At 36.1% G+C, this 72089-nt stretch overlaps 3 protein-coding genes, 1 long non-coding RNA gene and 1 pseudogene across 7 annotated transcripts in view; 4 read left to right on the forward strand and 1 right to left on the reverse strand.

Moving 5' to 3' along the window:
- The first annotated feature begins 17728 nt into the window (after positions 1-17728).
- On the forward strand, positions 17729-19639 carry LOC142633401 (acid phosphatase 1-like). The gene is made up of 3 exons (XM_075807635.1): positions 17729-18092; positions 18332-18541; positions 19284-19639. The coding sequence occupies exons 1-3, from the start codon at positions 17734-17736 to the stop codon at positions 19456-19458; spliced, it is 744 nt and encodes a 247-aa protein (XP_075663750.1). The 5' UTR covers positions 17729-17733; the 3' UTR covers positions 19459-19639.
- A 16205-nt stretch (positions 19640-35844) lies between these two features.
- Positions 35845-39103, forward strand: LOC142636958 (pentatricopeptide repeat-containing protein At1g51965, mitochondrial-like). The gene is made up of 2 exons (XM_075811246.1): positions 35845-36228; positions 37134-39103. The coding sequence occupies exons 1-2, from the start codon at positions 35953-35955 to the stop codon at positions 38337-38339; spliced, it is 1482 nt and encodes a 493-aa protein (XP_075667361.1). The 5' UTR covers positions 35845-35952; the 3' UTR covers positions 38340-39103.
- Positions 39104-47299: 8196 nt separating this feature from the next.
- LOC142636959 (acid phosphatase 1-like) lies at positions 47300-50095 on the forward strand. Its single transcript, XM_075811248.1, has 3 exons — positions 47300-47717; positions 47981-48190; positions 49594-50095. The coding sequence occupies exons 1-3, from the start codon at positions 47368-47370 to the stop codon at positions 49775-49777; spliced, it is 744 nt and encodes a 247-aa protein (XP_075667363.1). The 5' UTR covers positions 47300-47367; the 3' UTR covers positions 49778-50095.
- Positions 50096-63256: 13161 nt separating this feature from the next.
- LOC142634325 (uncharacterized) overlaps positions 63257-72089 on the reverse strand; it is an 11076-nt gene continuing 2243 nt past the window's right edge. The window contains exons 4-10 of one of the 4 annotated variants that reach the window (XR_012844116.1): positions 71467-71673; positions 70980-71098; positions 70775-70833; positions 70358-70411; positions 67813-67982; positions 64928-65334; positions 63257-63387 (exon numbers count right to left, since the gene is read on the reverse strand). This is a non-coding gene — a long non-coding RNA (uncharacterized LOC142634325). Of the gene's footprint in view, positions 63388-64927; positions 65344-67812; positions 68015-70357; positions 70412-70774; positions 70834-70979; positions 71099-71466; positions 71674-72089 lie in introns of all 4 variants that reach the window. The other 3 variants (XR_012844115.1, XR_012844117.1, XR_012844118.1) reach the window with 3 other exon arrangements.
- LOC142634324 (acid phosphatase 1-like) overlaps positions 64992-72089 on the forward strand; it is a 10533-nt pseudogene continuing 3435 nt past the window's right edge.

Below are 72089 nucleotides of genomic sequence, written 5' to 3' on the forward strand. Positions count from 1 at the left end.
ACCGAATCCGGAAAAGCAAGGGGACAAATCACTGTAGCATGAATAGTGAAAGTTTTACTGTTCACCGACACAATCATCCGGAGTTCCTATTGCTTTCGGTGGAAACAGCTTTCACCTCAGTAAAAGCAATTTACTCTCCGTAATTTCAGCAATCTTCAGCCAGCATCCAAGGCTCCCTCCAGCCTATATAAGGAAGCCAAGACTTCAGTCCTCAGCAGGTCCAATTGTATCAGCAACAATTGATTAGCAACCTCAAAGGTCCAATTTTGTGAGAAAACAAGGTCCAGCCTTGAGAGCACCAGCAACTCCAAAATTCCCTCCTCTTCCAGCCAAGAGTTTAATTTTCAGTTGTAATCCAGTGACTCAGTCAAAATACCTCAGTCGGTATTAGTCATTGTAATCAAATAGCCTCAGACGGCTTTCATTTGTATTTTATCTTCCGCACACTGGCCTCAATCGGCTTTAGCCTGTAACTTACCCCCTTTTGGTATCAAGCCCAGCATCTTGATTCAACCAAAACAATTGATCATCCTTTTGACTCCAATCAATTGTCATCATGCATTCATCATGAAAATATTTGTATCTCTGCATCCATCAGTTTTAAAAGAAAAAGGGTTTTTAATAATTATTTGAAAATCTCAAATAACCCAAACCTTTCTTCGCAGGATAAAGAGAAAGCAATATTTAATACCACTAGTAAGTGGAAGATGACTTCTTCAGCAGAGAAGAAGGGCAAGGGGAAAGTACCCGCAAGGGACTATCCTCAAGACAAAAGACTACCAGCGGGACAGTCTTTTGTAAAGCATGAAGGCGCATCCTTTACCAGCCATAGAGGAGCAACATCCCTTCAGGAATTTGTCCGTCCAACGGTGATATATTCCAGTGGTAATATGGCTATTGTTTTACAGGAAGTCTTATCCAGGAAATACCATTTCAAAAATGGAGCCTATGCAAATTTGCCAGGGTATCTATATGATAAGGATTTTTGCACAGCTCAATCCTCATGGCCCTTAGAGATGCTCGTCACATCAGATTCGATGACAGCCTCCTAGGAACCATAGAAACCAGTCTTAGTAACGGACCCATCCATTTTAACTGTTTCCCAGATTTTAGCCACGGCCAGCAAATAAACAAAGTAGTCCTCTTCGTTTGGTAATGTAGAGTGGTGCGGCCAGCACAAGTAAGTGGTGCTAGCTGGGCGACTGACCAATCAGTATTGGTCGGCAAGGACACCAACACTAGACAAAGACGGTTAAAGGCTAAAATGGTAAAAGCCAGCCGCGACAAACATTATAAAAGGGACCCTTGTTGTGCACAGGGGGAGATAGTAATCTCCAGGGAGAGAATCACAATAACTAAGCAAAACATCGAGAGATAAAACGAAGGGAAAAGAAAGAAAGAATTAGAGAGAACAGAATGGCAGACATGCACCGGATAGGTTGATTCCCTCTCTCCTTCTCAAATCCATGCTGGCTGCTAAAGGCAAGGGATTTCTCTGGTCACAAGTTATCTAGGCCCGTTCCTTTAAAACAGTTAATTTCTTCCCGGAAAGATTATTCGCACTGAGAAAATGGCATACTTCTCGACTTAGACCCTATAACATAACTTGACACGGCAAACTGATATTTCTCTTTGATTCAATCAGCTTATTACTACCTCTCTCGTATTTATTTTGTTGCTATTTTATAAAACATGCATTCCTTGTAATGACCCATTATTTACTTTTGTTTGAATAGTAAACGAATCTCCTGTATTATCTTTATCTACCTGTCGTAATTACCATAGTAGCTCTGCCTGCCGTGGGCATGTGTTCAAAATATTGATAAATGGGGCATAGTTTGTGCATAAGTCGGATCAAGGTGGGTTGCAATTGGACCGGTCCCAACTTCCTGATCTAGAACACTTTGAGCCTAGCACGGCAGGAGGCAGTCTAGCCCAATATCACAAAAAATGCCCATCACATTTAAATTGGTGACTCTACTAGGGAGTTGGGAAATAGACAAGGACAAATATCCTCGCAAACAAATGCCACTGAAATCCTGGACAACGCGAAACATGAGCGCCGTGCCTTCTCAGGTAGAGTTGGCCAACAACGCCTCATCAGCATTAGCCTAACTAGGCGGAAGGCACTAACGGAATAAGGGCTAGACCCCAACCGCAGATGAGGAATCCCACTGACAATGCCAATGCTTTTGTTGAAGTACTGCAAGCACTGCAACATTCATAACATTAGATGATCGAGGAAATCCGTCAGTTGAAGACAGATAAGACAAAAGAAAAAGGGAGCCAGCATGTCCCAGAGCATGTGACAGACAGAGAGGAGAAACCAGTTGAGGGTGCTCCGTAGAATGCAGGACAACGTTACATTACCATGGCTGAGGTAGTTGGTCTCCTAGAGCAAGAGAGGGCCAGAGCGCCAAAGAAGAGATTTTATGCATGAAGGTCTCCTTATCCATTAAGAGTGCTTAGCAAGCCATACCCTGAGAGGTATGAACTACGAGCTTTTGCATAGTATGATGACAGGAAGGGAAGTGCTGTTGAGCACGTGAGCAAGTTTATTGGTATTCTTGGCCTTTATGCAACAAACGAGGACTTATGTCTTTGGGAATTTTCTAAATCAGTATGTGACCGTGCCTATACTTGGTACACCGGTCTAAAACCAGGATCAACCCCAACCTGGGCTGACATGGTGAATGTATTTTGTACTAAGTATTTCCACGGAGAAGAAATGGTGATGCTTGCAACTTTGCAAGCTACCAAGCAAAGAAATGGTGAAGATTTAATGGAGTATATGAAGAGGTTCAGAGACATAGCACTTGACCGCTATGACCATTGTGAGGAAAAGACATTGGTAGAAATGTGTATGACGAACATGATCAGGGAGTACAGAGCTGTCTTGGAAAACTTGAAAATTTCCCAGTTTGCGCAGTTGTTACAAAAGGCCAAAAATACTGCTCAATCAGTAAGGCCAAGTTTTGACAAAAGAAATGCCCCGTAGGCCATGGTGGTGTCCACTGGTGAGAGAAAAAGGAAAGCTGATTGGAGGGAGTACAATACCCCTCCACCAATACCATGCACCCTTAAGGAGCTAAATGTGCTCCCTGGATAGGTGGATAGTAGACAGAGTCTTTAAGCCTAATAAAGTCTCTAGAGAGCCCACAGAAGAGGAGTGAAGGGACCCACACATCTGCCGTTTGCATAACTACGTGCAACATCGTACCGTAGAATGTTGGGCGCTTCGCAGACTGGTACACTGCAGGATCAAAGAAAGGACTCTAGAGCTATCTCAGCATGATGTTCAAAGAAATCCACTCCCAAACCACAAAGGGAAGGGTGTAGCAGTGGTAGTAATTTGTGTAGATCCAGAGGAGGACGAGGAGGAGAATCTAGCCTTGCTTGCCACAGCAATCACCACCATACAAAAGAGCTCCAAATTCAAAAATCTGTTTAACCAACTAGGGCTCATAACAAAAGAGTGAAGGATAGCCACGGAGGCCCTGGTAAGCATTGCCTCCAGGGCAGGAGTAGAATGTTTATCGGCAGAAGTCACAGACGATAGAGCACTTTTACAAGAATCGAGTGAAATTACTTTCAGTAATAAGGATATGGAGGTGGAGTGCCTCGACCACAAGAGGCCCCTTTACTTAGCCACATCCATAAATCAAATCTCCATCAAGAGAGCCTTGGTGGATACAGGTGCTTCGGTAAACCTCATTCCATTAAGCACTCTACAAGCGGCGGGAATTTCAAAAAGAAAGATCTAGGGGTGCCCAATGGAAGTAACTAGGTTTGGAGGAAGTGGCGAGTACACCACAGGCCACATTCAACTATGGTTAAAGGTGGGCCCTATAGCCTCTTTAGCTCGGTTCCACGTGGTGAAGGCAGAGGTCTTATACCATGTGCTTTTAGGAAGGTTATGGTTGCATAAACACCGACTAGTCCCGTCCAACTACCACCAATGCGTGAAAGGAAGGTTGAATGGCAGGATGATATGTATAGCAACAAACTCGTCATCGTTTGAGCAGGCAGCAGCCCATCTAGTAGAAACCATATTCTATGACCAATGGGCACCATTTGGGGAAAGCTTAGTGTCAAAACCACGAGGCACCTTTGTCTCTAGATGGGAGGACATTCGGAGTGACCCAGAGCCTGATCTGAGAGAGTTAGTATCTCAGAGGAAGAAGAGAAAAAAGCACTTGCTGCAGAACCAAATGACACACCACAATGGGTCAGGGTTTGAGGCCCTGATGGCAGGATTGTATATAAACTATGAAGGTGTGCGGGGGCCATGAATGAAATGCAAGAGGGCCCCAAACAAGAGTGGCAGCATAAGAGCCTGGTGTGTTGCATAGCTCAAGAAGGCTCAGAGGAAGGAAGTGATGAAGAGAAAGATGAGGAAGTTGTGGCAAAGAAGGACGCAAAGCCTATGGCAGAATGACTAAAGAGAGAGTATTTGCGGAAGGACAACTTATCTTAAAGGTAGCAGACTACGTCAGGTGAGGCATGGCAGGACCATCTAAGTTTACACAAAAATGGGAGGGACCCTTTGTGGTAAGAGAGGCGCATTCCACTGGCTATTACCGTTTGACCTAGATGGATGGCAAAGACCTGATGTATCCCATCAATGGGAAGTGGCTGAAGTGTTATTACGTGTAGAAAAAAGAAAAGAGGAGGAAGAATGAGAGGTTATGAAATTATCTCTTTTTGTTTAATGAGTTTTATGTTTCCTTTTGTTTTTTCTTTTCAAGTGGCTATATCACAAAGCCAAAAAAAAAATTGTAACATTCTTCCATGAAGTATGTAATGAAAAGTTACGAAGTATTATAAAAAACATTCTATGTCATAGCAGTAGCAAGAGCAATAACGGAGTGTAGCATTTTATAGTTACAAACCCAAACTGTGGCAAACCTGCCAAATGAGTGTTAAAAAAAGGGAACCACATCATCATCAATGAAGTCCAGAGATAAGGGTCTGGTCTCCAAAATGGCTGGATCCACCAATGCTGGAAAGGAGGCGCTCACGACGACCCTCCAAGTCTGCCACCTCCATCTTCAGAGCCTTAAGGCATGTATCAATAACATCAACAACAGGCTGAACCTTTTCATGAAGAAGGCTCGAGCGATCTCACGAAGGTGATCCAGGATGAAATCCATAGCAAATCCCACACTAACGAGCTCTTGAACTGCAACCCTCCACTGCAAAATCCTCCCAGTAGAAACAGTAATGACAAAATTATACTCAATGTCATTCATCACGTGTCCCAGCAGCTTCAAAAAGTGTTCCCTAGTAGAACGGCCAAATCCAAATCCCTGCATAAAGTCACCATGGCTGCTGTAAATCTCTATCAAATGAAAAGCACAATCCTCAAGCACCCTAAAACCATGAAAGTAAATGTAGGGAGACCTAGAACCCCAGAAGTCTGCAGGATCGAGGTCATTGACCTCATGCTTGTCAAAACGGGTAAAGAAAGCCGTGACCTCACTCGCTGGATTCGGAACTACGGCGGAATTGCTACCCACCTCGAACAAAGAAGGAACGGTGGGAAGCGAACCTGGTAGGAGATGTGAAGGGTGGGATAAGAAATCATGAAACAACCAAACTATGAGAGACCACATCCTCGGCCTGTTTTATAAAGTGTTGGGCTAAACCCACGTGAATGGGTGGAGTCATGTTATTGCCTCTCAAAAAAGAGGTTCGACTAATTATATTTTCCCCTTTAGATTAAGGGTTTTACAATGGAGTCGCCACTTATTTAATTATTGTGATAAATAAGAAAACTAAAATTGAACAATTCCTCATTTTATTAATTTTCAATTGAATTTACATTGATCATAAAAAAATTACATGGCTTTGGTCCTAGATACAATCTAAGATAAAGTACATAACTTTGTTTCCTAGTTACAATCCAAAAATTGAAAATTACAAGGATAAACATTGGTCTATCAACCCTTGATCTAAATTCGGAGGTTATATTACAAGGTGGGAAGGTGTTAGACACCCACCTTGCTCAGTGAAACCGGTCTTCTAGACTATGGTGGCCAACATTCATATCACATCATCCAATATGTTATCAATCAATTTGCATGTTGAATTTAATTTGTGTGAATGTGATAAACCCTAATTCAATTTATTACGCAATGCATTTGGATTTGAAAAATAAATTCTAGTGAATGTGTGTGGATGGTGATATCCTAAATTCAAGAATTTGAAAGAATTATTAAACAAACATGTTTTTCATATTTTTGATGTGGATTTAAGATTAAAACTAGTGTTATGCATGAACATATGATGAACAAAAAAAAACATGTGAAGAACATATAAGAACAATTAAGAACATTCAAACATATTCAAGGGAATTTAAATGATTACTATCATGCTTTAATCTTAAACTCTCATCATGGCAACACAAAAAACAATTAAGGAAAGAGATTATACCTTCATGCAAGATCCATATGGTGGATGAGGAGACTCTTGAGGGAGGTCCTAAGGGTGGAGAAAAAGAAGAGTTAAGAGAGGAAAAGTGAGTCTCACTCAATACCTTGAGTTTCAAGTAGACCAAGATATGACAAGAATACTCAACTTCCTAAAACTCAAGAGAGGAGAAGAGAGGGGGGTTTTTGTGTGTTGAAATGAAAGAGAGGGGGGGTTTATATAGTAGTGGTGGAGGAAATATGAATGGAAGACCATTAATAAGGGTTGACAAAGAATCATGAACCTAGATCTCATTTTAACCTTGGGGAAAATCTAGAGCATTGAATGTAGAGATTGGTGGGAGTGAGGAGCAAGCCTAAATTCGGTTTTCTTGTAGCTGTTGTAACAGCTTGTAGAGCCAACTTCGAAAAATCATATCTGACTCAATTCTGATCGGAATTATCTCATTCTTGTGCTCAAATTGAAGCCCCGGATGTCTAGTTTCTGAGAAAATTAACTTTATTCACAGATTCAAAATATTGTGAGAGATACTAATGAAATGGTGAGCAGAGGTCATTTGTTAAAAAATAGTTTCAGCACAATTAACATTAATAGGTCCCAAATTAGCTCCCAATTAACATTAAATGGCTCCAATCACTCTCATTTCAGACTTAATTGATTCCAAATTTACTCTAATTAAAAGATAATTGCACAAATTACTCATTGAATAATTAATGTTTAATTATCTAGTTAATTAGGTGTATGTAACCTTACCATAAAATGTAGCCCTAACCAATCAAATTATGACACATCATCAATCTCAAATTGATTATAATTATAACCAATTGGAATCAATTGTTCATAATCACTTATAATTGGACTCAATTTGTGATAGTGCATTTCGGCCATTAAAACTTGATTTAATGATAACTTTCAATCTGATGGTCCGATTAGGGCTTATGACCAGTCGATTTGATCGTTACAAAATTAAGATCATTTTAGTGAAATGAGATTAAGAATCTAATGATCAGAATAAAGATGCATATTTCCAAGGAAAAATTACTCTTTTACCCTCCAAGTGAGGTTAAATGCGGGTTGAAAAATAAGGTGTCAATACAAATTGAAATTCATGGTGAAAGGATGAGGAAGAGAAGAGAAGAAAGAGAACTCACCAGGGCTTGTGAGAATGGGGGTTGTGGGAATGACAGAAATAGGGGCCGTGGGAAATAGGTGTAGAAGGTATGACAAAAATAGGTGTGGCAGGAGAAGTAGCTGCAGGCATATCTTTGTCTGTTGCAACTCCTGGCTCCTCAAGGGTCTCTATAATCAGAAGAATGGAAATGCCAAAATAAAGGGGGAACCGCTGTAGATATAGACGCATAAAAAGGAGATAACAAAAAAAAGGGCGGTGGGAGCTTAGTAAGATAAGGAGATATGTACCCATGAATTCGGCCTCATGCTCGGCACTATCCTCCTCTTCTTCAAATTTAGAAATCCTCTTCTTCTTGGTAGGTTCATCATCAGGGTCCTCAAGAACATCCTCAGATCCCTCAGAAGATAAGTCCAGATCAGGCCCACATGTGGCAGAGCTAGGAATGGAAGAGGAAGTAACCACCAAGGAAGAACCATCCTTTGTGGCCTGAGACAGAGCCATGAAGGGATCACTGGTAGACATAACACGAGGTGTGACAGGAGAGACAGTTTCGGTCTGGGCAGCAACAGAAGGAACGACCTCTTCTTAGGGAGTAAGTGTTTCGGCAAGAGTGAGAGCAGTCTCACTAACCCCCTTGATAGGAACTCCCTATACGACAGTAGGAGCGACAGGGAATACCACATCAGCTTTATCAAAGAAAATCTCCATAGGCATGCCCATGGAAGTAGTAATCTCCTCGACTATGGGGTGACACACAAAGATAGGCTCGGGCTCGGCCTGGGAAATAAGGAGGAAGGTTAATAAAGAAGAGAGAGAGAGAGAAGAAAGAAGGAAAAGAGACATACTTCGAACTTGGGCTCATCAAGTGGGATGGGATGAGTGGCAAGCAAATCCTCATTGTACTTAGACTGCAAAAGAGAGAGGTAGAAAAAAGGGAATGAGCCAATAGGTATATGGAGTTAGTTGCAAGAAATGCCTTATGCAAAAAATAATGAAGGAAAAGAAAGGCTAGAGATGACATACTCTCCGCTTAGTAGTGGTGGGTACGAGAGGAGGGGAAGTCTTCCTTTTACTGCCTCAGGTCCTGCTAGAAGGAGGAGCATTAATAGATGACCGCGGAACAGTAGGCCTAGACTTGCCTGCGGTAGGGTGCCTGCTGGAATGGGTACAAATAGAGGGAGGAGTAGTGCTTTCTAAAACTATGTTACCCATGGGAGGAAGGTCACTTTCAAAAGGTACAATGTCCAAACAGGTTTTAGAGGAATCATCACCTTTCTTCTTCTTCGCAAACTTAGTCTTGACAAAACTTTTCTTTGCGGGCACGAGAACATTGGTCACCTTCACCCTCTTCTCCTAGCCCGCGAGATAATCACCAGCATGCCAAAACCACCCTGTCTCCTCCTCAACCCACTCAAATATGGCAGATCGACTCTGCTTCCTGGTATACGCCAACACAGATTTAGAAGGTAGAAGCAATCAAGGGTTGGTAGAGACAACTGCGCCAAGCCCATCAGGAGGAATGAGAGAAAATCCATGACTGCCTAACAACTTTTTCTCGAATGAAGTCATCTCTGCCTGCCAATACCCATGCATAGCAGTGGGACAAACACCCTCCTTTTGTGAACCTGGGATAGTAATTGCAGTAAAGCACTGGCTCCAAAACTCAAAGCCTGTGTTCCGCAGGAATGGCCGGACAGAAGTAGAAGACTCCATGAGAAAATAAATGTCCTCAGGAATGTCCTGATCCAGCCCAAATTGCCTTCTCACTTTGTTAGTGGGGTAATGCACAAATCTAACGCCCTCGTCAGCCAGGTAAGGCAACCACCTGGCATTGGTGGCTGCCAAGTAAGTGATACCCCTCTCTTCAAAGCTAGTCAATGGGGTAGTGGTACCAGTAACATCAACAAATGTACCCATCATAGAATCCGCACATGTGTAACCCGTGCCTAAGTTCCTATATGCTCTCCACGAAAACCTAACCTCCTTATCAAAAAGCTCAACAGCAGGATGGCCAATCAGCTTCAAACCGACCCAACGAAAAGCCAACGGAAAATCAGAGTCAAACCTGCCACAGAAATCAGTGATGACCTTTGGGCACGAACGGTACTTCTCCTTAGAAAAACGGACGGGCCTACACTTCGTCAAATTCCTGGCACAACGCTTATACAACAAGTGCTGTAGGATGGAACTATGAACAGAAGTAGTGACTATATGGCAAGAACCTGCTTGACTCTCATTACTCTGCAGAATATCTAACTGGACATACAAATGTCCTAAGAATATAGGTGCTAGCAGAAAACTCACCCCAGCAGAAATCTTAATAGCTAATCGATAATACAGAGGCTTCAAAACATAGTGGGGATGAGAGCCAAAGACAAACTTACAAAACCAGAACGTAATGAAGGCCGCATGACTAGCAGCGGCGGAGAGCTTGGACGGGGAACCAATCCAAAATGACAACTTTGCATTGCCACTCATTCTTTTCTTCAACTCAGCCTCCACGAACTCTTCCTCTAGAGAAAGCTTTAAAGTGGCAAGATCGACATCACCAAGGATGGGCAAAAGTAATTGGTTCACTACATCTTCCAAAGTCACGGTGATGTCACCGCAGGAGAGAAAGGAAGTGTGAGTAGCGGTGCACCACCGACAAACTAAATGGTAAAGGTTGAACAAATCTCTGAAGTTAGATAAACGGTGAGATAAAACAATAGCCTTTAATACACCAACTCGCTATAGCAACCCCATGAAGCCCGTATCGGACAACTCCCTATCCACCCACTCCTTCCAACCCAAAGTGGCGCGGGACCCAAATTCGAAGTGAATGGGCACGGGGAGTGAAGTTCCTTGGCGGATGGCAAGATTGGAAATTGAAAAAGCTAACAGAGCCCAAGAAACGTCTGTATTACAACGACAAAGGGCAAGCCACACACGGCTTGGCGAGGATGGCATATAATCACCAGAAACTTTGAGGAAATGGCTATGGACATTGTACCAGGGATCTATAAGAGGGGCGCATTCAATATTGGGATTGTGCTATTCTTCTTCACCTGCTTCACGCGCAGTAGGATCATCGACAACCTCTTTCCCCTTATAGCGGGAAGAAGTTTTGCTTTTCGTCGGTGTCATGGAGTATTGGTTGATCAGAGCAAATGGTTCGTAATATTTAGGAAGAAAGACACAGAGAAGAAAGGGGAAAGGAAAGAGTGTTTGTGTCCGAGGTGTGAAGGGACTTTATCTTAAATACCAACACCATTGAGAGTGGTACGAAAAGATGCGATGGGTCAATCATCAAATAAGGGAAGGAGTTGATGAAGTGGAGGTTGTGTTTCAGAATTACTGCTAAACTAAGAAATTTGAAGAGACAATACTGTTCACGGCAGGAAAAAGAAAAAAAAATGTATATATATGTAAATACAAGTTGGGGTCCACTATTCGAAAAAGCCTGCGAAGGAAAAGAAGAAGAAGAAAAAAAGGAGGGTTAGGAAAGTCTTTATTCACATATGAACCATAGGAGCATTTCATATGCTTAGGGGGCTAAATGTAGATGCTCATTTTTTTGGGAAGCCCAGCAGGAAGAAGCCCAACAACGTGGGCAGAAGAGAGTTAGAAATTGCATAGAAAAGCCATTAAGCCCAAGCGGCATGAATAATGGATCATAGGTCCATAAGGCAAATAGATGGATCTTGAGAAAGCAAACGGGCCTAAAAAGGCTCGGAAAGAGAGAAGTAGCAAACCCATGGGCAGTATGTGATGTAGAAAAGTGAGAATGAGCCACAACAACTACAGCGGGCCTGAAGTAATGTAAGTAAAGAAAGTAAGGGGCAATGGAGAGTCCATAAGCCCCAAAGATGAATGATTGAATAATTGGGTTAGGGAAGCCCAAGGAGTTAGTAAAAGCCTATGGGAAAAGTAGAAAGGGTCAAGGATGCCTAAAGAAAGTAAATAGACCAAGGATGCCCTAAGAAGGTAAATGGGACATGGGAGCCTGCAAGTAATGTAGTAAAAGGTCCAATGAGCTTATTGGGTCATCAAAAAAAGAAATAAGCAGCAAGCTCAAAGAGGCCTAGAAGTTCTAGATCAAATAATATTACGGCAGGAATAACAGAATGATGCGGTAGGAAGTAATAGCAAGATCGTAGGAATAAAGCAAGAAGAATGGTCTGAAGGAGGGAAAGCCCATAATCAAGCAAAGCCTAGCCCCTAAGGGAGCAAGTCATAAATAATGAGAAATCAGGAAAAAGCTCACGCCATAAGAAGTTAAGGACGAACGATAAAAAGGGTAGATAGACCTCCAGACCACGATAAACGCATGAGCAGTAGGTAGATTTTGGATGAGCATGGAAGTGAAGCACGCGCAAGGCCCAGACAACACCAGCCTGTACCCAGCCAATACAGGAAATGGTGGGTCATGGGTCAGACGTAAGAGGGCATGGTCTGGCGGTGGGGAGAGGGGAAAACCTATTTTGTGGTTCTTACTCAGGTCCTCTTAGGGGAATTGTCCAGCTGGGATGACATATCACCCAAAAGAAGCAAAGATAAGCTGGAACCACTAGGTGCATGCCATGAGGGATGGAGAGAGAGAGAGAGAGAGCACCCATGCTGTGGCAGGAAAGAATGCCACGGCAAGCAATCAAACAAACAAAATAGTCCTCTTCGTCTAGTAATGTGGAGTGGAGTGGCGCGGCTAGCACAAGTAAGTGGTGTTGGCTAGGCGACTGACCAATCAGTAATGGTCGACAAGGAAACTCACACCAAACAAAGACGGTTAAAGGCTAAAATGGTAAAAGCTAGCCGTGACAGACATTATAAAAGGGACTCTTGTCGTGCATAGGGGGGGGGATAGTAATTTCCAGGGAGAGAATCACAATAACTAAGCAAAACACCGTAGGTTGATTCCCTCTCTCCCTCTCAAACCCATGTTTTCTGCTAAAGGCAAGGGATTTCTCTGGTCACAAGTCATCTAGGCCCGTTCCCTTAAAGCAGTTAATTTCTTCATGGAGAGATTATTTGCATTGAGGAAATGGTTTCCTTCTCGACCTATACCCCGTAACATAACTTGACATGACAAACTGATATTTCTCTTTGATTCAATCAGCTTATTACTCCCTCTCCTGTATTTATTTTGTTGCTATTTCATAAAACAAGCATTCCTTGTAATGACCCATTATTTACTTTTGTATAAATAGTAAACGAATCTCTTGTATTATCTTTATCTGTCTACCGTAATTATCATAGCAACTTTGCCTGCCATGGGCATGTGTTCAAAATCTTGATAAATGGGGCATAGTTTGTGCACAAGCCAAACTAAGGTGGGTTGCAATTGGACCGGTTCCAACTCCTTAATCTAGAATACTTTGGGCCTAGCATGGCAGGAGGCCGTCTAGCCCAATATCACAAAAAAGGGCCACCACAAAGAGAAAAAATTAAAAGAATCAAGAAAATATGATATTTTAATGAAATATAGTGTAAAATAGATAATTTAATGTATGCTGTTTTGAAAAGTGAGTATGTAAAATATAGAAAGTGAGTTCTTATATCAAAATAGATAAATTTATACAGTAGTTGATGAAAATGCTCTTATTGGTTTTAACCTAAATTCACTACTAAAATTATTTGTTTGCCCACTATGAAAAAAGATGAAATTTATTGTATTGTAAGGAGGAGGCGATTGTAGTTCTGAAGGTCCTATTATATGCTTGGAGTTTTGAAATTCAAATGGTTGCCATCATTTAATGTTTTTAATGGAGACATTCGGAATTCAATTCTCCCTGCCTTTAATCATTGATGTATAATATATATATATATATATATATATATATATATATATATATATATATATATATATATAATATGAATGGCCATCAAAGATTGAGTTTGGGCCTAGACTATGATTGGATTTTATGTCTCTAATCATCTAGGAAATTTAAAGATACTGATTATGTTTAATTTTCCAATAATTCGGTTTTATAAATTTAAGGTGGAAGGAGGACAAAAAAAATGTTGAAATTACTATTAATTTTACTAAAAAAAGAAGTAATGAATTAATGTGATAATGAAAATGTAATTCATGCTACATAAACATAATAAATATATTTTTGATTTTTTTTTTGTGTGTAAAATTTTAACATATTATCTTGTAAGATTTATACAATCTTATATAATATATAAAAGCAGATGAGAAAAAGTTCGATCAAAAACTTTAATTAGATTTTAATTGCATCACAATATTATGTTAAGTGTTAGTTTAAAGAGAGGTGTTACGTTCACAACATTTTCATAACAAACCACAGGTAATAAATTGTTATTGGTTTTAATTAAACTTATTACTGAAATTACTTCTTTGCCCTCAATAACAATTCTTTTTGACCTGCCATTTATGATTTGTTATGAAAGTATTTTGAAAATGAATTAATGCCAAGTATTTTTAGATTTTAAATAAACTCAAACTTCATGTCAGATATCATTCAAATTATACTCCAATTATATGTCAATTATTTTTACATGCAAATTCATATATTTGAATTTGTAAAATATAAAAGACTAGATTCGAATTTCTTATACATTTAAATTCAAATTCAAAAGCTTGTTCCTTTCCTCATATTCTTCCTTGTGACCATCTGAGCCACTCTTGGACAATGGGAGCAATGACCCCCCACCCCTCCCCAATTTTTTTTTTAAATTATTAGTGTGTGTGTATATATATATATATATATATATATGACCCCCCCCCCCCCCCCAATTTTTTTTTTTAATTATTAGTGTGTGTGTGTGTCTATATTTATATATATATAAAGAGAGAGAGAGAGAGAGAGAGAGAGAGAGAGAGAGAGAGAGAGAGAGAGAGAGAGAGCCTACCATTCTGCCATTTATGATTTGTTGTGAAAGTATTTTGAAAATGTTGTGAACATATCATTTTTCCATTTTAAATGTCCTATCATTTATGCCAAGTATTTTTAGATTTTAAATATACTCTCATGTCAAATATCATTCCAATTATAATCCAATTATTTGCCAATTATATTTACATGCAAATTCATATATTTGAATTTCTAAAATATAAAAGACTAAATTCGAATTTCTTATACATTTAAATTCAAATTCAAAAGCTTGTTCCTTTCCTCATATTCTTCCTTGTGACCATCGGAGCCACTCTTGGACAATGCAAGCAATGACCCCCCCCCCCCTAATTTTTTTTTAATTATTAGTGTGTGTGTGTGTGTGTGTGTGTGTGTGTGTATTGTAAAGATGCAGTTTGGTGCCTAAGCCCAAAAGGAAAAAGATCTAGGTCCAAAGAGCCCAGTACAATGAATTTGTAGAGAGTGAGTTAGAAAACTAGGCTTTAATGAGTTAGATAGTAATTACAGTGAGCTCTGATGACAAGCAAACAAGAATAAACTGGTTTTGCCCAAAGAAAACCTTCCTCGGAACAATCCGAGTAAACTAGTTCTTGTATATATATATATTGAAATTGGTTACAAGTTCAGTTCTTGTTGCTACAGTGTTTTTTCCTTCAAATCCTTGATCCTCCTACCGTGGGGCTATTTTCCATATTATATACCCCTCTCTTCTTCGTCTCCACCGTCCACATGTAGGTCAAGTTGTTAGCTTTGGTTATTGTCCCATCAGCACATTCCTAAAATCTTTGGGAGTAGCTATAAGGCAGCTTACCACTGTTCATGTATCACCTTTACATTAATGCGGCCAGAGGGTTAGCTACAAAACATTCAATGCGGTGGTAGCAACTTTCACTTAGATATTTCTTTGCTTCCCTTTGTCTTCTGTTTCCCTGATATTTATCCTTATCAGTAGAACCTTTTGAAGTGTCGCCTTTAAGGACGAACCAATCCTTCTGACCTCTGCTTTGCTTAGCCAAGGAGATATTTCTCCTCGGACTACATTCCCAATCCTTCGCAGTCATAGTTTGCTTGTGGCGCTCTGTTTTTTACATCCTCCCTATCGTCTAGTTGTTCTCGGACCACTAATCGTCCTCGGATAAGGCCCATGGCCCAATACGTACTCTTGGGTCTTTTATCCCTATATATATATATATATATATATATATATATATATATATAGAGAGAGAGAGAGAGAGAGAGAGAGAGAGAGAGAGGTATTAATTTTATAAATTTTGTTCTATAAAATTATATTTTCTCCCTTAAAAATATCTTTATTCCTTTTAAGAGTAATGCTGTAGCCACAAACATTACTGGCTCGCATCTAGGTCTACTACTTATATAAATTTTTTTATGTAAAAATAAATATTAACCACATCAACAATTTATAAAAACGTTTGTTGTTCTAGTATATTCCTCTTTTCAAGGGCTATAAAAAAATTATATATCTAAATTCTAAAACAAAATATACAAGATCATAAAACTTAGCCCATAAACAAAAATTACCAATAGCAAAAATATGAAAAAAAAAAAAATGAAGCCCAATAAACTAATTTTATGCAAAACAAACAACCCCACCTTTAAAAAAAAAAAACTAAATGACACTTAGCAGCAGAGCAGGAAGTCGAAGCAATTGTAGGCAACCAATAGCAAAACCGCCCCTCTAATTCCAAGTCTTGTCCCAGCTTGTGACGTATGAGTGTTTTACTCGCGGGTACCCACATTCACACTAGTCACACTATGGCTTTTATTGTTGTGCTGTGATGTGACCCAGGGATTTTTTTTTCCCCTGAATAATACAATTTTTTGTAAGAAGAAGAACTACAAAAGAATTGATGAATAAATTGAATCCCACGTGCAATTAGATTAGAGGCAAAATATATACCAAAGCTAGTTTTATTTATGTCCGCTCGAGTACAAACATGATGCTTCACTTTGTTTTTTTTCCCACTACTTAAAAGATCTAAAACGATGGAGGAAAAGAACCCATGCCAGAAAAGATGGAGGAAAAGAACCCATGCTGTATTAGATACATGTCAACATGTGCTGTATTTCATTCACATTTTTTAACTAGACTTGGTAAGTAAAAGCAACCTTCCCACATGGGTAGGGAAAAAGGTAAATCATAATAATTGAAATGAGTGATATTATTATAAACATTAATTACGTATTTTACCATTACTTATATTGCATAAATTAATGTGTCAATTTTTAAACACAAAACAAAAAAAAGAAAGTTAAATTAAGAAATATATTATCTTGTTGATTTGGCAATTGGCACCAATCACATTAATCATTTTTTTAAAGGTTTATTTGTTGATAATTAGATAGTTTACCATGAGTTAGGGATGATTTGAATATTAGATGTTTCCGTTTGAAACATCAAGACGTGCCAATCAATTTAGTTACGAGAATTTTGATAATCACATTAATTGCTATGTCATTTTATAATTTGTGGTTAAAGAAAAAGTAATGCTAGGGAGATAGCATTTCTTACAATGAATTGGAATCATTTAGAGTTTTTATTTTAAGTACTAACTATCACATAGTTTTTTAAAACTTATTCATTAATTTGGAAATGAATAGATTGAATTTTGTCAATGCATCATTAGTTTGAATAGATATCAAAATCATGACAATCAATGTTGTCTAAATGTTGGTGGAGGTAAAATCTAATTCACCAATTCCAAAACGGGAATGGATAAAATTTTAGAAACTCTATGATGAAGTTATCCTAAAAATTCTAGAGAATCTTGATCATTTTCCAACATTTTTTTACATTAATTGTTGTAATTAAGGCAACATCACTTTCATTAGTTGAATTCACCATTAATACTACTTTTATTATGCATTAATCACAATAGACCATTTTATAATTTTCAAAAGTTCTATAAAAAAAATATTATGTTCTTAGATTTATTGAAGGGGAAAATGTTCAAATTGCTAACAATTTTACTATAAAACAGTTTACAAATTGACTTGATAATAAACAAAATTAGTTTTGCATTTTAAAATTGACTGTGAACACTACTAACACATCATTTTATAAAGTTAATAGAGTTGGGTTACCAAGTGTCTCACTGTATTGGTTAAGGTTGCATAGTTTACCATGGATTTCTATTTGAAATGATCTTTTTTGGACTAGTGGTGTTTCAGTAAATTACATCCCTAAGTGGTTCCTTTGCAAAGTTAGAACCTATATATAGAGGTACCATGCAATGCAGTGTATATCAACTTCCACAAAGTACTCTCTAGCTCTTTCCCTTACATATAACCATGAAGGTTTTATTGTTGTTCTTCTTCCTTGCCACCATTATAGCAACATGCCAAGGAGCCTCCCACCCAGTCGTCGGCCACCACAAACCCGGCTTTAACTGCCTCAGTTGGCGTCTAACCGTTGAAACTAACAACATCCGTGACTGGGCCGTGGTTCCACAAGCTTGCGTAAGCTACGTTGGACACTACATGCTCGGCTACCAATATCGTGAGGATGCTCAAGCTGTGGCTGATGCTGCTTACAACTATGCAAAGAGCACCCCACTCATCAAGGAATTCAGAAATACTTGGATCTTTGACCTTGGTGATACTGTATTGTCTAGCTTGCCTTATTATGCTCAACCTGACATTGCTTTTGGGTAAGTAATTAAATTTTTGTAACAAATATATACCCTGAGATAATCTAAAGAGTACTAATGCATGGTAACAATCACTGTGAAATTTAATGCTCATTATATATGTACTACTTGAGTTTGATTCATGTTTAATATATAGCAAAATTGTATTAAATATCTGCTTACTAATTGTGTTTGTTTCCACGTTTATAATAACATTGTTGTAACTATTTGCATTCACCACTGTTTTCAATATTTATTTCAGGAACGAAATATGACTCGACAAAATTAGCTATATGGGAAATGAAAGGCATAGCACCAGCAGTGCCTGGGATTCTTGACCTATACAAAAAATTGCAAAGTATTGGATATAAGATTGTCATTATTTCAGGAAGGTTTGAGAGCTTGAGAGCAGTAATAATAAAGAACTTGAACAATCTAGGTTTCCCTAATTGGGAGAAGCTCATACTAAAGTAAGTTTGAAGCATTTTAGATATATAAGAAACTGCACTATACGGTTCCTAAATGCGCTCACAATACCTTAAGTCTTACACCAATGTCTTATAGTATATATTATGCAGTTTTTTTTTTTTTTTTGGTAGAAAATTATGAAGTATTTATTGCTTTAGTTTTTGAGACACTTTGGAATGAATACAAATCTCATGTCTTATACTAAACTAAGTATTATTACACTCTTGCAATGTCAGTTTGTCAAACATCTTCCCCCACTTTTAAATTCTCTTTATAGTACTATAAAGAAGATCAAGAAATATGTTGAACTTAAGTTCTTGACAAAATGTCATTTTGATTATAATTAAATGTATGAAAATATGTGGGCTTCTTTTTATCTATAGACGTAATCATTGTAGCATTTTAATTATTCGTTAGATTTAGTGGGCTATAGCTGCTCCAGTCCTACCACAACATCAATGTACAAGAAACCGATGTTTCACTAGTAGTTTATATATGCTTCCTTTGTGGGAGTCAAACCAAGGCCTAGCGTCCACAAAACTACTTGAGAATTGAGAGTAAGCCTATGACCAAATGAACCACTGCCACCCTTGGTGGTTGTATCTCTATCCTTTTGAAACTCTCTTTCTTCTTGTATCTGTTTCTTGATAGTTGGTAAAGGATCTTGTAAGCATATGAAAAAAGAAAAAGAAAAAGAACTATCTTTACAGTTTTTGGCCACTAACAATTATTTTTGGTTGACAGGCAAACCTCTGATGAGGGTACCACATCGCTAGTTTTCAAAGAAAAGAAAAGAAACGAGCTTATAGCTCAGGGTTACAGAATCATTGGGAACGTGGGAGATCAATGGAGTGATCTATTGGGAGAACATGCTGGCTATCGGACATTTAAGGTGCCTAATCCAATGTACTATGATTAGTTGAACAATTCAACTTTTGAAGGTCTGAGAGCTGATGGGATATGATTGAAAATAATGTGGTAGAGAAGCTTCAGCGTTGTGTACTACCCACCTGTGTCCTACCAAGTTCGGTTTTATGAGTTGTGTTGTGTTATTGTGAGTCAGTTTTTTTTTTCTTCTGTTTTCTGTGTCCATATTGAGTCTGAAATAAATTGTTTATGGTTAAGAGTTTATGCTGTGAGGAGTTAGTCCGAAGTCCTCTAACTCCCAAGTAATATGTAGTTTTAATTTTATATTTAATAATTGAAATTATCTACCGGTCGTTGTGTATCCTTATTTTATTTTAAATTAAGTTTATTTTTTTTGCTCGTTTTATCCCAATAAGAAACGACATAAATTTTTATAATTTTTTTCTAAAATTATTGAGAAAAATATATTACTTAAAAGTAAGGTTGATCATAGGTTTATGTCCAATATTTGCATTGGACAAAGATTACCTCCATACCAGTTGAAGGAATTTATTTCAAATCTCATTCAATCCACTGTGACAATTTATAAAATTATTTATATGTATTATTAAGATAAATCACATAACTCATTAAAACATCCATGTGACTAAAAGTACAGGTATATCATCTTTTAATTCATTAAAACATTTATAAATGTTTTCTCCTAAATATACCTTATTAAATCATAGTATTATCTAGCATCGGTAGAGAACCTAATGAAACTGAACTAGAGAAACTATTATCTTTAGCCCAAATGGTGCTTTGATATTATAATCAATTTGCTTTGCGGCTGACATAAAAAGAGTTTAAAAGTTTTGAGTGTTAGGATGTCAAGAACTTTATAACTCAATAGTATTACTTGGTTTTATTTGTAAGAAGAATGGAAATTTGAATTTTATTTTCATTTAATTTAACATTGAAATTATTGATAAATAAATAAATAATCATCGTAAGAAAGAATATCTTTCTCAATCTCATCAAAGGAGGTGACTCAAAATCAAACACCTAAGCCAATGGATTATTCATAGAAGAGTCAGGTATTTGAACATATAAAACGTTAACCAAGTTTATAAATCAAATCCATCTTCTTCTTTTTTTTAATGTTTAAATACCAATTGAATTATAAACTATAAAATAAGTCTTAATTTTCTGTCGGCAAATATGTAACAACTAACAAATATGTATATGGACAAACAAAATGACAAATTGTTCTATCCAGAAATTGGGACGATGACATCTCGTTTGCCACATATTCGTCGCATCTTATGTATATTCGTCTCCTATCATTATCAACAGGGAAAAAACAAAAACTCTCAGTAACTTTTTTGTTGCGCTCTTAAAAGTGAAAAGCTTTATGTTGGTATTTTTAATATATATATTTATATTCAGACAGTTATGATGCCTCAGTCTCAGAAATCTAAACAATATATACATCTTAGCCTAAGGAGAGAGAGAGAGAGAGAGAGAGAGAGAGAGAGAGAGAGAGGTGTAAGAAGATTATGAGAACTTGTTAAAAAAATATAACGCTAAAGAAGTATAAAAAATTACTTGAAAGCATGGAATAGAACAAAGAACTATAGATACAACAAGTTGACTAATGTTATTAGATTGAACAAACTTTTTACATAAGTCATAAGAAAAGGATTTTTGAAAGAGGCTAAGTTCTGCCTTCACAATGATACAAAATGGCTATTTATAGGCCACAGAACTCAAAACAAACTCAAATACAATTTACAATCAGCTTTGCATGAGATGGTAGGGGTCTGACTTTTGATTGATAGGTGTTGAAGGAAGTAGGGGCCTGAGCTTCTTCAAAGCTGCTGCTAGGGGTCAGCATCTCTTCCTTGGAACCATTCTTCATCTTCGTCGACGTCAACATCTCAGTTATGGTTATCATAATAGGGGTTATTGTAGCCAAGTAAATGATTAATCATTTCTCTTAAGAGGTCACCTTCATATGACCACTGTTGTCTGTAAGCTTCTGGAGTGCTTGGTCCTGTTTCAGAAAAGGCTTCCAAATTAAGAGATTTTGTCCTACTAAGAGCATTTTGACAACATGCCCATGTGTAAATGGAGGGAGTCATCAGGGTTAGTGAGATATGAATTTCTGGTGGGTGAAAGATTCCTACTTCTTGGATGGTCATCATCATGGGATTCTTCTTCTCTGCATTTAGTACAATCATAAATATCCCACCATATGTGACTAGATGGTGATTTGCCCTCATAGCAGGGTTTTCCATCTTCATGAAATGCTTTAATCTTAAGGCCATCTTCACAAACACATGACACGGGTTGAAGCATAGCAATTTGAGTTGGAAAAAACTGTCACATCTTTCTTTTTTGTTGGGGCCACCAAAAATATTGTCATCTTTCTTTTCTGTTGGGGCCACCAAAAATATTGTCTATATATATATATATATATATAAAAGTTAGGTTTAAGTTACAACTATTGTAATTCTAAATAATTTTATACTACTTAAGAACTTGTTATAGAATTCATATTTTGAAAATCCCACTATTGAATTATATGTTCTATATGTTATTAATATTTAAGTCAATTGAATGTTATTTACCATTCGATTTATAAACTCATCTTTTATGTATTATTTTAAACTACAAAAACTTAAATTTAAACTATTAATTTATTTATAACTCTATAGGGACTTTTTTGTTGTGCTCTTAAAAGTTAAAAGCTTTAAATGGTACACACACACACACACACACACACACACACACACTACAAGAAAAGAGACTACTAGTGAGGGTAAAATGCCCTCGCAAAATGGCAAATATCGTCACAAAAGGTTATTAGTAAGGGTATACGACCCTTGAACGCCGTTGTATTTGCTCTTGTTGCTAAAATGAAGTTTGCGACCAAACCTTTGCTAATAAATAATTTACGAGGGCAATCATGGTAGTTACTGAAAAAATTCACCATCACAAATATATTACCAAACAATGAGAAAAGTCAACGACTTATTTTTAGCGAGGGGAAGCAGTCATCGTTAACAACTATTTGTGAGAACCTTTATACCCTTGCAATTAATTATTTACACATTTCAAATTGGCGACATATTTTTTTAGAGACAAATAATGGCATTGCTATAATTTATTTGTGAGGGCATTTATGCCCTCACAATTAGTTAGGAGCAAAAGTGACAACATTAAGCTATCACTTAAAATGTTTTTGCAAGGGTTAAGTGGCATCGCTATTCTATAGATTGCGAGGGATGTTGTCGTCGCTATGAAGTTATTTATGGCCAAATTTTTATGTCATTCGTGATGATATTTTATATAAGTTTTGCAATGTTTTATTATTTATTTGTTTTTAATTTATTTTATATCATTTTTGTTTAATTATCTTGTTACAATAGTACAATAATTATTAAATATTGATCCATCAAAAGATAAAATCCCATATATGTTCATAATTTAAATTATAGAATATGCAAAATAGTAAAGAAATCCTAAAATTACAAAATCATGTATCATTTATTTAAAAAGAATTAAGAAATTTATTTATTGACTGTGTTAGTTAAAGGTTATTAGCTTACAAATTGATTTTGTCAAATTTTAAACACAAAACAGAAAGTACTTTAGAAATTTATTTTTTATTTTTATATTATTGATATGATACCTATTAAATGTATTATCACGTCTATTTATAAAATTAGTGGAAATTTTTAATATTTTTTTGTTAGTGAAATTGATATAACATCCATATTTTTCTACGTTCGCGACGAAACTAAAAAGAACAAATAATAGGCTGGTCTTTCATGTTCTTTTTTTTTTGGATAAAAAAGTAGAGTTACGACCTAATAATAGGAAGAAGCTAAAAGGTAAGTAGTTGAGAGAGAGAGAGAGAGAGAGAGAGAGAGAGAGAGAGAGAGAGAGAGAGGCATAAGCAGGGCCATTGGACCCCTCCACAGGTCCAAGTAAAGGAAAAAAAAAGTATAAAAGTTACTGAAAATAATAGTATCAAAGTGTGAAGTTGTCAAGATTTGACCACTTTTCTTCGTTCAAAATCGTGGACATGTTCTGAAAAAAAAAAAAAAAAAATGTGGCATGCCCAAGTTTCAAGAGGGCACTTGCAGGAGGCGAAATTTAATTAAGTCAATTACAATATATCATGTTAAAATTTAGTGACATTCCAAATTAAATCAAATGATATCATGAGTTATTTAAATTGCTATCATATTGGTAAATTAAAATTTTCCACATGTCATTTGGGCCTATGTCTCCTAATTAAATTGAAATAATATAATAGTTTATAATTATCTCTATTAAAATAAATAAATAAAACAAAAATAATTATCTACAAGTAACAAGTCCTAGTGGGACCTTTTGACTTTAGGACAATTAGAATCAACTATGAGATCTGATAGGGTACTGATTTTGCCTATCTCCAAGTCGTCCATAAAGGTCGTCCGTAACCCGGCTGGAATTGTAAACACCCTCTGGAACCTACCTGCAACTACCTCGTCCAAGCAAGAAGAGCTCTGGACGAGATAAGCACCACCAGAGAATAGGCGCTCGTCCAGAGCACGGACAACCTTGTCTTGAAGGAGTTTGTCTGTCAGACGAGACAGCCCCTGCACAAGTGCCAAAGTATACTCAACTAAGGAATTCTAGGATGAGAGTATCATACTTAGGAAAATCTTCGAATATAATGTGATAATTTCTTATCCCACGCATAACTGTCAGGTATCCGTTGTGAAATAGAAGCAATAACTCCTAAACGGTTATGGGAGTTACATTTGACCCTTGCGCCTCCTTGAATCCAAGGGAGGTTCCAATTTCGATAACCGTCTATGAAGACACTATATAAAGACTGATTCAGACAAGGCAAAGGTATGTGGATTTTACTCCAAAAAAGTTGGAACTCCAAAAATATAGAGAGAAAAACTGACTTTGCTATCGGAGGGTTTTTGGCCGGCAGCCCCGGTCACATTTGATTCGCTTTTCTTTTTTCTTCAGGCCGCAGAGAGAGCAAGTGGTCCTTTCAAGTCCGAAGCATCCAGCCTACTGATCTTCTTTGCATCATCAGTTGGCGCCGTCTGTGGGGAAGAACAGTGTTCTTTTCGTTTGGTTATTTTTCTGTTTTCAACGATTAGCCTTTCCTAGAAAAAAGGCTGAATGGTTCGAACAAGATCAAGGGCTACAAGCCCAGGCCACCAGGAGAGTAGGGATGCTTCTAGCAAGCCCCTTCGCGATCGCAGGTCAGCGCCTGTTGTGCAACCACCCTCCATTCAACATATACAATCCATGGCCGCCGCTATAGCGGAACTGACACGTCAAAACCAGGAGTTGAATAGGGAGATCAACCTCAGGAGGCAGCGCCAAGATGGGCACGTGGATAGACGGGCACCGAGTCAGGAAGGTGGAGGAGAAAACGTCGAGTCTGAAGATCAAACAAGGGGTACCACTTCAAGAAGGGTGCCACACTTGGAAAAAGAGATGGACCAGATGAGAAAAGCCATGGATGAAATGAGGGAAAACATGAGGCAAGCGAACCCAATGGATGATATGGTTCACCAAACGGACTCCCCCTTCACGGTTTCCATCAGCAGTCACCCCTACCTCCAAAATTCAAAATGCCTTCTCTAGACTCGTATGATGGAAATTGCGACCCTTGCGATCATATTGCAACTTTCAAGACAACCATGCACCTACAAGGAGTCCCGGACGAGATTATGTGCAGAGCTTTTCCCACCACACTTAAGGGACCGACGCGAGTGTGGTTCTGTAAGATACCCCCAAACTCGGTGGGATCCTTTGAAGAGTTGAGTAAGTTGTTTGTCAACAATTTCATTGGAGGACAGCGTCACAAGCGTTCCTCCTCCAGCCTACTGACCATAGAGCAAGGGGAAAATGAGAGTTTGCGATCCTTTATCACCCGGTTTAATAGGGAGGCCTTGACGGTGGACGAGATGGATGACAAGTTATTACTGGCCGCTTTCCACAATGGGGTCAATTCCGACTTGTTCATTCATAAGCTCTACGAGCAGGAACCACAGACCATGGCCGATCTTGTCCATTCGGCCCAGAATTTTATGAACGCTGAGGACGCTATCATAGCCAAGAAAAGAAAAAGGGCAGAACGTTCGGAAGCGGGTCACCATCGTTATTCGGATCAAGGACCTCGTCCAAAGAAAGCTTAGGTAGACGAGAGGAAAGATAAGGATGGTAAGAAGGCCAGTTCCTCCGCGAGGAATCAGCAATACACGCCCCTGACTATGCCACTAGAGCAGGTTCTTATGCAGATCAAGGACGATCCGTCCTTGAAGTGGCCGGAAAAAATGAAGGGAGACCCCAACAAGCGTAATAGGAGCAAGTACTGTCGCTTTTACAGGGACCATGGGCATGATACGGACGAGTGCTTTGATTTGAAGCAGCAGATAGAAAATCTCATTAGACAAGGAAAATTGAGGAACTTCCTTGGACGAGACCAGAGAGATGAGAAAATGAAGGCCAAGGTGGAAGAATCATCACGCCCCCCACTAGGAGAGATAAGGGTAATTACAGGAGGAAACTCGACGGCGCAGTCGTCCTAGTCAAGGAAGACATACCTGAAGGTGGTGCAGAACATCCAACTGTCTGGACGACCTCCTAGGACGAGGGAAGTAGACCAACAGACTGTTACGTTCACGGACGAGGTGGCAGGACGACTTCACCACCCACACGATGACGCGATAGTCATCACCCTACTCATCTTTAACTACATGACCAGGAGGGTATTGATAGACAATGGCAGCTCTGCAGACATTCTCTACTACCCCGCATTCCAACAAATGAGGCTAGGACGAGATCGCCCGACTCGCTGAATTCGCCGTTGGTAGGATTCGGAGGAATGAATGTGCAACCTGTGGGCACCATCACGTTACCAGTGGTCGTTGGAACGTATCCGCAGCAGATAACCAAGGAGGTAAGTTTCCTCGTTGTTGATTGTGCATCGTCATATAATGCAATTATTGGAAGGCCAACTTTGAATAGCTGGAAAGCGGTAACCTCTACCTACCACCTGTCCATCAAATTTCCAACCGAGCACGAGTAGGCCAAGTACAAGGAGATCGACTGCCGCCGCAGAATGCTACTTTAGCTATGTTGGCCATGGACGAGCACATGCGTGTGCAATGAGTATAGACGGGAGAAGGATCATGGCGAGCCCAACCGAAGCATTAGAAGACGTCCCTTTGGACGATAACCACTGAAGTCTACCGACCATTGGGGCGAGCATGGAAGAGGGGCAAAGCACGCTTTGATTCGGTTTCTGAAGAAAAGCCTCGATGTCTTTGCATGGAGTCATGAGGACATGCCTGGCATTGATTCGAGCGTCATTACCCATAGCCTGAACGTGTGTCCCTATTCGAAACCAGTGCGTCAGAAGAAAAGAGTTTTTGCTCCCGAGCGAGACAATGCCATTAAGGAAGAGGTGCAGAAGTTGGTTGCCGCGAAGTTCATCCGAGAAGTTCATTACCCAGATTGGTTGGTGAACGTGGTCATGGTCAAGAAAGCTAATGGCAAGTGGCGAATGTGCGTGGACTTCACTGATCTAAACAAAGCTTGCCCCAAGGATAGCTACCCATTGCTACGCATTGACCAGTTAGTGGACTCAACAGCAGGTCACAGGATACTTAGCTTCATGGACGCTTTCTCAGGTTATAACTAGATACAGATGGATGAAGCGGATTAGGAAAAGACCTCATTCATCACGAGCCAAGGGTTGTATTTCTACAAGGTAATGCCCTTCGGTTTGAAGAACGCGGGGGCGGCCTACCAAAGGCTGGTTAACCATATGTTCCGTCCTCAAATTGGGCAAAATGTGGACGTTTATGTGGACGACATGCTGGTGAAGAGCCAGGACGAGGATAAGCATCTGGACGACCTTCAAGAGACTTTTGATACGTTGCGACGGTACAACATGAAATTAAATCCGAGCAAGTGTGCTTTCGGGGTTTCATCGGGGAAATTCTTGGGGTTTATGGTGTCGCACAGGGGAATTGAGGCGAATCCGGATAAAATCCACGCAATACTGAACATGGAGCCACCGAAAAATATCAAGGAAGTCTAGTCTCTTACTGGATGAGTCGCCGCCCTCAACAGGTTTGTATCGAAAGCTACTGACAAATGTTTACCATTCTTTAAAGTCCTTAGGAAGGCTTTTGAATGGACGGACGAGTGCCAAAAGGCCTTCCAAGACTTGAAGACGTATCTCATGACGGCACCACTGTTGAGTTCGTCTATACTTGGGGAAGAGTTGTACTTGTACTTGGCAGTGTCCCCACACGCCGTAAGCTCAGCGTTAGTTAGAGAAAAGGGGAGAATCCAGAAATCGGTCTATTACACAAGTCACGCGATGAAAGGGGCAGAAGGACGATACCCGATGATGGAGAAACTAGCCTTCGCATTAATCACGGCTACCAGGAAGCTGAGACATTATTTTCAGGCACACGTCATCAACGTCCTAACAGACCATCCCATAAAAAAGGCGATGAGCAAATTGGAAGCTGCTGGACGGCTAGTACAGTGGGCCGCTGAGCTCAGCGAATTTGATGTTAGATACCTCCTAAGGAGTACGATAAAGGCGCAGGCGTTGGTAGATTTCATCGCAGAATTCACCCCTAGCCAGGACGACCTGAACAAGGACGAAGGAAATGAAATGTGGGTGGTTAATGTAGACGGATCATCCACACTGTATGCAGGAGGGATTGGAATTGTACTGAAGTCCCCTGAGGGTGACAGGCTGGAGTATGCGGCCCGTCTACAATATCAAACTACCAACAACGAGGCTGAGTACGAGGCTCTACTCAAGGGATTGGAATTAGCCAAGTCCTTAGGGGCAGAGTCGTTAACAATCAGAGGAGACTCTCAACTGGTCATTAACCAAGTGAATGGGATGTGTGATGTTAAGGAAGATCGAATGAAGAAATACCTCAACAAAGTGAAACGCCTTGCACGAAAATTTTCAGCCATAAGTTTTATTCAACTTCCCAAGGAGGAGAATGCGGAAGCAGACGCCTTGGCGAAAGCCGCTTCGGCAGGGGTTATAGACGAGTTCGACAACATCCAATATATGCCGAGCATAGACATCCCTGACATATAGCAGATAGGAGGAGGAGAGAATTGGATGAATCCGATAATGATTTACCTCAAAGATGAAAGGCGTCCAGAAGACAAGGATGAAGCGAGAAAGTTAAGGGTCAGGTCGGCCAAGTATGTCCTCATAAATGAAGTGTTGTACAAGCGAAGTTTTTCCTAACCTTCCTTAAGATGCTTGGCTCCTGACGAGTCAAACTATGTTCTAAGGGAAGTTCACGAAGGATCGTGTGGAAATCATTCAGGAGCAAGGTCGCTAGTCCATAAAATCGTCCGTGCCGGCTACTATTGGCCTACAATGCAGGCAGATGCTAAAGCTTATGTCAAGGTATGCGACCAATGTCAGCGCTATAGCAATGTGCCTAGACAGCCGTCAGAGTACCAGACCCCAATGATGGCCCCATGACCCTTCGCATAGTGGGGACTGGATATCCTAGGCCCTTTCCCCATGGGAATCCGACAGATGAAGTTTTTGGTGGGAGGAATAGATTACTTTACCAAGTAGGTAGAAGCTGAGCCTCTTGCAGCAATCACTCAGCAGAATGTGAAAAATTTTGTATGGAAGAATATCCTATGTAGGTTCGGAGTACCCAGGGTATTAGTATCTGACAACGGACGTCAATTTGACAACGCACCCTTCAGGGACTTTTGCAATCATTTTGGGATCAAGAATCACTATTCTTCACCCTCCCATCCACAGGCAAATGGACAGCAGAAGTAGCAAATCTATCCCTGCTGAAAATCATCAAGACTCGGCTCAAGGGGGCAAAAGGGATATGGCCAGACGAGCTACCAGGTGTTCTTTGGGCCTATAGGACGACTGCACGAACTTCGACAGGAGAGACCCCTTTTAAACTAGCCTATAGGAGTGAAGCTGTCATACCAGCGGAGGTCCATATGGCAAGTCACTGAGTGAGGGAGTACCAGGAGAAAGACAACGGGGAACAACTTCGCCTTGACCTCGATCTTATTGATGAGGTAAGAATGGATGCGGGGCAAAGGATGGCAAGGTACAAAAATCTCATGGCCAGACAGCATGATGCCATGGTAAAACCCAGACGGTTCGGTGTGGGGGACCTTGTCCTCAAAAGGGTCTCCTTGGCGACCAGGAACCTAGCTCATGGAAAACTAGGACCCAATTAGGAAGGACCCTACAGGGTAATCAACTGCAAGAGGCAGGGGTCCTACTACCTGGAAGCCCTGGACGGGCGGAAGTTAGAGCATTCCTGGAACGTGGAACATTTGAGAAGGTACTATCAGTGATGAGCAGGGACGAGGGAAGTCAGTGGCAAAATTACAGCTATGATTTGCATGTTTGCTTATATTTACTTTTGCTTTTACTACTATTATGGTGTGTTATGAATAAAAGTGCACTAGTTCTTAGACACTTTTGCACTACTTACAGACCAGCTTATGAAAGACAAGGCTATGTACTTAAGTATCTTAATAAGGCACTAGCTTATAAGCATGTGCCGCGTTTGTGAACAATGTTCATGTAATAATATGGTTTGAATTTCTTATGTATTTGAATTCCACTTTCCATAATAATACTCACGAACGAGGCAAAAGCCTAAGACAAGTAAAATCTTCGGATGAAGGCAAACTTGTCCAAGATTTCCTTTAAATGAGGATAAAGCAAAGAGAAAAATGCTAAGGCATGCTCGTCCAAGCTTTCCTTTAAAAAAAAAAAAGGATAAGGCAAAGAGAAAAATGCTAAGGCATGCTCGTCCAAGATTTTCTTTAAATGAATAAAAAAAGCCAGGGCCCACTTGTCTAAGAAAGAAAGTAGGCATTAACGCATGGTATTCCAACGACGAGCATATAGTCAAGACGCATGGCATCCCAACGACGAGCATATGGTCAAGACGTTGTGAACTCGCGAAAATACGAGTAATAATCGCCTAAAGGGCAGGCAAAATGATCATCATCGTCCTAAGCGAGTCGTCCATAAGGGAATCGTGTAAACGATCACCCAACACTTGGGAACATTGCTTAAAAGGCAATTGAATAAAAAATAAAAATGCGTAAACTCGTCCATGGAACAACAATAATGATAATAGAAAATAAACATTCATTAGACATTAAAGGGTGGACGACCACCGTCCAAAAACCCTTAAGAAATAAGCCTTGGAAGGCAATTGTTTATAAACTCATCAAAAGTACTCCAGACGAGATAAGTGTACTCTTATACATTTAAAAAAAAAAAAAAAAAGAAGAGAAGAAAACACTTGAACAAAGAGTGATAAAATCTTCAAATAACAAAGGCATCAGGCATCAAGGTCGTCTTGAGCAGGCTTGGTCGAGGCATCGTCTTCAACATTGACATCTTCAGAGCTGGTCTGAAGAAAAGAACTAGCAGCACCTCCTAGTTGAAGGACGATAGGGCTGAAATCAACTTTTGGAAACTTTTCTTTCGCCTCTATGCGAATGTCTTCAAATCCAGCCACATAGTTGGAGTCCAGAAGGTCAGTTAATTGCTTTGAAGCCTTGAATTCCTCCACAGCTTCGTCCTTAGCCCTCACAAGGGAGTTGCTTAGCTCGTCGATCTTCCTCTGAAAGTGGTCAAGACGAGAGTCTTTTTCCACTACGTCAGCCTTTAGCTCCTCAACGAGGTTCAGCAAACCCTTGGCCTCGTCCTTAGCCTCAGCAGCCGTCTCAGCCCAACCCTTGCAATCGTCTTTGACCTCCTGGATCCTCCTCTCCAATAGCAGCCTCGTCCTGTCCAGCTCAGTAGCCTGCTTGGACGCAGCTATAAACTTGGACATGGCCTGCACAAGCAAATAAGAATTTTCGTATTAAGCAAAGTAAACAAGCATAAAAAAAAACAAAAAAAAAACTAGTGACGAGAACAAATTCATATTAATTACCTTGAAAAGATCGTGGACACCTGAGTGTTCAAAATCTTTCAGGGACATGTTATAGCATGCAGCCACGTCCTCGTCAGACACTGCTTGTTGAAACCTCTCCCAGGCCAAGCCCTCACTCTCAAGAAGGTTAGGCACAACGTTAATGGGAGGCTTGGACGAGGTAGGAACACTGGTTTTGGACGGAGGAGGGTGAATAGGCTCAGACGACTCCACGTCGAGGATCTGGACGGACGGCGATTGAGGAGGAGGAACAGGGACATCGGGAGAGACGACCCCAGGCTTGGATGACTTCCTATGCTTGGCTCTCTGACTGGGGAGGTTTTCAAGATTGATGGCCTTTGACAGGCTTCTCTTGTCGCCAGCAGCAAGACGAGCCCTAGTCTCGGTGTCTTGCTTACCACGCTCGTCCGCGACTCCCTTGCCTTTGTTTTCCTTCATGGTAGCCATCCCTAAAATAAACAATAATAATAATCAATATAGGTGAATAAGTCAACAAATGTGTCTAAGACGACGTAAAAAAAAAAAAAAAAAAAAAAAGAAGAAGGGAAATGCAAGAAGAGAACTCACGTCGACGAACTGTAATCTCGTGGGCTAAGGCTTCTGGAGAGGGCTCTGGGCCAAGTCCCCAAGTCACAAGACGCTGGAGGGTGACCAAAGAATGGAAGTCCCTCTCTGGGTGAAGACGAGCCTTCTGAACGCGTCCCAGATAGAACTTGTTCAATGATGGCCTTTTAACACCTGCAATAAAGAGGAGTTTAACATAGAAAGATATGTAATAAAGTTAATGTTATGGTAGTGGTAAGCATACCTTCAGGACGAAGGTTTCCTATGTCTCCTGTATAGGGGGGAAACGAATCCCTGCTCAACTCAATAGGGCGTCCTGCCCAAAAACCGGAGACAAAGAAGAACTCCGTCTTCCAACTCCTATCTGAAGTAACCAAAGATTTTATAATCCTACAATCTTTTCTCCTGGCCGTAAACTGATAGAAGCCATGAGATTGACTAATTTCAGAGGGTTTATAGCAAAAAAGGAATTCGTCCATGGTAAGAGGACAATCCCCTTCAAAAACCTCTCTCCACAAAACTTGCATAGAAATGACTAGTCTCCATGCATTAGGATTTAGCTGACACAAACCTAAACCTAACCTAGTAAGCAACTCCCTAGCAAAAGCGTTGAGAGGCAGCCTAAGAGCCCCTAGAAGATAGGCTTCATAAACCCCAATGCCAAAGTGAGGCTGGCAACACCACTCATCATGGACGGCCAATCTAGGATTTAGCTCGTCTGGAATTTGGTACCAGCTTCTAAGGGACGCTAATTTTCTCTCGTCTGCCTTGGCCAGAACCCCTACAGCACAGCTGTAAACAGTCTTAACCTCGTCCTTCTGAGTGGACGAGGGCGCACTAGATGGACCAGCCCTAGATCCAGATGTCACTCTCGTCCTAAATTCCTCCTGGAAAACTTCTAAGGGAACCCCAGGAACCGCAGAAACATACTCGTCTGTGGTATTACCACCGCTACTACTGCTATCGCTACTAGAACCACTATAGCTAGTTGTGTTGCGATATTCGTCTATCTCCCTATCAACACTATTGCTAGAAGAAGAAAAAACCTCGGACATTGTGGAAATGTAAGGGAAGCCTAAAGACGAGCGTAGAGAAAATACCTGGCTCTAGACGAAGGAAACTAGGAACGCTGGAATACTCCTAGACGAGGCGATGGACGAGAGATGTCAAACGAGGAAATTTGAAAAATGGAGAGGGTATGGGAGGAAATCCACTATTTATAGGTGTTGAAAAGTGAAACCCGAAACGAAATATTCAATCAGAGAAAACCACGTGGCAACTTCCTCAAAAACTCAAATCGACATAACGATTATCCAAATAAGTGATGACACGTGGCACAATTTGGGGGCCGTTGGAGCCCTACCCTCTACCTTGAGACACGTGGGATGATATGTTGAAGCGTGTCCAAAAACCAAAGAGCTTTGGATGACCTTTAAACAGGGGGTAACTGATAGGGTACTGATTTTGCCTATCTCCAAGTCGTCCATAAAGGTCGTCCGTAACCCGGCTGGAATTGTAAACACCCTCTGGAACCTACCTGCAACTACCTCGTCTAAGCAAGAAGAGCTCTGGACGAGATAAGCACCACCAAAGAATAGGCGCTCGTCCAGAGCGCGGACAACCTCGTCTTGAAGGAGTTTGTCTGTTAGACGAGACAGCCCCTACGCAAGTGCCAAAGTATACTCAACTAAGGAATTCCAGGACGAGAGTATCATACTTAGGAAAATCTCCGAATATAATGTGATAATTCCTTATCCCACGCATAACTGTCTGGTATCCGTTGTGAAATAGAAGCAATAACTCCTAAACGGTTATGGGAGTTACATTTGACCCTTGCGCCTCCTTGAATCCAGGGGAGGTTCCAATTTCGACAACCGTCTATGAAGGCACTATATAAAGATTGATTCAGACAAGGCAAAGGTATGTGGATTTTATTCCAAAAAAGTTGGAACTCCAAAAATATAGAGAGAAAAACTGACTTTGCCATCGGAGGGTTTTTGGCCGGCAGCCCCGGTCACCTTTGATTCGCTTTTCTTTTTTCTTTAGGCCATAGAGAGAGCAAGTGGTCCTTTCAAGTCCGAAGCATCCAGCCTACTGATCTTCTTTGCATCATCAAGATCAATTCAAAATTATCTCATCTTTTGAAGCTGCCATAAATAGAGTGCACTACTCTCATTCTCCAACCATTTTTCTAGAAGGAAAAGCATTCAAGAAAATTTGCCTCAACAACATTGAAGTAGATTAAAAAATAAAAAATTCATTCAAATCCTCCTTCAAAGATTTGAAGTTTTATTGGAATTAAGCTCCAAAAGCCTCAAAAAGCCTACATATCAAGCCTCGAAGAACTTCCACCCAAAAGCCTTTGAATTTGAAGAATCTTTGAAGAATTTGAAGAACAACAAATCTCTTACAAGCTCATAGCTAGAGATTTGATGTTAGTATTGTTCAATTCATCTTCCACCTAAGTAAAGAAGATTTTTTTTTTGATATAAGACTATGAGAAGATAGAATCAGATGATCTTCCTTTTGTAAAAGAATCAAAATAGAGAATTGTATTCACTAATTCTATAAATACAAATTTATATTTGTGAAGCACTTTCAATTATTTGATTTTCAAACTTGAGAATTTTGTGTTTACAACAACCTCATGAGAATCACATCAAATATTGCTTGAGGGAATAAAAAAGATTGCTTTATGGATTCCCTCATTTATTTTTGCTGCATGTTGATGATAGTGCTACCAAGTGAACCTTATACCTAGTGGTGATACATATGGTTTTAGTGTGAAATTACCCTACCATAGATGGGGCTGCAATCCTTTCATAAAGAACAACTTTATATTATTGGCATTATTATACGGTAATATATAAGATATCTCTAAGCATTTCATAAACACTAAATAGATATATTTAAGGCTCAACTAAGCAAGGCCATCCGTTAGGATTCCCCTATACCTAAGATCCCTCTTCTATGAAAAAGCCCTAGTCCATAGCTTTGAAGGCCAAACGTGGTCATCTATGGCTTATTTGAATTTAGGGGGAGGGAGGGGGAGTAGAGCCCCCTCCCTCCCCCTCAATCCAAACAAGCTTTAAGACTCTAGTGATTAGCAAATACAAGTTAATCTTGTCATTTCCAGCGTGAACAAATTTTTTCTCCAAAATACTGTATATGATGACTCAAAAGATTATCTTTGTCTACTCAATGGCAGCTTGATGTATTTAGGAGCTCAAGGCGAAAACTGAATTGAGGACACACACACACACACACACACTTAAATGTGATTTTTTTTTAAAATTAAATATTACTTAAATTCAATGCGCACACAAACTTAAATATGATTTAAAAAAAAAATTAAATATTACTTAAATTCTATTATCTTGTCTTAAATGTAAAAGTACTAATTAAGATGAACCACGTAGAAATATTTTTTATAAAAAAAGTCTATAGACAAAAAATTTGACGAAACTTCACACTTACTAATGTGATAAATTGATGGTAGGAAATAAAAAAAGTAATATTAATGGTGAATTTAGATAAAAACTAGTAAAAGTTTACCAGCTCAACTGTTGTGAAAAATGTTGTGAATTATTTTACGTATTGCTCTTTTTTTAGAAGTGCTACATTCACAATATTTTCACAACAAATCATTGATATTAAGTTGTTATTGATTCTAATTTGAAGTCATTATTGAAAATTTTTTATTTGTCCACTAATTAATAATAGCCAGTAACAATTTATCACTAAGATTTTATTGTAAAAATATTGTAAAAAAATATTGTAAACATAATACGTCTCACTATTTTTTTTTCTTGTTTTTCATTAAAATTAAAAAATACTATTTTATTTATTGCCTAATAATATTTGGGCTTTCCCCAAATTTCCAACACGACTCCCTCACCTACACGCGCCTCTTCCTCATACTCTCCAACTCCCCCTCCGTCCCCAACCGCGCCCACCTCGTCCGTTCGATCCTCTCCGAGATGGACCGCTCCAACACGCGCGGCACGATCTCCACCGTCAACATCCTCATTGGGTTCTTCGGGAACTCCGAGGACCTCGACCTTTGCATCTCCTTAATCGGTAAGTGGAAGCTGTCCATGAGCCCTTACACTTACAAGTGCTTGCTTCAGGCGTATTTAAGGTCCTACGATTCCGACAAGGCGTTTGGTGTCTACAACGAAATGCGTCGGCGAGGTCATACGTTGGACATTTTCGCTTACAACATGTTGTTGGATGCTTTAGCCAAAGACCAAAAGGTATTGATGGGACTGACGAGGTGAAACATAGACGAACCTAACCCGTTATCGTCATCATCAGAGGAAGAGTTAAGGCCATTGAATGCTGCCAATAAAGCCTCAACCATTACAAGACCAGCTGGACGAACTAACGGGAAGGCATTAACTCCCATTACTCCCCTGAAGACGTTATCAGAAGAGGCATTAATGCCCCAACGGATACAATCCCCAAGGGTATATAAAACCCTTTCAACACCAAAACAAGGTACACACAAAAAAAGAACTACATCACAATTTTAACTATTTTTATTCCTGATATCTCAACAACTGTCCTTTTTTCCGTACTGACTTTATCATCGGAGGTGTTGTGGCAGGCACCACACCGGTTACCACTTGATTAAATCCCTGCTCCCGCAGGTTCGTCAGAGTGCCTCCAGGAGCCATCTGGACGAATCCCAGCAAATCAACGAGATACAACTTCATCAGGTATAACAAGTAACATTCTCATATTCTCATTGTTTTATGCAACTCTTGTGTACTTTTAACTTACTCTTTAGTATTTGCTCGACTCGCTGCAAGAAAGTATTAGTTGCTGGAGAAGAATGCATGAACAAAGTACCAGTGATGGTTAGAATATTGGATTTCTATTAGATTGAAGATTATGGAGTAGTAACAGTACTAAGGCACTTGTAAAGTCTTATAAAGGTAGCTTCACTAGTATAACGCTTCACATGGGCTGTAGAAGTAACTATCATATAAATACAAGATTTTTAAATAAATGAAATGAAAAGATTATAAGCAAATTTCAACAAAATATGAATTAATCAAGGATTACTGTTTGTATTTGAAGTGACCTCTTCATTGACTTTGTGCAATGTGTTTTAGTTTCATGGATCCTGATTATCTGATCTGCAGAATTGTGACAGGTTGAACAGGCGTACAAGGTTTTTGAAGACATGAAACGGAAGCACTGTGAACCGGATGAGTTCACTTACACAATTATGATCAGAATGAATGGAAAGATTGGTAAAGCTGACGAGGCGCTGGCACTCTTTCAGGAGATGCTAGCTAAGGGCTTCTCACCAAATTTAATTGCTTATAATACTATGATCCAGGCACTTGCAAAGGGTCGGATGGTTGACAAGGCCATATTTCTCTTTTCTAAAATGGTAGAGAATGATTGTCGGCCCAATGAGTTTACATATAGTGTCATTTTGAATGTTCTGGCTGCAGAAGGGCAGCTTGGTAGACTAGACGAGGTTGTGGAAATATCAAAGAAATACATGAATAAGTTGATCTATGCATATCTTGTAAGGGCGCTGAGCAAATTGGGCCATGCAAGTGAAGCTCACAGGCTATTTTGCAACATGTGGAACTTTCATGATAAGGGGGATAGGGATGCTTGCCGGTCCATGTTAGAGAGTTTATGTAATGCAGGTAAGACAACAGAGGCTATGGACCTTCTAGGTAAGATTCATGAAAAGGGAATAACTACTGATACGATCATGTATAATACTGTTTTCTCAGCTCTTGGCAAGTTGAAGCAAATTTCTCATCTTCATGATCTTTTTGAAAAGATGAAACAAGATGGTCCTTCACCAGACATATTTACGTATAACATTCTGATCTCTAGCTTTGGTAGGGCTGGGAAAGTTGACGAGGCTATTAAAATTTTTGAAGAACTTGAGAACAGCAATTGTAAAGCTGACATTGTCTCGTATAATTCATTGATCAATTGCCTTGGGAAGAATGGTGATCTTGATGAAGCTCACATGAGGTTCAAGGAAATGCAAGAGAAAGGATTCACTCCTGATGTTGTCACATACAGCACGCTTATTGAGTGCTTTGGCAAGACAGATAAAGTTGAGATGGCTTGCAGGTTGTTTGATGAGATGCTTGCTGAAGGATGCTATCCTAACATTGTAACATACAATATCTTACTTGACTGTCTTGAGAGGTGTGGGAGAACTGCTGAAGCAGATGATCTATATGCAAAACTTAAGCAGCAGGGGTTAACACCAGATTCAATTACATATACAGTACTTGAACGGTTGCAAAGTGGCTCACATAGGAAAGTCAGATTTCGCAGGCAAAGTCCAATTACTGGTTGGGTTGTTAGCCCTTTGAGGTAATGGAGGATGAGTTTGGTAAGTTTTGGTAAAGCTTCAGCTAGGCACAGCGAAGCTTCAGCTAAGCTGCTGTGCAGGAAGCATCTGTGGTTCACAGCAGATGTTGGGATGCAGCTAGGGGTTGCTTTACAAAGGTGCTGTGTTGATAGCAGGCCCTTAGTTTTATAAATTATTTTAATGATCAAAATTTTACCTATGATTTTTTCAAAACTTCCGGGACATAATTTTCTAAAAATTTCTCCAATCATTTGATGAAATCTATATTGGTTATTTCAAATATTCACAGTACTTTTAAAACAACATTTACCAAAAACTCAGTAAAGGATTTTTACTATATATAGCTGCATCTGCAAAACATTTACCAAAAAAGCTATGGCCTCCATTTGCACAGCAATTCCTTGTAGGAGCAGCTTTTGCAAACTAGAGCACTATCAAACTTTCCTGGAGCGAGCTAAAGTTTTGTAGTATTGGTTTGCTGCTAAGTAGGTGACCATGTTTTTGGAGACCTGGGCATACGTTAATGACATCACACATTCACACCAATGAAGATGGGGGATACCCAAGAAAGTACTTACATATTTTTTGTCACTTCTTTCGAGGGTAAGAAGTGAGCATTTGACTTAGTGGTCGTGCCTTTGAGAATTTTAACCCAGCATGTACAGATTTCATGAGTGATGCACCCTTGTTATACACAGTAATGTTGTATTCTTGTATCTTCAAAACATCAGACTAGTTTTTGCTTTAATTCAAGTTAATGGTTCTAGTTTTTTGTTTTGTTTTGTATGTTTGTTTTCCCCTTACTATTTGGAAGCAGCAGCAGTATTTATGGTTGCTATTGTGTAGATGTTAAATTAGCCAAGTTGCTTTGAATGACAGTGGCAGTCTTAGTTATGCAAATTTTGATGTTGCTGTAACGTGATGTGGTTAAGGTTGCTGATTGGAATGTGCATTATTGGTTCACAATTGAGGTGGTTATTGCTTGATACAATTGTGCAGCTGAAGGTACTTTTGTTTTTGCCTTATCTGTTTCTCTCCAAATAGTTCATGTGAAATGTATTCGTTACTGTTGTTTATGGACTAACAATCTACTCTAGTAGGAGAAATTGTTACTGCATGGCAGATTCTGAAAGCCTGCTCGGGATAACATTTCTAGAAATGAAAAACAAGGTTCCAAAACTTACCTTATTGAATATAGTGTGTTATTAAGCATTGATCTCTAACCTAGTGCAACTAGATAAACAATTATCTTTTGCCCAATTGGTGTTTGGACCTAATAGTCAATTTGCTTTGCATCTAAATTTTATCGTTTTCCTTACAAATATAAAAAGGACATTTATTTCTAATCCTATATTGTATGTATGCTTGATATGGAAGGAGAAGAAAGGACATGTGATCCGAATATACTCTCTCTTTTCTTCTCTATTTCCTCATTTATCTCCTTCCATCTAAACGTATCCATCTGCCCCTTGCTACTCAAAAGACAAAAACAAAGCCTAAGCACAATTTCTTTAATTTTATTTTTTTTTTCTGGTTTTAAGTGGGCCGAAAATGGCCTTACATGGTAAATTTTAAAAGACAAATACAAGGCCCATCATTCTTCACCAATAGACTCATCATAAAAAAGTCGTGTCTGGGCAATGTTGAAAAAGAATTTAGCTTTTGGTCTTTTTGTCTCAGTTTTTATTTTGCAAATAATCTAATGGCGAAAACACTATTTTGTTTTCTCCATTTTGGAATTACAATCAATTTGGTTCCTACATTTTGATAACAATCAATTTGGTTCCTACCGTTAATTTACTGATGAAAAATGTCTATGTGACAAACAGATTATATAGTTGGCACATCAAAGCTTATATAGCCAATAAAATATTAATAAAAAATTTTAAAATTAACATTTAAAAATACCACATAAGCATTTGAATAATAAAAAATTTCACTTCAGAAAAAAAGCCAAAAGCAAAAAAAAAAGCTTAAAAACACAAATTAAATAATAAAAAATTACCAGTCATCAAAGGGCCAAAAAAAGAACCTTAAGATTAGAATGAATTAACTTAATCGTTAATCTTCAAACAAGAAGAACACGAAATATAAAAAATCAAATAGGAAGAACAAATTTGTAATCTTGAACCCTTTCATCAAAATTTTCTATCTCAATACAGAATGTCTTTACAAATTATTCCAAAAATAAAATCAACAACATAAGTTAAACCAAAATTTTCTCTTTCACACAAATATGATTCAACTAAATACATATTCAAATTTGTACAGCCTATGCATATTCAAACGTGTATTGCCAAAACCCAGAGAGAGAATAGAAGAAAAAAAGCCAACATTTACGATAACCCGCATCTTACTCCCCTAATTCCTTAAACATTCACCTTAGAATTCTTAGCAAATTTAGAAAATCGCAATAGGTGAAAGGGAAACGATAACCCAAATCTGGGCAGAGGAGATAGAGCTTGGAGTCACTTGTCCATGGCAGATCGACGATCTCAACCATGACAGATGATGTTGGCTATGACGTGGATGGCAGCGACATAACTGTTTGGATCTCGGGTATCTGGGCATTGTTGGCCGGGTTGAGAACTGTGGCTTGATGGGTTTACTTGTAACTCAGTTGACTTGTGGTGGAGTGGTTGTCGGTGGTGCTAGGATTTGGGATTTTTGTAGGATTTGAATTCTTAGAGATTTTACATTTACCCACAAAGCTTCACGAACTAAGTTTGAGAAAATAGATGCTGGGTTAATTTTAACTCTATGTTTTTTTTTTTTAATGTGTTTGATGAATTTTTCATAAAGGTTTTGGTATTTTTTTTTTATGATGACGTGAAATTTTTGATCATTCAAAAGCTTCTATGGCATTTTTAAATGTTAATTTTAAATTTTTTATTAATATTTTATTGGCCGCATAAGCTTTAATGTGCCAACTATACAATCTGTTTGCCATGTAGACATTTTCTGTAGTAAGTTAATGTTAAGGATCAAATTAACTACAGATTAAAAATAATAAGGACCAAATTGATTGCTATCAAAATGTAGGGACTAAATTGATTTTAACCTCAAAATGTAAGGACCAAAATAGTATTTTCGCCTAATCTAATTTCAAAATTTTTTGAAATAAATTAAATTTTAACTTTTTAAACACATTTATGGTCAGTTAAGGATTCATTTCTTTTGCTGAAACTAAAATTTTTTTGCTGAAAGTACGGTAGATAAAGGTAAAAGTTAGCTGAAATAGTATAAGACCTATGAATAGTATCAAAAAGTGTCGTGGGACCCATAAATAGTAGTAAAAATAAGCTGAATAATAAAATAAGTTGCAAAAACAATCTTTGCCAAACGGACATTTAACATTAAAATTACCAAAAATTATGGAGTATATTATATATACTATAAAAATAAACTACCGAAAAATAATCAATTTCTAAATTGGGACTAAGTGAGTTAATAATTACTATATGCATATTTGACACATTAAGGAATAAATAATTAAATACACTGTTGATTCTTGAAGTTTACCATGTAAGCTCTATTAGTCCTTAAAATTTCAAATGAGCTCTATTAGTTCCTAAAGTTTTAAAAAATGAGTTACATTAATCATTTTGTAACCTTATATTAGTCATTTTGTAACCTTATATTAGTCTCTTTACCTATGTGCCTAGCAGAACAATAAAATTACATTTTTTAAGTTTGTGGGAATGTATATTATATAAAAAATTACCCATCATCATTGACATGTCACCCAAGCTAAAACAAGTCTCCCCAAATCCAAAAGGACCAAAACTGAGAACTGAGTCCTAACCCAATTCTCACCTCTAGCAGCTGCTTAGCCCCCATCTGGACCAAACAAGTTCCAAAGTTCCCCATCCAATCCGAGCAAGAAAAGGTACTGTGAAACTAATTCAGTCAACATTTAATTTACAAGTGCTTTTTATGCTTTCAAAAAAATTAATAAATATTTTCAAAATCTCTACCTTAAAATGCTAATACAAAATCCGAATACGTTGTATCACTAAAGAAAAAAAAAGAAAAGAAAAAAAAGAAACTAAGCAGATCCATTTTGCCTTGGTTGATATGTCAACGGTGATGTGTAATTTTTTAATATAAAAAATATTATTCTGTCACTTAAAATATACTATGTTATTATTCCGTGATCATGTAAACAAAAAAATAACTAAGGGAGTTAACAAAATGACCAATAATGCTCATTTTTAAAATTTCAAAGACAAATAAAGTTTATTTGAAATTTCAGAGAATAATAGGCTTGTTTGGAAAATTTCATGGACCAACAATGTATTTTTGCAGGTGAAATCAAAATTATCTTTTTTACAAAGGTTAAATGCCAATTATTGCATAATAGTATAATTCATAATTTTCTGTCGGCAAATATGGAATGTACAGACCAATAAACATGACAAAATCTTATCCACGCATAGCACAATGACATTTGCACTCGCCGCATATTCTTTATATCTTATGAATATCCAACTTTTGTTATGGATCCAAAAAAAAAAAAAAAAAAAAAAAAACTCAACTTTGGTTGAGCTCAGTAAACTCAGATGGTATTTAAAAGTTTGAAGTTAAGGGTATTACAAAATTTTAATTACTTAAAAATACTATAAATTGATGTGTTAATTAAGAAAAAATTTATTTAATTGAGTGATGTAAAAAACATTATAGATTTTAGCACACAAATTTTGTAATTTGAGGTGTCGATTTTTAAACCCAAAACCAAAAGAAATAATTAAAAATTATTTATTTATTATTATAATATAAATGTGATAGTCACCTCAAATATATAAATCTATATAATACAATTAATTATAATATTATCATTTTCTTTTGAGCTATTGAATTATCGCTGGCCACTTTTGATTGGGAGGTCAATTTATAAGATTTCTATAAATGCAATTGTAATTTTCACACGTGTTTCTGTATAAAAGAAGCAAATAATAGACCGAGAATCTCCACGTTTTTTATTTGTGTAAATCACAAAGCAAAAGACCAAAGAGGTACCTTGTTTCAATCTGAGGAATTAAAAGAGATAAAAAGGAAAAGACAAGAGGCCCAGCTAAGACCACTGGACCCCTTTAAATTGGTCCATTAATGTCTAAACATTTTGAACGTGGCTTCACGTGTCCTTTGTATTGTGTGGCTATAAAATGTCAAAATCCTTCCCCACAAAGAAGGAAAAATAATTGTGGCCGTTGGATGAGTTATCTTATCTTCCTTACCCAATTGTAGACAATGCTACGGTACAAAGGACAATAATTGATAATTCTTTTGTTTTTTTTCAAGAACAGGGAAGATAGAACAATAGTTCCACAACCTGCTTTACTCACCATTTTTCATTACAAATTTTTTTTTTTTTTTTGCGAGAAAGTTTCATTACAATTTTAACAATAAATTTTAAGTGAGAAACGCTTATGGGTTTTAATCTAAGCTCACTATTGAAATTGTTTTCATATCCATTGGAAACTGCTTGTTATCTATCATCTTTTTTTGAGAAACTGTTCTGTCATCTAATTAAGAACAAAAAATACATGTATGCCTAATTAAAAAAAAAAAAAAGGCATGTGGTGACATTTTTAGGGAAAATTATTGAATACTCGGGGAGTACTATAAATGCGTACTCCCCCCTCGCACATAAGTTTTGGGTTCCACTATAAATTAGTGAGACCCACAGTTATGTGAGAGGAGGGAGTACGCATTTACGGTACTCCGAGAGTACTCAATAATTACCCCATTTTAAGGATCTAATTAATTATGATTACTAATGGATATATTGGATTACAATTTTTTTCTTCATTATTTTTGTGACATATAATACATAATCAAAATTAATTTTCCAAACATTATAACACGTATGATTATTATAAAACAACTTACCACCTAAGATTTGTTAGGAAATCACTGTCAAAATTTTATAAATGTAGCATTACTCAAATAAAACTATTATCTAAACTATATTCCATCCCCCCTCCCCACCAAAAAAATAAACTAGACTATAATATTTTCATAACATGCATGTCCGTGGCCAGTGAGTTGTCTTGTAATTGATCCCAAAAAATGAAGGTATTTTGTTTGTACATTACAGGACATATTAATATGGTTTTCCCCGCTGAGTATTAAAAATAAATACTTCATTACATATTAATCAGGTACTTATTCTCGGAAGTTCTACATGTCAATTGCACTAATAGGATTAGAGTTTTTGCCAAATACGTTACTTTTGTCTGTCTTTTGTTTTAAATTTTTTCAGTTCAAACTTCATGCGTAGCATTTATGCTATAAGTTTATACATAGAGAATGAAGATGGTGGTTGGAGACTTCACATTGAAGGCCATAGCATCATTGCCTTTGAGTGGAATTTTCAGACTTCACATTCAATATAAATATATTAAGTGGAGTTGTAGCTATCGGCAACAACTAAGTTTGTAACTAAACTTTATATTTTATGTAAAATGGTTTTGGAGAATGTTGTATCTGTATTATAGTATAATTGTTTTAGAACTTTATTAGTAACTAGCCTCAGGCTCATGTGATGGTGAGAATATAAATATTACGTAATGATGTGTAATATATAAAAAGTAGCAATTATTTCAAGTATTGTCTATCCTAAGCAAAATACTAAAAAATGAACAGACCCATATATGACCCACAACATAAAAGAAAAAAAAAAAAAAAAGACATCAGTTGTGAATTATAGTCCTTACATTGAATTATAAGTAACAGACATTAGTTGTGAATTTAAATTTGTGCCAAGGAATTGCATAAATACAAAAGAAGACACATTCCACAAGTGCAAGTTATTAACAATTTTGTTCCAAGGAATTGCATAAATCAAATTATTTGCATCCACGGGCTTGTTGATTTTGTGTGTGTGTGTGTGTTTTTTCTAGCAACAGATTCCAAACCCGAAGAAGTACATTCTTGAAAGTGGGAAACTTTTACATCTACCTAATTAGGAAATGCTAGAAATATTATTGATTTTACTTGAAAACTTTTACAAATTGATGAGACAATTAATATGATATGTGAATGTCAACAATCTATTAACTACATTTTTGAATTACTTTTTGTAATTGTTGATACATTTTTGTAAGTTTCATGTTGTAAAATTTATAATATCTCTAATATCATTAATTCAAATACTTGTTTATTATCTTTTTTAAATGTCACTAATCATATTCATTACTACATCGTTTGTAAGTTGTTTTTAGTAAAATTTATTATAGCTTTAGTATTTTTCAAAAAAAAGAGAGTATATTACAGATCAAAAAGAATGGATTTTTGTTATAAAAAAAATTATGATATTAAACATCAGTTAGATATTATTTAAGTGATAACAAAAAGACCTAATTTAAATTTATTACTTTATGCGTCAAAATTTGTTGGACCACCCTGAGGAATAGGTGTTTTACGTTCCCACTAGTCATACTATAGCTTTTATTATTTTGCTGTGATGGGTCCTAGGGAGATTGTTTTTTTCCCCTGAATAATACAATTTATTGTAAGAAGAAGAACTACAAAAGAATTGACGGAAAATTAAATCCAACGTGCAATTGGATTTGTGGCCAAATATATCGAAGCTAGTTTTATTTATGTCCGTTTGAGTCCAATCAAGAATTCAAGATGCTTCACTCTATTGTTATTGTTGTTTTTTTCCCTTACTCAAAAGATCTAAAATGTTGCACGGATTACAAGAAAGCCACAGTCCTTTTATCCACAACAACAGAGAAACCAATGAGAAAGCCGAAAAAGATGATGGTGGAAAAGAACCCATGCTGCAGTATCAGATACATGTCAACATGTGCTGTATTTCATTCATACTTTTAACTAGAGACATGGTAAAGTAAAAAGCAACTTTCACACATGCGTAGGGCAAAAAGTAAATCATAATAATTGAAATGAGTGATATTATTAGAAACATTAATTACAGATTTTTACCATTACATATGTTGTATAAATTAATGTGTCAATTTATAAAATAAAAAAAAAGAATTAAGAAGTATATTATCTTGTTGATTTGGCAATTGGCACTGATTACATTAATTGCCTTTTTGTGTGGTTTGTTAGTTGATAATTAGATAGGTTACTATGGGTTAGGAGTGATTTGAACATTAGATGTTTCCGTTTGAAATACCCAAATGTGCCAATCAATTCAGTTACAAGAATTTCAATAATCACACTAATTAATTGTTATGTCATTTTATAATTTGTGGTTAAAAGAAAACGAAATCCAGGGGAGATAATATTTCTTACAATGAATTGGAATTATTTAGAGTTTTTAGTGTAACTACTAACTATAACGTGGTTTTTAAAATATGTTTCATTCATTTGGAAATGAATAGATTGAATTTTGTCACATGCATTGTTATTTTAAATAAATATCAAAACTGTGACTATCAATATTTTTTAAATGTTGGTGGTGGTAAAATCTGATTTACCAATGTCAAAATGAATGCACAAAATTCTAGAAACTCTATAACGAAATTATCTTAAGAACTATAGAAGATTTTAATCATTTTCCAACTTTTTTTTCCATAATTGTTGGCTTTATTTGTTAGAATTGGCGTAACATCACTTTGACTTGAATTCACTATTAATACTATTTTTATTATGCATTAATCATAGTATACCATTTTAAATATTCAACAAATCTAAAACAAAAATTATTTTCTTAGACTCATTGAAAGGGAAAAAATGTTGAAATTATTAACATTTTTACTATAAAACAGTTTGCAAATTGCACTGATAATTATCAAGATTTGTTTTGTATTTTAAAATTGATAATAACACTACTAAAACATCTTTTTATATAGTTAATAGCTAGGGTTCGTTTACCAAGTGTGTCTCACTGAATTTCCATTTGAAATGATCTTTATTGGACTAGTGGTGTTTGAGTAAATTACATCCCTAAGTAAGGTCCCTTTGCAAAGTTCGAACCTATATATAGAGGCACCATGCAGTGAAGCCTAGCTATCAACTTCTACAGACTACTCTCTAGCTCTTTCCCTTACAAATAACCATGAAGGTTTTATCATTGTTCTTCTTCCTTGCCACCATTATAGCAACATGCCAAGGAGCCTCCCACCATCCCAATCCCAGCTTTGACTGCCTCAGTTGGCGTCTAGCCGTCGAAACTAACAACATGCGTGGTTGGTCCGTGGTTCCACAAGCTTGTGTAAGCTACGTTGGACACTACATGCTCGGCCGCCAATATCGTAAGGATGTTCAAGCTGTGGCTGATCTTGCTTACAACTTTGCCAAGACCGTCCCACTCCCCAGAGACCTCAGGCCAAATGTTTGGATCTTGGACGTTGCTGATACTGTGCTGTCTAACTTGCCTTATTATGCTCAACCTGATGTTGCTTTTGGGTAAGTAATTAAATTTTCATGACAAACATTTACCCTGAGATAACCTAAAGAGTACTAATGCATGGTAACAATCACTGTGAAGTTTAATGCACATTATGTATGTACTGCTTGAGTTTGATTCGTGCTTAATATATAGCAATATTGTAGTAAATATCTGCTTACTAATTGAGTTCATTTCCGCCTTAATAATATCATTGTTGTAAATATATCTGTATCTGATGGGTTATCTTTTTTCTCATCACTTTTATCAATATTTATTTCAGGGGAATGCCATATAACTCGACAAAATTCGCAATATGGGAACAGAAAGGCATAGCACCAGCAGTGCCTGGGATTCTTGACCTATACAAGAAATTGCAAAGTCTTGGGTTTAAGATTGTCTTCATTTCCGGAAGGTCTGAGAGCTCGAGAGAAGTTACAACAAAGAACCTGAAGAATCTAGGTTTCACCACTTGGGAGAAGCTCATACTAAAGTAAGCACCAAGCATTTTAGAGTTATAAAAAGCTGCACCATACAGTTCCTAAATGCACTCACAACCTTGAGTTTAGACCAATGTCTTATAGTGTGTGTGTGTATATATATATATATATGACAGTAGTTTTTTTTTTTTTTTTGGGTAGAAAATTATGCAGTATTTATAGCTTTAGTTTTAGAGACACTTGGGAGTGAATACAAATCTCATGTCACTCTTTCAATTAACAGTTTGTCATGCATCTTCCCCCACTTTTAAGTTCTCTTTATAGAACTTCAAAAAAGATTAAGTAATATTGCTGAACAATAAGTTCTCGACATAATGTCATTTTGATTATAATTAAATATATATGAAAATATTTGTTTTCTCCACAAAATATTTATTTATTTTTATTTTTTTAAAAAGAAGGTATGTAGGAGGATGATGATCAAAGTTGGCTTCTTTTAATCTGGATGTAATCATAGTGGCATTTTATACATTAGTTTTAGTGGGCTATAGCTGCTCCAGTCGTCCCACAACATTGATGTACAAAAAACCGATGTTTCACTAATAATTTATACATGCTTCCAATTGTGGGAGTCAAACCAAGACCTAGTGTCCACAAAATTACTTCAGAATTAAGAGTAAGCCTATGACCAATGAACCGCCACTACCCTTGGTGGTTGTATCTCTCTCCTTTTTAAACTCCCTTTCTTGACTTCTTGCAGTGGCGGAGCTAGGATTTTAGTTTAAAGGGGGCAAAATTAAAAAACGATATTAAAAATGAAATTTATCTAAAAAACATTAATCAACAATAATAACAAAATAAATAAATGATTGTAAGTAAATATGAATATATTTCATATTATTAAAATAAATAAACAAAAACAACCAATTCATAGCTACTAAAAGATTTACAAACTAATGGAGTAAAAATATGATTAGTGTTACTTAAAAAATATAATGAATAAATGTTTGAAATTATTTTTTGTGATTGGTGACATGCCAATTTGTAAGATATAAGTAGTAAAATTTGTAATATCTTTAGCATCATTCAAAGATAAAATGCTGTGAAAAGTATCATAAATAGTAAAAATGGTGTAAATAATGATATAAAAAAAATAGTGAAATAGATAGTTTGGTTACTTTCAAGTTTCAACATGTAGAAGTCTTTTTTTTTTTTTTTCTTCCTCCATGTGACTACTAATACAAAAAAAAAAAAAAAAAAAAAAAAAAAAAAAAAAATTAGGAGTCAGGGGGGGCAGGTGCACCCCTCGCCCCCCTCTGGCTCCACCAGTGACTTCTTGTATCTGTTCTTTGATAGTTGGTACAAGGATCTCGTAAGCATCCTTAGTGTAGAAAAAAAAAAAAAAAAAAAACCATCTTTACAGTTTTTGGCCACTCATAATTATTTTTTGTGACAGGCAAACCTCTGATGCGGGTACCTCATCACAAATTTACAAAGAAAAGAAAAGAAACGAGCTTCTAGCTCAGCCTCAGCGTTACAGAATTGTTGGGAATGTGGGAGATCAATGGAGTGATCTAGTGGGAGAAAATGTTGGCTTTCGGACATTTAAGGTGCCTAACCCAATGTACCACATTAGTTGAACAATTCAACTTTTGTAAGTCTGAGAGCTGATGGGATATGTTTGAAAATAAGGTAGATGAGCTTCAGCGCTGTGTGCTACCACTTGTGTCCTGCCAAGTTCGGTGCTATGAGTTGTGTTGTTTTATTAATTGTGAAGAGTCAGTCTTTTTTTTTTTTTTTTTTTAATCTGTTTCTCTGAGTCCTTGTTTAGTCTGAAATAAATTGTCTATGGTTAAGAGTTTGTGCTGTGAGGAGTTAGTCCTAAGTCCTCTAACTCCCAAGTAAAATGTAGTTTTAATTTTTTATAAGAATTGAAATTATCTACCTTTTGTTGTGTATCCTTATTTTATTTTAAATTAAGTCTTTTTTTTTTGTCTGTCTTGTCCCAATAAGTTAAATGACATAAATTTTTATAATTTTATTTCTACAATTATTAAGAAAAACATATTAATTAAATTTAATGTTGATCATAGGTTTATGTCCAATTTTTGCATTGAACAAAGATTTCCTACAAACCAGTTGGAGGAATTTCTTTCAAATCTCATTTAACCATTATGTGGCGGTTTATAAGACTATTCATGTGACGAAAAGTATACGTATATCATATTTTAACTATCACATAGTGGGTTAAAGAAAGTTTCTGTTAAACCAATTAGAAGGTAAATTTTTTCTCCAAAACTTACCTTATTAAATCATAGTGTTATCCAGCATCGACAGAGATTCTAATGAAACTGAACTAGAGAACCTATTATCTTTAGCACAAATGGTGCTTTGACATGATTGTCAATTTGCTTTGCTGTTGACACAATAAGGATTCATAAGATTTAAATATCAATTGGGACATCAAGAACTTTATATCTCGATAATATTACTTGGTTTTATTTATAAGAAGAACTAAGGATCAAATGTCCTTCCCATTTATTATACCGATGAAATTATTGAAAAATAAATAGATAATCATCTAATAAGGAAGACTATCTTTCACTCTCATCAAAGGAGGTGACTCAAAATCAAACACCTAAGTCCCATCCAAAAAAGAAAAATCAAACACCTAAGCCAATATTTATATATATAAAGTTCAGAGAAAATCCAATTATATCTTAATTAGATTCTCAATTTTACACCACATGTTCCATTTAATTTTTAATTTTATGCCAAGTGAATTATTAAGTGTAAAAACTAAAGAGTCCAAATCCAATTAGAATCTAAATTAAATTTCAATTAGAGTCCAATTTTTCGTTAAGGTCCATTTATTTTTTTAAAATTTTTGTGGCAAGTGAATTATTGGATGAAAAAATGAAGAATAAAAAAGAAAAATCGTTGTAGATATAATCGTCAAAAACTAAATAGAAATGTGTTTCCTAAAATGAGGTGCTCTTATCTTCATTTTAAAATTAGGAGCTATGATTTTTGTTTTTTTGAAGGAAATAAAATTATACTAAATTTTTTATTTTTCTTTTGTATGTGAGATAGTATTACTCTTTTAACATTTTTTGGAAGAAGTAATTTTGTATTTTATTTTTTTGATAACGATAATTGAAGTATTTGAATTCAAATAGATAACATATATAGATAGGAATTAGACATTTGAGAATAAAAATGAGTAGTTTTTACATGCGATAGTGAGTCTTTTTTGGAAGAAGTAAATTTGTATTTTTTTTTTATAAAGATAATTGAAGTATTTGAATTCAAATAGATAACAAATACAGATAGAAATCAGACATTTGAATACGGATAAGAATATGTAATTTTTACGTGAGATAGTATTACTCTTTTAACCTTCTTTGCTTTTTTGTAGGAAAAAAAAAGAAACTAAAGGGTACGTTATTTTAGAATTTGTATGAGCATATTTCGATACGGCAAAAATTGAAGACAAAACACAGTTTGTACGTGCAATATTGCATGCACAAAGCAATATTGTCTTCAATTTTTGGTTCAACATTACAAAACATTACAAAGGAATCAAATACATACCTCAATAGAAATTAAGATCGGGCTTGTAGTCAACGATCTCTATCTCTCTTTCTCCAAGCTCTTTGTCAACAACAACACCTTTAAATACATACCTCAATAAAAATTATTTTCTCCATATAAATTAGATATAATGTATAAATTTAAATTCAGCGAATTTTAAAGGCTGTTGCATTTGATTTTGTCATGAAACTGGTGGGTTTGTTAAATTAGAATGAATCTGTGAAGTAGGAAGGTGGGAGACATGATATGCTTGATAGTGGCTAAAGGGAGTTGAGATAGCAGTAGATAGATATGATTTTAACGTGTTCAAATGAGGGCAATTTTGTACCGTAAGAAGTTGAAATCCAATTGCGCGTTTGAATTTATTGATTGAGATCAGAATTATGATTGGTAAAAAAATTTGAGATTTGAACAAAAGAAACATAATATATGTTAGTGGGGATGGACGAGGATGTGTGATAACTGTCTAGAATTTGGATAACAAAAATTTTAAAATATTTTAAAGAATTAAAAAAAAAAGCATAAAATTTTGGGATAAGAATGAGTAGTTTTTACGTGAGGTAGTGAGTTTTTTTTGGAAGAAGTAATTATATATATATATATATATATGTATATATGTATTGATAAACATAATTGAAGTATTTGAATTCAAATAGATAATAAATACAGATTGAATTAGACATTTGGATACAAATGAGTGATGAGAATAAGTTTTTTTTCCCCCCTTTAGCATGTGAGAGGTAGTGGTTTTTTTTTGGAAGAAGTATTTTTGTTTTTGTTTTTGTTTTGTTTTTTTTTATTTAATTTTTATAAACATAATTGTAGTATTTGAATTTAAATAGATAACAAATATAGATAAAAATAAGACATTTGAATACAAATAGGTAGAGAGAAACACGGTTTTTTTCCCCTTGTGTACATACATAATTGAATTTTTTTTGGTTGATAAAATATAATTAAAGTATTTGAATTCAAATAGATAACAAATACAGATAAGAATCAGATATTTGAATTTTTTTTCTTTTGTACGTGAAATAGTATTACTCTTTTAATCTTTTTTGCTTTTTTGTAGGAAATAAAATTAAACTAAATGGTATGTTATTTCAGAATTTGTATGAGGATATTTTGGTACGCCAAAAATTGAAGACAAAACAGGGGAATTCTCTTATTAATAGTGTGTGTACACACACACACATATATATATACACACATACATACATATATATATAATTTAGAATTTAATTAGATTTAACATAAACCACCTAAATTTTAAGAACACTAATTCATAGAGATAAATTCCATGTTTAAAATAATATCACCACAATTGGATATGATTAATTTTTAAAAATAAAACTCACACCCATCACTCTGAATTCTCTCTGCGTCTGTATATTAACTGGACTTATATATATATATATATATATATATATATATATATATATATATATATTAGTTAGGTTCAAGTGACACTTGGTGTAATTCTAAATAATTTTACACTGTCCAATAACTTGTTTTATAATTCATATTTTGAAAATCCTACTATTGAATTACATGTTCTATATGTTTTTAATATTCAAGTCAATTTTCATGTTAATTAGATGTTATTTACCGTTCGATCCATAAACTTATCTTTTATATATTATTTTAAATTACAAAATCTTGAATTTAAACAATTAATGGATAACATGACTATTAATTTTTTATCACTTTGAAATTTTGCAAGCATAGAGAATATATGAAGATAATGTAATCTAAATGTGGATTTGTTAAAATTCACATCTATTTAATTAAAAAATATTGAGTGGTGTAATTTGAACCCAATCTCTATATTTTATAGTAAAGAAATCAATTTTCAAGTTAACTGAAAAAAAAAAATTGACTGAATTTTTAGCCCAAACCAAACGCTACTCATCATGTAAAATATTTTCCCAATTTTCATTACAGCGGAAACAACACAACCTAAGAGTATTGCAAAAATTTAATTACTTAAAAATACTATAAATTGATGTGTTAATTTAAAAAATAATAATTAAAAACAATTATTTAGTAGAATGATGTTAAAAACAATTATAAATTTTACCACACAAATTTTATAATTTGAGGTGTCAATTTTAAAACCCAAAACCAAAAGAAATAATTAAAAATATTATTTATTATTATGTTATAAATGTGATAATGACCTCAAATTTATAAATTTTTATAATACAATTAATTATAATTTTTTCATTTTCTTTTGAGCTATTGAATTATCACTGGCCAGATTTGATTGAATGGTAAATTTATAAGACACAACTCACACGTTTTTCTATGTATAAAAGAAACAAATAATAGACTGACTGTCCACGTCTTTTATTTTTTGTGTGGATCACAAAGCAAAGAGGCACGTTGTTTCAATCTGAAGAAGAAGACTCCTCAAAAAAAATCTGACGAAAAAAAAAAAAAAAAAAAAAAAAAAAAAGAAAAGAGGCCCAGCTAGAACCACTGGACCCCTTTAAATAGGTCAATTGTCTAAACATTTTGAACGTGGGTTAATTGCGTGGCTACAAAATCTCAAAATCATTACCCATAAAGAAGGAAAAATAATTGTGGGCCACAAAAAAGTAAAGCCAGTGAATTGTGACCGTTGGATGAGTTATTTTATCTACCTTATCCAATTAGAAACGACAATACTACGGTACAAGGGCAAGAAATTGATGGGAATATTTTACAGCATTCACAATAGGTTGTGTATAATAAAAGAATTTGTAAAATTTATATAATTTAAAAAAAATTATAGTTGTATAAATTTACAAATTTTTTGTAGTAATTGTATAAATTTATACTGATATTATTCATTTTACATTTAGATGTTTATTCTTTTTTTACATATTTTGAGGACAAAGGTAGAGAGTAGATCGTAGTTGTTATATGTGAAGAAAGAGAAACAATTAAAAACAATCAAGAAAATATGATATTTTAATGAAATATAGTGAAAAATAGATAATTTAATATATGCTGTTTGGAAAAGTGAGTATGTAAAATATAAAAAGTAAGTTTTTATATTAAAATAGATAAATTTTTATACTAGCTGATGCAAATGCTCTTATTGGTTTTAACCTAAATTCACTACTAAAATTATTTGTTTGCCCACTATTAAAAAAAAAAGAAATTTATTATATTGCAAAGAGGAAGCGATTGAAGGTCCAAAGTCCTAATATATGCTTGGAGTTTTGAAATTCAAATGGTTGCCATCATTTGATGTTTTTAATGGATACATTCAGAATTCAAATCTCTTCGCCTTTAATAATAATAATAATAATAATAATAATAATAATAAAAATAATATGAATGACCATAATGTTATAAGACAAAAAGTTTTATATTTTTTTCTCAACTTATTATAATTGAATATTGTGATTAATTCAACATTACTTACATATATAATTACCAATGACATCATTTTACTACAATAATCACAATATGTGAAGTTATGATTTTTTTTTGAATTTATTGAAACATTTTCTTTTTTGCTGAGAATTTTATTGTAACATTTGTACTTCTTGTAATATATATATACATTAAAAAAGATGGACCAATATGTCAAAGGTGAATCAAGGGTTCCAATCCTTTCCATAAAAAATTAAAATAAAAGGTCGTCATGTTCCTAATGCACGCCAGAACCTTACTGGAAAAATTTTAAGTTTTTTCTACTACATGGTAGGAAATGGCAAAGAACATGATATATAGGCATATCCGCATATATCGATATGGTTTTCAGGGATGTCAAATCATACAAGAGCATTTGGCAGCACTAAAGAAACATTCAACAATATAGAATCCAAGCTAAAATTTGAATGACGAATAACAATACCAACTTAAGAAATTAACTTTTCTAGCTAAACTTTTCATGATTCACAAATGACATCATTGACATGAGTCAAAAATCTTTTCATATTAGGTTTAAGAACTTGATTATCATTGTTAGATATTATGAAAAGTAGATGCAACGGATACGTTGTTCGACCTAATATGGCTTACATCTACAAAAGAAAGCCTTGAGGCCCTTGACAGCTATATCTTCACTCTAATATCAATTCTCTATTTACAATAAACTTGAATATAGGCCATACAATAGATTAAATCTTAAACTAACGATACAATAGATTAATGGTTAATTTGACTTGTAGTAAAAGCAGTATTATTGGCTTGCACATCAAAGATTGAGTGTGGGCCTAGAATATGATTGGATTTTACGCCTCTAATCACCTAGGAAATTTAAAGATACTTATTATGTTTTATTTTCCAATAATTTGGTTTTATAAATTTAAGATGGAAGAAGGATAAAAAAATGTTGAAATTACTATTAATTTTACTAAAAAAAGAAGTAATGAATTGATGTGATAATGAAAATGTAATTCATGCTACATAAACATAATAAATATATTTTTGAATACTTTTTTGTGTGTGTAGAATTTTAACATATTATCTTGTAAGATTTATATAATCTTATATAATATATAAAAGCAGATGAGGAAAAGTTGTTAGGGTTTATGCCCTAAAATCCAATTTATTGGCATGTAATAAATAGTTAAATTGTCTAATTATATGAGACTATTTATAAATGAACTAATGTGACATTATCTTAGTCCATGAGATGTATTGTATGTGATTTATGTGATTTAGTCACAGAAGATGTAAATCACAAGTTCCTTGTAAACTCAAAATGTAGTTCGTAGTCGGTGATGAAATTGGGCGTTTCATCTGTGAAGACTATAACATATCAACTAAGATGATGTGTCTTGATCATGGAAGTGGAGACTTCTAGTTGGTATGTTGATATGTTTTAAGAGTTAAAACATATTGAACTGGACCGCTGTGAGATTTATTATTCTCTTAACGACTGTCAAATGAATAAAAAATCTCACGACTTCTATCTACATGAACTCTTAATCCTGAGAGAATAATGGACTTGATCATGAGATATAGGTTGCTTTGATATATCAAGAGTGAAATTTATTAGTCACGGTCAAAACCTCAGTATGTTGACATTTAGTGTTGATGGAACATGTATTCTCAAGATGGAATTCATAGTCTCTTTACGGAGATACAAAATATTCCTTCGAGATAAGTTTAATGAGTTTGGTTATTCAGAGAGTTGGGCCGAACTGCTTTGGTAAGGAGTTATTAAAGTATATATTTATGGAATTGGATTTCATAAATATATAATGAATAACTTAAAGGGTTAAATCGGGTACTCAAGAATAAGATGTAGTAATTTACAAAGTGGCAGTCTACATTCATGACTTTGTATTACTACGAATATTTTATGAAGGGGTTGTATGTACAATAAAGTCTTGGTATATAATTTATAGATAAGGCCTAGAGTGCAACTATATTTATATAGTGGTATTAAATATAGTTAATGGTAATTTTGAACTTGTCAAGAGTTGACAAAAAAGCCCAAGGCTCATTGGAGCTAGTGTCTTATTGGTTCATTTTGGTCCCACTCCAAGCCACACACAAGAGCCCAATTGGAATGACTCAAAAGGCTAGCCCAATTAGATAATCAATTATATATAAGGAGAGAAACATACAGAAAAATATAATAGGTTTTCATGAGACCTTTTCATAAAATAGTGGTGTGAGACATCATTTTGAAATGGTGAGTATGTGAGTATTGGACACTCTCCTATTCTCTCCTTGGAAACTGATTGAGAGACCACACATCTTGGGCATTAAGTGAAATTGGAGTGAAGATTAAAAGTCTTCCCAAGTACTTCTGATCTTCAGTTTTGAATTTCACAGCACCAAGGTACGCTTTCTTGTTCTCTAATTCTGAAACTTACATAGTACATGTTATCAATTGCGAATGAAGTACATTCGTTAATTTTTTCCGCTGCGCATGTTCGCATGAGATACAAATACGTATTTTCCATGCATTTTTCCCACAAAAGTTTGATCAAAAACTTTAATTAGATTTTAATTACATCACAATATTATGTTAAGTATTATCTTAAAGAGAGGTATTATGTCCATAACATTTTCACAACAAACCATAGGTAATAAGTTGTTATTAGTTTTAATTACACCTATCGCTGGAATCACTTATTTGCTCCCCAATAACAATTTGTTACAAGTTACCATTTATGATTTGTTGTGAAAGTATTTTGAAAATGTTGTGGACATATCATTTTTATATTTTAAATGTCTTATTATTAATGCCAAGTATTTTTAGATTTTAAATATACTCAAATTTCATTTCAAATATCATTCCAATATACTTCAATTATGAGTCTGTTTGGATAGAACTTATTTTGCTGAAACTGAAAATACTGTAGCAAAATAATTTTTAAATGTGTGAATAGTGTTGTGGGACCCATTTTTAATGAAAAAGTTGCTGAAAAGTGAAATTTGTGGAACCCATGAACAGTGCATTTGTGCACTGTTCATGACTGAAAAGTCAATACATGCGGCTGGGTTTAAAAAAAAAAAAAAAAAAAAAACAGAAGCAAAAACGCAAACGTGGATGCAGGAACGAGGATCCAAACGCCCTCTATATGTCAATTATATTTACATGCAAATTCATATATCTGAATTTATAAAATATAAAAGATTAAATTCGAATTTCTTATACATTAACCACATCAGCAATTTATAAAAACATTTGTAGTTCTAGTATTTTCCTCTTTTCAAAGGCTATAAAAAAATTATATATCTAAAATCTAAAACAAAATATACAAGCTCATAAAAATTAGTTCATAAACAAAAATTACCAATAGCAAAAATATGAATAAAAAAATTAAGCCCAAAAAACTAATTTTACGCAAAACAAACAACCCCACCTTTAAAAAAAATTAAAAAAACTAAACAGCACTTAGCAGTAGAGCAGGAGGTCAAAGCCATTGTAGGCAACCAACAACAAAACTGCCTCCCTAATTCCAAGTCTTGTCCCAGCTTGTGATGAATGGGTGTTTTACTCGCGGGTACCCACATTCATGTTAACATATATAGTGTTGTGGGCTTTAGGCCCAACTAGTTTACTTGTTTAGCACTCTTACTTGTATAGCACTCTTACTTGTACTACACTCATATTTACTTGTACTGCACTCATATGCCTCCTATATAAAGGCACTCATGCATATTCTTTTAGTGAGAAATACAATACTATTGAATTCAGTATTTCTAACATAGTATCAGAGCCATTGCTTTAACCTTTTCTTCGCAGTCTTGTCTTTATTGGTGAAACTCCATTCTTAATATTGCTTCAGCTGTCACAACAACTGCCACAGCCTTTCGCCGTTGAACCTTCGAGTCTTCCAGACATCGTCCTCAGGTTCCGGACCTATAGCAGCCGCCGTTGAGAAGTTCGAACACTGCAAAGATCACTGCCTTTTCCGGCACCGCCGTGAATATTACTCCGAAAAATTTTCCGAAGGTACCAAGAAGATCGTCTTGCTTAGATCTACCTGTTCGTGAAAACCTCACAGTCATCGGAGTCTCCACGCGCCCTCACGCGCAGCCTAAAGTTTCTGCACTGCAGGTCACGCGCCCACGCGCCTCCACGCGCCGAACCGAGACGCCACGCGCCTCCACGCGTCGAAACTCCTTCTCACGCGCCGCCACGCGCCAGATTGATCCTGCTGACGTCAGCCCTAGCCACGTCAGCCTGCCACGTCATTGCTGACGTCACCTTCCAGCGCGCTGCTGACGTCACTTTTGACCGTTGACTTTTTCCTGGAGTTGACTTTTTGCGGCCCAGGTTCTCCTTACTCAGTTTTTCGCGTAGATTTCATTTTTGCATATTTTGCTTCTAAATGAAGAATAAGGACAGGTCTTCTTCCTTTTGCAACAATCGTCGCAGACAATCTAGCAAACGCTTTTGCAATTTTTGCAAACGTTTTGGCCATAATATTGAGACTTGCTTTCAGCGCAATAAATTAGCTGTTTCAGTTTCTTCTGCCACTATTGATAACATTGAGAGTGTCCAACCAATGGCTCCCGTCTTTGCACAGTCTAAGTCTTCAGGTCGCACTTTCACCATGACCACAGATGACCTTAAAAACATCATCGCCAATGTCATTCGTATGGTTGGTAATGCATCTTATTCCTCTTCTCTCTCAGCTTTGTCCGGTATGTCTCCTTCCTCTTGGCTTATGGATTCTGCTTGTTGCAATCACATGACACCTCACTCGTCCTTATTTTTTGAACTTAAACCTGCACCACACCCTCTTACTATTCGCACAGCAAATGGTTCCATAATATCTGGTCATAATATAGGTTCCGTTTCAACCTCCAACTTCTCCGTTTCTAGGGTCTTTAATGTTCCTAACCTTTCTTACAATTTGTTTTCTGTGGGACAATTAGCTGAGTTGGGTTATCGAATCATATTTGATTATTCTGGGTGTATTGTGCAGGATCCAAGGACGGGACAGGAGCTAGGGACCGGTCCCAGAGTTGGGCGTATGTTTCCTGTGGACAACCTTCGTCTTCCACTTGTTGCTCCTGTTTCTATTGTCGCAGCTGCTGCAGTTTCCTCTATTCCTTCTCTTGCTCTTTGGCATGCTCGACTTGGTCACGCATCTTCTTCCCGTGTACAACAATTGGCTTCTAGAGGTTTGCTAGGTTCGGTGTCTACGAAAATTTTGATTGTGTTTCATGTCAATTAGGAAAACAACCGGCTTTGCCTTTCAATTCTAGTGAATCAATGTCCTTTAACCTAATTCATTCTAATATCTGGGGGCCTTCCTCTATCTCTAGTATTGGTGAATTTCGATATTTTGTTGTCTTTGTTGATGATTATTCCTGCTATAGCTGGATTTTTCATATGAAATATCGTTCTGAATTATTGCAAGTATATTCTAATTTTACAAAAATAGTTGAAACTTAATTTTCCAAACGTATTAAAATTTTTCGATCTGATAATTCTCTTGAGTGCACTCAATATGCTTTCCAAGATGTTTTGCATTCCTATGGCACTGTTCATCAACTAACTTGTCTAGATACCTCTCAGCAAAATGGTAGAGTCGAATGAAAACTTCGTCATATTCTTGACATTATTCGTGCTCTCCTTCTCTCTGCCAAAACCCCTACTCCTTTTTGGGGCGAAGTTTTCTTCATGCTGTTCATGCTATTAATTGCATTCCAAGTCCTGTTATCCAAAACCAAACTCCATATGAGCGCCTTTTTCGGTCACCTCCAGACTATTACCACCTTCGCTCCTTTGGTTCTGCTTGTTTCATTCTTTTTTAGCCACATGAGCATAACAAACTTGAGCTTCGGTCTAGACTTTGTTGTTCTCTTGGCTATGGCGAAACTCTAAAGGGGTATTGGTGTTATGATCCTGTCTCTCATCTTCTTCACATATCCCACAATGTTGTCTTTTGGGAACATCGCCTCTTTGTCGAGCTCTCTCACTTCCGTGCTTCTTTATTTTCCTCTTCTGTCTTAGATCTATTTCCAGATGAGACACAAATTCCTTCTGTAGCTGCTCCTGACCCTCCTATAGCTAATCCTGATCCTTCTGTAGCTGCTCCTGATTCTCCTATTAACTTCTATGTCCAACCACCAGAAATCCTTGGTCCCTTTCCTAGTTCCCCTTTTAATGAACAGGTGGAAGATGAACAGGTCGAAGACGAGCTACCCAACCTTGATCCTGGTTCCCCACTCTCGCTCCTTTCCTCGAAGATCATGTACAAGACATTCCACCTCGTCACTCAACTCGGGTAAGGTCCATTCACTGCACATTTACTTGACTATCATTGTTATTTGCCCTTGCTACATTGCACGAGCCTCACACCTATCGTGAGGCTTCCTTGACCCTTTATGACGATTCCAATGAAAGAGGAACTTGATGCATTATCTAAAAACCATACTTGGGACTTGGTCACTCTCCCCACAGGAAATGCTGTGGTTGGTTGTAAGTGGATCTACAAGATTAAGACTCGCTGCGATGGGTCCATTGAGCGCTACAAAGCTCGTCTTGTTGCAAATGATTTTACACAGGAGTATGAGATTGATTATGAAGAGACCTTTGCTCGGTTGCTCGTATCTCATACGTTCGTGCCCTCTTAGGCGTTGCTTCTTTGCCGGTAAAATGGGATCTTTTCCAGATAGATGTCAAAAATGCATTCCTTAATGGGGATTTGAGTGAAGAAGTTTATATGCAACCTCCTCCTGGTCTCTCTGTTGAATCAAACAAGGTTTGTCACCTTCGACGTGCACTTTATGGCCTTAAACAAGCTCCACGTGCTTGGTTTGCCAAGTTCAGCTCTACCATCGCTCGTTTGGGTTACATGGCCAGTCATTATGATTCTGCCTTATTTCTTCGTCGCACTGACAAATGCACTATTTTAATTCTCCTGTATGTGGATGATATGATCATAACTGGTGATGACCTCAGTGGCATTCAAGAACTCAAGGATTTTCTCAGTCAGCAGTTTGAGATGAAAGATCTTGGACATCTCAGTTACTTCTTGGGTCTTGAAATCACTCATTCCACAAATGAACTTTACATTATTCAAGCCAAGTATGCCTCTGAACTCTTGTCTTGAGCTGGACTTATTGATAGCAAGACTATTGACACTCCAGTCGAGCTTAATGTGCATCTGAATCTCCCTCAAGAGGGAAACCATTGTCTAATCCCTCTCTTTACAAACGATTAGTTGGCAACCTATTTTGTCTCATTATTACTCGTCCAGACATTTCCTATGTTGTTCACCAGGTGAGCCAGTATCTGTCTGCTCCACGATCGACTCACTATGCTGCTGTTCTACGCATTCTGCAGTACCTAAAGGGCACTCTCTTTCATGGTCTTTTCTACTCTACTCAGTCTCCTCTTGTTCTCTGTGCATTTTCTGATGCTGATTGGGCAGGAGATCCCACTGATCGCAGGTCCACCACTTGTTATTACTTTCTTCTTGGTTCTTCTCTGATTTCTTGGCGAAGTAAGAAACAAACTCATGTGGCCCGTTCTAGTACTGAAGCAGAATATCGTGCCCTTGCTGATACCACATCTGAGCTTCTTTGGCTACGATGGCTTCTCAAAGACTTAGGTGTGTCGACATCCTCTGCTACTCCTCTTTATTGTGACAACAAAAGTGCCATTCATATTGCTCACAATGATGTCTTCCATGAACGGACTAAACACATCGAGATCGATTGTCATTTTATCCGTTATCATCTTGTCCATGGTGCTCTCAAGCTAATCTCAGTCTCCTCTACAGATCAACTTGCAGATATCTTCACCAAGTCACATCCTAAGGGACGCCTTCGTACTTTGGTTGACAACCTCAAGTTGGTCTCACATCCACCTTGAGTTTGAGGGGGGCTGTTAACATATATAGTGTTGTGGGCTTTAGGCCCAACTAGTTTACTTGTATAGCACTCTTACTTGTATAGCACTCTTACTTGTACTACACTCATATTTACTTGTACTGTACTCATATTTACTCGTACTGCACTTATATGCCTCCTATATAAAGGCACTCATGTATATTCTTTCAGAGTGAAATACAATACTATTGAATTCAGTATTTCTAACACACATAAAACCACCTTTTTTTTTTGGTTAGGCAAAGGGTATCTTTACACTAGTCACACTGGCTTTTATTGTTGTGCTGTGATGGGACCGAGGGAATTTTTTTCCCCTGAATAATACGATTTTTTGTAAGAAGAAGATCTACAAAAGAATTGATGAATAAATTAAATCCCAAGTGCAATTGGATTTGAGGCCAAATATATATCAAAGCTAGTTTTATTTATGTCCGCTCGAGTACAAACATGATGCTTCACTTTTTCTTTTTTCCCACTACTCAAATGATTTAAAACGATGGAGGAAAAGAACCCATGCCAGAAAAGATGATGGAGGAAAAGAACCCATGCTGTATTAGATAAATGTCAACATGTGCTGTATTTCATTCACACTTTTTAACTAGACATGGTAAAGTAAAAGCAACCTTCCCACATGGGAAGGGCAAAAAGTAAATCATAATAATTTTTGTTTTTTGGTACAAGATAGAATTCTATTCTAACATAATCTAAGTGTATATGTGTGTGAAGTACCATCTTAAAGACTTGAACCCCGACTCTTACTCCCCACAATAAAGTGACTATCGCATCAAGGGTGTGCAGTGGTGTAAATCATAATAATTGAAATTGATATTATTAGAAACACTAATTACATATTTTACCATTACATATATTGTATAAATTAATGTGTCAATTTATAAACACAAAACAAAAAAAAAAGTAAAATTAAGAAATAAATTATCTTGTTGATTTGGCAAATGGCACCAATGACATTAATTTTTTTTAGATTTATTTGTTGATAATTAGGTAATTTACTATGGGTTAGGGATGATTTGAACATTAGATGTTTCCGTTTGAAACATCAAGATGTGTCAATCAATTTAGTTACGAGAATTTTGATAATCACACTAATTGCTATGTCATTTTATAATTTGTGGTTAAAGAAAAAGTAATGCTAGGGAGATAGCATTTCTTACAATGAATTGGAATCGTTTAGAGTTTTTAGTTTAACTACTATCACATAGTTTTTAAAATCTTATTCATTCATTTAGAAATGTATAGATTGAATTTTGTCAATGCATCATTATTTTAAATGGCTGTCAAAATCGTGACAATCAATGTTTTCTAAATGTTGGGGGTGGTAAAATCTAATTCACCCTTTTCAAAATGAATGGATAAAATTTTAGAAACTCTACGATAAAGTTATCTTAAAAATTCTAGAGAATCTTGATCATTTTCCAACATTTTTTTTACATTAATTGTTGTAATTAAGGCAACATCACTCTCATTAGTTGAATTTACCATTAATACTACTTTTATTATGCATTAATCACAATAGACCATTTTATAATTTTCAAAAGTTTTATAAAAAAAAAAAATTATGTTCTTAGATTTATTGAAGGGGGAAATGTTCAAATTGCTAACAATTTTACTATCAAACAGTTTACAAATTGACTTGATAATAAACACAATTTGTTTTGCATTTTAAAATTGACAGTGAACGCTTCTAACACATCATTTTATAAAGTTAATAGAGTTCGGTTACCATGTGTCTCACTGTATGGGTTAAGGTTGCATAGTTTACCATGGATTTCTATTTGAAATGATCTTTTTCGGACTAGTGGTGTTTGAGTAAATTACATCCCTAAGTAAGGTTCCTTTGCAAAGTTAGAACCTATATATAGACGTACCTTGCAATGCAGTGTATATCAACTTCCACAAAGTACTCTCTAGCTCTTTCCCTTACATATAACCATGAAGGTTTTATTGTTGTTCTTCTTCCTTGCCACCATTATAGCAACATGCCAAGGAGCATCCCACCCAGTCGTCGGCCACCACAAACCCGGCTTTAACTGCCTCAGTTGGCGTCTAACCGTCGAAACTAACAACATCCGTGACTGGGCCGTGGTTCCACAAGCTTGCGTAAGCTACGTTGGACACTACATGCTTGACTACCAATATCGTGAGGATGCTTAAGCTGTGGCTGATGCTGCTTACAACTATGCAAAGAGCACCCCACTCATCAAGGACTTCAGAAATACTTGGATCTTTGACCTTGGTGATACTGTATTGTCTAGCTTGCCTTATTATGCTCAACCTGACATTGCTTTTGGGTAAGTAATTAATTTTTTATAACAAATATATAGCCTGAGATAATCTAAAGAGTACTAATGCATGGTAACAATCACTATGAAATTTAATGCTCATTATATATGTACTACTTGAGTTTGATTCATGTTTAATATATAGCAAAATTGTAGTAAATATCTGCTTACTAATTGTGTTTGTTTCCACGTTTATAATAGCATTGTTGTAACTATTTGCATTCACCACTGTTTTCAATATTTATTTCAAGGGAACAAAATATAACTCGACAAAATTCGTAATATGGGAAATGAAAGGCATAGCACCAGTAGTGCCTAGGATTCTTGACCTATACAAGAAATTGCAAAGTCTTGGATATAAGATTGTCATTATTTTAGGAAGGTCTGAGAGCTTGAGAGCAGTTACAATAAAGAACCTGAAGAATCTAGGTTTCACCAATTGGGAGAAGCTCATACTAAAGTAAGTTTGAAGCATTTTAGATTTATAAGAAACTGCACTATACAGTTCCTAAATGTGCTCACAATACCTTAAGTCTTACACCAATGTCTTATAGTATATATTATGCAGTTTTGTTTTGGTAGAAAATTATGAAGTATTTATTGCTTTAGTTTTTGAGACACTTTGGAATGAATACAAATCTCATGTCTTATACTAACTAAACTAAGTATTATTACACTCTTTCAATATCAGTTTGTCAAACATCTTCCCCCACTTTTAAATTCTCTTTATAGTACTATAAAGAAGATCAAGAAATATGTTGAACATAAGTCCTTGACAAAATGTCATTTTGATTATAATTAAATGTATGAAAATATGTTGGCTTCTTTTTATCTAGACGTAATCATTGTAGCATTTTAATTATTCGTTAGATTTAGTGGGCTATAGCTGCTCCAGTCCTACCACAACATCAATGTACAAGAAACCGATGTTTCACTAGTAGTTTATATATGCTTCCTTTGTGGGAGCACTACAAAAAAAAGTTTCTATAGCTGCATTTTTAAAACATGGCTATAGGTCGATTTGGTCTATAGCCGTGTTTTTTTAGGCTGCGTTTTTACCTATGGCCTAAAATACGTAACTATAGCCTAGAGGGGTCTATGGCTACGTTTTTATAGCCGTGGCTATAGGCCGGGACCAATGGCCACATTTTTATAGCCGTGGCTATAGGACATACTCTAGCCATGGTTTGAAAACCGCGGCTAAAGGGGCAATCTATAGCCGCGTTTAAAACGTGGCTATAGGTCAAATGTTGATTGCCTGGAATAAAGATTAGTTGCATTTAAAACGCGGCCATAGTTGTGAGCTTAAGCCGCATTTTTAATAACGCGGCTTCAGCCCATTACTATGGCCCCATTTTAAAAACGCAGCTATAGCCTTGTTTTTTTTGGCTCTCTCTTTGGCCATGAATCTTCAACCCCATTCTTTTCCAGCATGAAAGACACATAAGTCACATAATTTATAAAATGAAATTGATTTAAGCAAAGTCACATAGGATTGTGAACTATATCATTGTCTCCATTGACTTAAAATTATCTAACATATATTCTAAGTCTATAACTGAATAAATTTTGTGTAATCCAACCTAGCCAAAGAAAAAGGACAAACACAGATTAAATACCAATTTAGAATGCATATATGGATAATACACTGATACACAGCCCTCACACCAATTCTTTACTGTAAAGACTCAAACTAAGATTGTACAAGGTTCAAAATCTAGGCAAATATGGGTCAAAATTACAATTTGATAAGCACCCAGATAACTTTTAATGGAGAAGAGACGAGTAGGACTAATAAGTACAAGAATGTGACAGAGACATGAAAGGGTGACCAACAAAGTAAGAGCACCTGACCAATTAAGATGTCCAAGAAACCCATTAACCAAAGTAGGAAAAGCAAGTGAAAGGGAGGAATAATAGATAATAGGAAACCAATGAAATTGGAGGACTTGGAAAGAATGTTTCTACAAGGAGTTATTCTTTCTGATCATCCAATTCCAAAGAATTTCCATAACCCACTCTCCCTTTCACTCTTGCTCCATTATTCTGACCCTCTCCTCTTATCCACAAAAGAAGCAACTATAGTACTTATCCACAAACTACATGAAAGAAAGATGATCAACAAAAAGCACCCCCCCCCCCCCCAACACACACGCCCAAAAAATAAAGGACCTAAACCTTGCAGATCTTGAACTAGGCAAGCCAAGACTAATAAAATTTTACCGTCAATTATGAAAAGAAATACACCTAAGATATTCAAGGCTGAGGAAGTGCACTCTTTACATTTCTACATATCAACCACAATATGGAATAAAAAAATTAACAACTTATTTTTTATAAGTAAAAATTCAATAACTCTTGCATTACATGACCCTAATGCTAGAAAGACAAAAGTTGTTAACTTTCATGATTGTTAAAAGGACACAACACACGCACGCAGACAAAGAGCTGCAAAGGAATTGTTTACTGACCTATTTCAAAATTGTAGTCGCTTTTGTCATATCCATGAGGGTCAAATACATCTTTACTAAAGCAAGACCCTATTTGATCAATATCTTGATACATCATTGCATGCACCAGGAAGTCAGGGTTCCCGTAATTCTTCCTATATGGCGTACCTCTGCATTGAAGCTTTTTCCACCTTTCTTGTAATCAAGAAACTTATTAATTTTCCTTTGCAATTACATGAGAGAAAAGAAAAGGATAATAAGAGTAAATAAAATGTCTTATATCTGATAGCAATAGCAGCATACTTGTAATTTTAGTACTTTATTAATCCAAAATTAGCATAGAACAGAATTTTTAATTAAGTATAAAGCACAAATGCCTAAGGGGCCTAGATGGATGAGAAACTAATTGAGATGGGTTCAATTATAGCTTAACTTATTGAAGATTAGTTCAGACTTAAAAGTGAGTACTGAGGCTGTAAACCCTTTAGATGATGATATTACAGAAACTGACACTATAAGCACAGATCAAAAGGGATGCAGAGGTCTTGATTTTTGCTTAAATATATTAAGGTTCTCTCAAGCCAATCCTCAATCAACATTCTAATGTAAAAAAATCTCACAATCAAAGCAATAAGCCAATACCCATTGGTGAATTTCATTTGAAGGTGTCAAATTCAAAAGTTCACCTATTTTCTAGGCAACACATGGCCCTATTTCAGCTCTAGTGACCATATATGACCTTTTTTTTTTTTGTAGTGAACTTATATAAATAAGTGAAGAGATGAGAGCTATTTGGATTGCTGGACTGTGGGCAGTTAACCTATTCATTAGATCATCCTATCAATTACTTTATCTTTAAAATAAAAAATAAAAAAGGAGAAGTTTCATTGTGAGGCTAAATTTTATTCAAGTTTGAGATAATAAAAAGTCTTTCCAGCCTCAAACCCTCTAAATAATTTACATACTGAACTGGCCAACCCTATTAAATTTTAGAAATCTATCACAAACCATTCCATTTATATTTGAAAAATCTAAATCCATACCAAACCTCTCATTTATCTTACTATAAGTTGGGTCAAATTTGTCAAATGGGTCAAATTGGGGGTAGTGGTATAAAATCCTAGGGTTTTTATTATATATATATATATATATATATTTCTTGAGAGTAAAAGAGAGGAACACTTACTTTGTTGCATAATATTTAGAATCAAAATAATTTAAATGCATCAACGCATTTGAGTACCTAAGGTGATCTAAACCCTTCCCAAACCTTAACATGTAAAAAGTTGAATCAAAATCCACCATAAACCCATTAAAAAAATTCAAACCTTTACTATTCCTTCTCATCATTCTAAAAAACTCAAAACTTAATCCAATATTATCACCGCTAAAAATGTAGGAGCCCAAAATGCAATTAGCACTAAGGCACAATAAATCATCATTCACATCAATAATGCTAAAAATGCTAAAAAGCCAATTTAACAACCAACACACAAAAATACCTACTACATCAAAACCTAAAAAATAGCTCAAACCTAAAAAATATTAATAAAATTTTACCTTTTTTTGTGTGTTGAGAATCGAATAATATGAACAATCTAAATGAGAGATCCAGTCCCAAGGGAAAAACTTTCCTCTTTTCTAATTTTCCTTGGACACCCTCGATGGAGACAGATTCGAAATTTGGGAGATTTAGAGCAGAAGGGAAATATGACCCACTAAAATGCTTGGGATAGCATCAAGTAGGTCAAGGCTTGGTTGACACCATGGTCATGATTATGTAGCCTCATGGGGGAATTTAGTCATAGCTCTAACTTAATTTGACTAGTCTAATATAAGTCATAATTCCAGTTAAAGAATATAATAGATACGTTGTAGCCTACACTATTCTATATAATCTTCTATTATTTGGAGACTTATCCAAACTCAACTACTTTTTTTTGGCCTAACATTGACAGCTTAACTTTATAAAATGTAAAACTTTATATCATAATCTTCTAATTTATCAGTTTCAGCTCCTCTTTTTAGCCACAATTAGTATCTTTAATATAAATAAGGTGTCATCGACTTGACCTTCGACATCATTAATCTAATTTTCTTATTAATTTGATAGTGATTTGACTTTGATTTAAGCAAATAATTTGTTTTAATTATATTTGTAGGGACCCACAATAATGCATGCTCCTAACCTGGCCACTAACTTCATAGAATATATGATTACATGTGATATAGATGCTAAAATAAATAAATTCTCCCAAAAAGAGAACCCATAAGAACTTGGTATCACTCAGTGGCCACTACTTATTACTAGAATTCTACTTATCAAAAAAAAAAACTTATTACTAGAATTCTGTCTAAGCCATCTTCAAATCTGTAGAATTCCATATCTACACTTCTAAAGAGCAACAATGATTATTAGTAGAAGTATTATTTGCAACTCAACTAGAAGATCAACCAGATAGAAGAAATTTATCTTCCTCAAACAACATGATAGATTGTTGACTAATGACTATGGATTAATAAAATTAAACATAATACACCACCCACTATATAAGGAAGTACTTACATCTGTGCCGCTCTTTTGGAAAGGGAAACTGCATCCATGACATAGTAGGAAAAACTACACAATGAAAAAAACCAAAAGAAGTTTTGATTAGTGGCATCCCAAACTTAGAACTCAAAACCAAAATCAAAATGTCATAACCTTCCAATTAATACCAGAATTTTTTGGTGTAAGCACCCCATCCCCAATTACCATACAAGTCCCAATCAAAGCTAGAACAAGCAGTAACCTTTGCAACACTCTGTACTTCTCCAATGTCAACTTCAATCTCCACCCAATATTCCTCTTATTGGACTCAATTACAAACAACCTTTATTTTTTTTCAAGTAGTTCAATTACATACAACTAATGGACAATTAGACAATGTACAAAAAAATCTATGCAACAAATCAGTTAAATAGGCAGCAAAATTAAACTTGCCTTTAATTTTTTTTCGTATGCTTTCTTGCACTATTGTAAACTCAAGGTGGTCCTTGGGACTGCAAAATCAATACAAGAATAAGCTACTTAATACAAGTTGGATGTTAGCTAGTCACACGCAATTGAAATTACATCCATCATTGACAATGATATAAACATCCCTTCAAATGAACAACCAATAAGTTTAAAGTAATTAAATATTCACCTAGAAAGCAAGTCCAGCTCTACTTGAAGATCTAGAGTTGTTGATCTACCTCTACCACGGGTTCCAGCCAAAGCCTCACTATTGATGCTAAGACATTTTCTGTGAAATAGTTGCTCTGGCTATTCACAAATTTGATATAAGTTAAACTAAAATAAAAGAGGGAGAGGGGGGAGGGAACTTAATACTGAGTATAGTTTAATGAACTTTTGATGTAGGACTGGCAAAGACAAAATTAGTTTAATTTCATTGGTTCATTGGATTTTTTCATGGTAATATATTTGTGCATTATTATACTCCAACGGAGACAAGTTTATAATGAGTAACATTTCTATTGGAATTATTTCAATGCCTTCGTGCTGATTCCTAGATTTCTGCCCCCACTTGGTGCTAACTCCAAACAACCCTAGGTGCTGATTTCTAGATTTTATTTTTATTTTTCAGTTCTAATTGATTCACTGCATCAATGTTTTTGCATTAGATCACTCACTGTTCTGCATCAGTTCTGGTATCAAATCCGCTTCAACTCCAATAGAAATGGTATATCAGCAAGAGCCTCTTCAACAAGATTGTCACCTTCTTTAGGCTTTTTCTTTTCTTTTGAAGTATCAATATCAAGAACCCTTGGACTGATCTTCCTTGACAGGATTTGGGCACGAACATAATCCTAGCGGTCTAAGCACAAACGTACCTACAACTTGTTTTTTGAAACAAGTTACATGCAGTTTGCATCAGTTTTATAACACTTACCCCTCAAAAAAACCTTTCAGTAATGAACAAGTGCTGAGAATAATAAAAACAACACAAAAAGAGGCACATACTCCAACCATTGACTGGTTTATTGAATAAGAATTAAACATTTAAGAAAGCTATCACCAAATGGGACAACCCAAACTTACAGCAACTAAATTAAAAATCTGGACATTTCAAAAAGGAACCCTCTTTGTCCACACGTGATAGCACAACTCATATTTGGTAACTCTAGACAAACAAGTAACAGCCATACAATTAATTGGCCATAAAAGACATCTCTGATTTCTCTCTTAATTAGATAAAGTTCAACAATAGATAAGATCAAAAAGCCAGCTTCCTGCAAGTTTCCATAGATGACTA

This window comes from Castanea sativa, chromosome 5 (assembly GCF_040712315.1).
Source record: "Castanea sativa cultivar Marrone di Chiusa Pesio chromosome 5, ASM4071231v1".
Lineage (NCBI taxonomy): Eukaryota > Viridiplantae > Streptophyta > Magnoliopsida > Fagales > Fagaceae > Castanea > Castanea sativa.

Bases quoted from the DNA above. Each gene is read 5' to 3' on its own strand.
- LOC142633401 (XM_075807635.1), top strand. From the start codon at position 17,734: ATGAAGGTTTTATTGTTGTTCTTCTTCCTTGCCACCATTATAGCAACA. The intron at 18,093-18,331 runs GTAAGTAATTAA...AATATTTATTTC, and splicing joins CAACCTGACATTGCTTTTGG to AGGAACGAAATATGACTCGA. The intron at 18,542-19,283 runs GTAAGTTTGAAG...TTTGGTTGACAG, and splicing joins TGGGAGAAGCTCATACTAAA to GCAAACCTCTGATGAGGGTA.
- LOC142636959 (XM_075811248.1), top strand. From the start codon at position 47,368: ATGAAGGTTTTATCATTGTTCTTCTTCCTTGCCACCATTATAGCAACA. The intron at 47,718-47,980 runs GTAAGTAATTAA...TATTTATTTCAG, and splicing joins CAACCTGATGTTGCTTTTGG to GGGAATGCCATATAACTCGA. The intron at 48,191-49,593 runs GTAAGCACCAAG...TTTTTGTGACAG, and splicing joins TGGGAGAAGCTCATACTAAA to GCAAACCTCTGATGCGGGTA.
- LOC142636958 (XM_075811246.1), top strand. From the start codon at position 35,953: ATGGACCGCTCCAACACGCGCGGCACGATCTCCACCGTCAACATCCTC. The intron at 36,229-37,133 runs GTATTGATGGGA...GAATTGTGACAG, and splicing joins CTTTAGCCAAAGACCAAAAG to GTTGAACAGGCGTACAAGGT.